Source organism: Oenanthe melanoleuca, chromosome 1, assembly GCF_029582105.1.
Source record: "Oenanthe melanoleuca isolate GR-GAL-2019-014 chromosome 1, OMel1.0, whole genome shotgun sequence".
In the NCBI taxonomy this organism is placed as follows: domain Eukaryota; kingdom Metazoa; phylum Chordata; class Aves; order Passeriformes; family Muscicapidae; genus Oenanthe; species Oenanthe melanoleuca.
In genome coordinates this window covers 67,707,846-67,779,934 of record NC_079333.1, presented here as the reverse complement: position 1 = coordinate 67,779,934, position 72,089 = coordinate 67,707,846, and positions in this window count along the sequence as shown.

Below are 72,089 nucleotides of genomic sequence, written 5' to 3'. Positions count from 1 at the left end.
TATATATTTCTTAAAATCTGCTAGAAGAATCTTTTCATCCTAATAAACTTTTAATCAAGATTTTGATTAGGTGATTGCTTACAGGTGTTGATTTCTAGGTCAATTACATACCATTTCTTTTTCCCCCCCACAGCTAGTGAAGATTTTTGGGTGTTTTTTTGGTTGTGATTTTGTTGTTTGTTTGTTTGTTTGTTTTGTTTTGTAGTTGTTATTTTTTGTTTATTGGTTTTGGGTTTTTTTTGTGGAGGGGGTTGGTTTGGTTTGTTTTTGGTTTATTGTTTTCTATTTTGGCTTTGATTTTTTTGGCTTCTTTTTGTTTTTTTTTTGCTTTGTTTTGTTTTGTTTTTAACCTGATGCAATGTAAATGAATGACATGAACACCCTCTGTCCAGGTTAGACCTTATACATGTCAGTGAGCTCATAGTGCCTCACTCTTATTCATGTTTATAGTATTGCTTAGTTTCTGCAGTGAGTCTACTTTAAAGTCAGCCTTTCCTTTTATCTTTTCTAAGCTTGAAGTAGTTAGTATCTTCAAGAACCTTATCTTCATTCTCTCTGCTCACACTGTCTCTTGTTCAGGTCAATTACTTTTTCTTGGTTTCTTTTTCTATCTCTCTTCTCTCCTGTTTTTTTTAAGTCTGTATCCCTTAGAGACCAGGAGAGATACTCACACTGAATTTTTGAACTTTGCTTCTTCTAAATTTAGTGAATTTTATCTGTAAGCTTCAAGGATTTCTTTCTATTTGAAACAGATTGTATAGGTTTAGGCTCCACCAGAAGTCCACTCCATGCAGCTTGTGTCTGTCTGAGAGGCATGGGGAGATGAAGGCAGCAATAGCCACCTTTGTACTCTACCCCCCAATCAGCAGGTGAGCAGTGTCAGCCAGGAGTCTGTAAGCCAGCAGTGATTCTTGTCTGTTTCTCTCACCTTCATCCATTAGTGTTCATTTTCTTTTCCTTAATACTCAATATTGTATTATCCCTTTCCTAGAAGCCAGCCAATGGGAAACATCAATTTAAGAAGTTTTTATCAAGTGGGTTTTTCTGAGCAATCAGAGACTACATCCAGCACCAGGTGCCCCAGCATTAGAACTTCTGCCCAGTCGTGCTACTTTCTGCCTTGGGATGAGAAAGAGGAAGCTGGTGGCCAGGGCAGGGGAGTACAGAGATGAGGTCAGCAATTACATGTGGGTAGAACTGTGTTTATGTGCCTCATATAGGCTTTTACTGCACCCTTAGAGGACTCTATAGAAAGAAACCATTCTCTACAATTCCTAGGCTAGAAATGTCTAGAGACTAGGAAAACATAACTGTCATAACAAAGTGCTGAAATAGCTGGACTGAAGGTACTGAAAATTAAAATTTTGGATCTGGGGTCAAAATACAACTTGATGCTGTATATTGCTTCTTAGAGATTCTCACCAGATGTCCTGATCCATAGGGCCTTCTCAGGTGTGTGTGAGCATTGTCTCTGTCTCTGCACTGCAATCAGTGCTTGAAGGTGTGGTTGGATCACCAGACTTGCTGTTAAAGACATAGTGCTAATGTTTTTAGTACACAATCTTTGGCCTTGAATCTTTATTGCAGTAATTAATTTCTCAGTACAGAACTTCTTTTCCCTATTCCACTCTCCCTTCCAGGTTCAGGCTGATTCCTAGGATAGCACAATACTTTGCTCCCATTACATTGTCAGAAATTAACAAATCTCTATTTTACAGTTCCAGAAATATGTGTTAGCAAAGAAGTAAGAAGCAAAGATGCATTCTACTTAGACGTTTAATTTGTCTTAGGTCAAAAGTAGTGTATAATGGTAAACAACATGATGTGTGTATTTCCCTGTTGCCCTTTCTTACAACAGTTTCTGGGGCTTTCCCTTCTGAGATCTATCCAGTGCACTGCAGGTCTTAGCTAGAGCTAGTATGACTAGATATGAATGAGCACATAAACAAAATGAAGCACCAAAATTATTGTAATCCAGGACTTGGGGGTTATATAATTAGGACATAGAACCATAGAGTCCTATTTCTAAGCAGGAGAAACCAATTCAGGTACAAAAGTGCACTGAGAGTTTGTCTAAATTGGAAGAACTTCTTATCTACAGGTGCTAACCTGGATAAACGTATTTTTAAATCTTCAGTGTAAGAGCCACCATTAAACTAAACTCTTCACACATATATCAAAAATATGGGGGCAGGGGTACAGACTCTAATAGGTCAGATGAACAATGCCAGAAAGTTCTTGTATCTATTAAATAATAATAGGACCCAGGCTGACTGTCTCAAAGATAGCTACTAAGACATTCAGGCTATCAAGAAAGCAAATGAAGCTCATTTACACAGTAATTAAAAAAAAAAATTGTATTCTCCATCTTCTATAGATTTTAAATACAAATTTAATAAAACTATTTTTGAATGTTTAAAATAATTTTTATTTTCTTGGTGAAAATATTTTCTTGGTAAGGAATTTGTAAGTAAATAAGTGGTAAACAATTTTGTATGTACTTTCATCCCTGTTATGTGGATGTGTGTACTTACACCCTACTTTTTAGGTCAATAAAGAGAAAGGGAGCAGTTGGTTTTCAGCTCCTGTGTTTTGATAATAAAGTTAAATAATAACATTTCTTGGAGAAAGCTGCAATTCATTAGGTTAACTGGTAATGTAAGACTTTTATAAGATGCAACATAATTTATTTATATTTTTTTCCTTTCCAGATTGCAATTAAGAATTATATCTCTGCCCACAATGACTGATGAACTCTTAAAATTGCCATCTAAATTATGTCTCCTCTCAAAAACAAGAACCCACTTTGCAGTTTTAATAGTCAATTAAACGGAGGTGTAGCTTTGATATGATTTAGGTGATCTTTCCAGTTGTTTGTTTGGGTTTTTTTTGGTTTTTTATTTACAGAGTGGGCAGTAGCCCAAAGATGTAATTAGTAATGTGTAACAAAGGGAATCAAAACCTTACCCATACAGTCACTCCTATTTTGATAAATTAGATTGGTATATGGTAAAGATTAGTCTAACCTCTACAGTAAAAGGAACACCATATGAGTTTCAACATTCAGCTTGGGTCCAGAATCTGGTTTATATGTTACAGGTTTGATGAATACTTCAGGTTCAAAGATGTGTTTGTGAAGTTGTGAGCACTGAAAGGTGTCCATATTTCTCATGTGGACATATCTCCTAGAGTGGATTATTTTCACCACAGCATTTTTCCCTGGGTCCCATACTGATCCCCTGACTTTCTGTGTCTTAATTAATATTTTTGTGGATTGTTTTTTTTAGGAGTATTTAAATATATGTGAAGCTGCCACAGTCCAACTGAGTGATGTTTTTATAAAATTGAGGGTGTGTCTTGAACATGAAGTGAGGGCAGGAGGGTGAAAATTTGATGGAATAGTGTTGGAGGACTGTGAAAAGAAGATGGATGGAGTGCCTTGTGGGAACAGCTCCTGCAATAAAGTATCCCAAGAATCATACAAACTGGACATTGTCCTGGAGAGGAAAAACTAGAATGAGTCAAAACTGGAAAATGGAGAAATCTAAAAATTAAACAGTGTGTATATTCATGGAATTCAAGACACTATTAACTAATATTACAGAAAATTAATCAGCATTTGTTGAATTCTTAAATTCCTTCTGTGAAATTCTTGTTTTCTAATAACTAGCTTTGTAGCTTTCCTATCAACATTACTGCTTTTCAAGGAAAAAAATGTAACACAGCAGTTTTTAAATTTATTACTGTTTTAAAGGTTCTCTATACATCAAAGGTTTGGGGCCTGGGGTAAAGGAGATTTAAATTCTGCTGAGCAAACAACATATTAATCAAACAGGATAGATCAATGACAGAAGTTGTTTGAGGTATTTTTTCTGATAGCTAATGAGAAGGCTGGAGAAACCTATGATTCACGAGCTCATAAACATACTCAGACTCAAAGATGACAAAGAAACTCATGAATAAACTGAGAAAGAATGTTCTGAATTGAGAGCTAGGAGTATTTATTTGTTTGATTTTTCACCTGAAGACAGGTTCTTTCTTTAAAACTTCAACTGGTCTTAACATACTGTGATTGGCTAGCAGGAAAATTTCTATTTTAACCACATACAATGCTTCAAAAGGTCATATTGTATATAATTATAATAAAATAGGTATGTAGCTTTCAGAGATAAAAGGTTAAATAGTAGAATAACATACCATACACATGTTGAGAAATATTGTAGATCATTAATAGTTTGTGTCATTTATTACAATTAAATATATAATTCAAAATTTATGTTGTTTTCATTTGCCCTAACTAGTTATATGATTTGAGGATCACTACTTTTATAAGAGTTGTTTAAATCAGTGGGAGGAGGCACTGACTGAAGACTTTTTATATGAATGTATGTACAGACCTTCCTCAAAAATTTAGAATTGCAGAGAGTGGTTAATGAGTAATCACTATGCTGAGGCCTTTACTTGGCCATAAGTCATAAAAAAACCTCAATTTGTCAGGGAAACTTTTTCTTACCATCTTCCTCTCAGTCTTTTGAGCCATAAGCACATTTCCAGGAAGTATAACAGAACACACAATTATGGGTACTTTTTACCACACAATTAATCTGTTAAATGGTGCCATTCTTTAGATAAATTCTGCATTTCTAAATTCATGCAAGTCTTGCCAAGTGGGAGCTTGCAGTGTAATTTACATATTACTGGAGATAGTTTTTCGATGATAAATACAAAGAGTCACAAGAGCTTTAAATAGACGTTTCACTTGTAATTAAGAGTTGTAATAATGAAATACCATGCTTGACAAGGTTTATTTAAATAATGAAAATCTTCAGGGTGAAGTGAGTATTACAAGAAATTGAATTGTTTGTACAAATGTCTGAATTCTTCTCACAGCCACTGCTATCTTTTCAGTTGTATTTTGACCAGTGGGCAGGCACCTTTGGGTATTTATCAGGCCACATCCCATTCAAAGTCACAAAAATAATGCTACGACTAGTACTGACACCTGTGCCTGAAGTTCTTCATGCAATAATGAAAAGTTAGAAGAGAAACTTGACTGTCTTAATTTGTCTTTGCCTTACCAAATTGTGGCGTTTGATTGCATGTGAGGAGCTCTTTTATAAATGGATGGTCAGGAATGAAATTAAGACAAACGAGACAAACATTGTACCTGTGAACCGTTTATTGCAATGAAAAAAACCGAAATAGAAAGGTGTTACCACTAAAGAGGGCTAGAAGAGACAGAGAAGAAGGAAGGAAAATGGAAGAGGAATGGGAGAGAGTGGATAGCAAGAGAGAGAGGGCGTTACCACGGGAGGTCAGGGAGTGCCATTGATGTCCAGGAGCAGGGCTGTGCACGCTGCCCTGCCTGCACATGGACAGAGCCCATGGTGACTGGGCACGGTGTGAGGGGCATTGGGCAGGAGGGTCAGAGCTCTGGGCAGGGTCCAGGTGAGGATCACGGTGGTGGGCAGGCTTGGAGTGGTAGGATGGTGTTGGGGAAGGTAGAACAGGAAAGCCCTAGTTACTGAATTACCATAAACACAATAGGATGGCCCACTGAAGCTAATCCACTCAAAGTCAAAACAATGCTCTCAGCCAGAGAGCCACTCCAAAGGTCACAAAAGACTTATCAGGGTCCAAGATTAGATCTTAGAGTTTAGAATGTCACACACTATGCTAATATAAGGATTCCTATAGGCTGCATGTAAATGATATATAATTAGTATTTTGTATTAGATTGGTTCTTGAAAATCAGAATGTTCATGATGGAAAAGGATTTATTGTGTTACAAACGGGAAGTCACTGTATTCTTCCTCTCTTTACTCTTTGCTCTTCTTTCCTTCTCTTCTCCCACTTCTCCTCTCCTGTCCCTCTTCCATTACCCCAATACCCTTTCATCCCATTACTCCCTCTCCCTCCCCTTGCTCCTCTTAACTCTAATACTTCTCTCTTCTTCCTCTTTTTCTTTTATGCTTTTTACCTTCTTTCCTCTCTCTCTACCCTCCCCCTTCTCTCTTTCTTTCCCCCCTTTTATCTCTTTAATCTGCACGTGGCTGTGCCGGGCAGCTCCTAGCAGACTCTTTTATAATAAACTGCAGCTGTAGCTTTTAGCATTTACAGAGCATTTGAGTCTTGTTCCATGCTGTCCACCCGGATACAAAGAATCCAGAAGTCTCCCGCAGGATGGGACACAGGGGGCTCAGGCAGGGATGCAGAGATGGAGCAGGCAGGACGCTGGTCAGGGACACAGGCAGGCAAGGGTGAGCAAGAGCCAGTGTGGGCAGAAGAGACAAAAGGCAGGGTGGGGCCAGGGCAAAGGGGTAAAACCAGGCCACAGCCAGGGCAAGAAGCAGACCTCAATAGCCCTGACTCAAAAGCACGTCTCAAAAAGGCCCCAAAAACCAATAAGACCCAAAATCCCCAAGCCAAAAGGCCCTCAAAAGCAAAAGCATAGTCTCCAAAGCTCCCAAAACACAAAAGCATAAGCTCCAAAAGCCAGCAAGTTTGGAAAAGCCCCAGGGCTTGTGACACAGCTGCTTTTCAAGCCCCTGGCTCCTCCCAAAATTTGTCTGCTGACAGGAGACCTTTGGCCCAGTCCAGCTTTCATCTAGGAGTCATCCACATCTCTGTTTTTTATCCTAACTTGCCAATATAAAATCATTCTCTCACCCTTAACATTTGTTTGAGATTCATGAGCTTCATGAAGGTTTGGAATATAGGTTTAGCTTTTCTTGGGTATGTGCCTAACAGTTGTGTTACAAGAGCAATGACTACTGTCTTCTCTTTCTTCATGTCTTCTCTTTTCTTGGTGTATTTAGAAACAGTTCTGCTTGAGCAAGTAATTAGAACTGTATCTCTGATTCAACTCAGAGGTTGAAAGGTCCTCTCAAGCAAGAGATGAGACTTGCTCTTGCACTTAGCAATTTTCACTCATGTGATGTACAGGTTTAAGTGGAGAGTCTGAATAACTGACCTTTTTATCTTTGGAGAGTCCTTCACTAGAGGCCTATTGAAGGTCATTTCTATTAAGTTGCTAGAGCTTGAAATGCAAACTTCATACTAGGTCACAGAATCAAAATGGGTTTAGTGGACAAATCTCACTTGATTAAGTGTGCATAATGTAAACACATACATCTGATACTCACTTCAACTTCTTTTCAATTTCACAGAGATATGTAAGCACTTTGGGAGAAGCCAATTAATAAATCTCCATTTAAAAATAAATAAATCACACCTCAGAAGAACATTCAATTGCAATAAATAATATAGATATCCATGTTAGGGTGATATGGATGTCTACATTATTTATACACATCTAGATTGATGAAAAATTGATCTTAGCCATTGCATTTTGACCATAACTTTTATTCATATTCTTTTAGATGGCATAGATTTTATGGATATTTACATGAAAGAAAATTAATTTATTTGATTTTTATTTCCTTTATAAAAACATAGATCCATTTTTTTAGTTCAATTAATACTTTGGCATCCTACGTATACTTATTTTATTCATATCAATTTTATAAAGAAATTTCTTAATCTAGCAGAATAACAAATAAAAACCACCAGGAGGGAACCTCCTGTTGAGCTTAAGGTGAACAACTTATTTTGGAATACAGGCCATATAAAAAGCATAAAAGTGTTAATTTTTCAGTTCCTTTTCTTGTAGTGCATTTCTGATTTTTCTAAAAAATAAAACTTCTCATTTTAATAATTCATATGATTTTACACATCACAAGGGTCAAAAATATTAGTGTACTTTTCTATGGCTAGTTAGCAATATATCAAGCCAAAAATAGGTAGAACTATAGAAAATATAGTCCCAGAAAGAATATGGAGATTGCATAACTGCTATCTCAAACAAAAATTTGAATAGTCACAGAAGTAAAATATTTGGCAAATTATTGTGTACTTTTTAATAATATTTCCTTTATCTACTTTACATGTTTCACATTCATTTAGCATTGCTTTTAGCGAATGAAAATGAATGAGAATAAGAGGAAAAAGAAACTCAGTAGAACAATCAGAACTACTTTTTTGTTTTTAAATATAACCCGTTATTAAATTATCTCACATGCTTTTTAAATGTTCTTGTTTCTTGAAGAGGTAGCAGTATTTTTAAAATTCTTTGCCTTAACAGAGAATTTTAAGGTCATATTTAGAGATTTTTTTAAATATCATTGAACTCCACTTTATTAATTTCTGCATGATGTTAACATCTAGAATTATTCTGGGCTTAACAGCCTGCAGGTTGAACACAAGTTTTTGGGATTTTTTCACAGTATGGGAAGGCTGCAGAGGTGCCCCTGTCATGTTCGTGACTTTTCCATGAAGTGTGATGACATTTAAGATGACTTGATGATATTTTCTTTTAATTACTAATGATTCTAGATAATGTTACTGCAGATTGGAGTGGAAGCAATCTCTCAGACAAACAAGTTATCCTAAACTTGCAAAGCTTTCTTATCTCAAGACACTATTGCTTTTCTTCTGCATTAATACCTTTCTTTAACATCAAGAATCATGGAAGAGTTGAGGCTGGAAGGGACTTCCAAAGGTCATTTTGTCCAACCACACTGCACAAGTAAGGCCACTAAGTGCCATTTGTCAAGTGCATTATTTAGTCAGGTATTGAATAACTCTAACAATGGTGCCTCTGCAACCTTTCTTGGCAATGCATTCCAGTGCCCAGTCACCTTCAAAGGTAGAAAAGAAACCAAACCAAAAGTGTTTCACCATCTCCAGAGGGAGCCTCTCGCATTTCAGTGTGTGTCCATTCATCTGGCCCTTCTGAGAGGGCCTGGCTCCATCCTCCTTCCATCATCCTTCCTTCAGGAGTTCATACACATGAGTAAAAAGCCCCTCAAATCTCTTCTCTAGGCTGCAATCCCAGCATTCTCAGCCTTCTCACATAGGTGAAGTCTTGTAAATAAAGACTGAGACAGAAAAAGGATTTTGTAGTTCACATTTTAACCAAATCATGGAGCATTGGTGCCGCTTTTTTTTTTTTTTTATTACCTCTGCATTTGTAGACCCCGCTTTATCTGACATCTGGGATCAGATCATATTCCAGTTGGGATTTAGCTGTCATAACTTCATTCCTGGATGCTTAGACAGCATTTCCATATTCCTCCCAGGTCATCTAAATTTGTTTTCACACTCTGTCTGTTCTCTTTTTAATTCCAAGTTTGGCCAGGTGGTCTTTGTTCATCCACACAGGCCTCCTGGCAATTTCATCTGACTAGTTATTAATTTGAGATGGAGGTCTGCTGAGCTTGTATAAAGAGATATTTGAATATTAACCAGCTTTCTTAGGCCTCTCCTCTCTAGGAACTTATCTGATGGGTCTCTGCTGAACAGGTCTTTAAAGAAGCAAAACTCTGCTCTCCCATTTTCCAGGTTTGTAGGACTTGATTTTCACTCTCCTGTCTCGGCTCAGGATCCTGAACGTTAATTTTATGACCCATAGCCAGGGCTGCCTTTAATCTCCGCATTTCCAACAATCCCCTCAATCCCCTCATTGGTGACTATCAAATCCAGAAATGCACCTCTCCTACTCTATCACTTTTTGGAGGAATTTATCACCAGAACACTCCAGGAACCTTCTAAATTGTTTATGCCTTAGTGTGTTGGCCGTCCACGATCATTGTGGTGATTAAAGCCCCCAGTGAGGATCAAGACTTTCAAATGTGAGACTGCTCCTATTGTTGTTATCCACTTTTTCTACCTGTTTGAGTGGCCTATAGAAGACACCCATTATAACATCATCTTTGCCTGTCATTTCCTTAATTCTACCCCAGAAGCTCTCCATCAGCTCAAATTCCACCCTCAGGAAAATTCTGTAGCCAAAACTCTCTAGGAAATAATCTAAATAATTATGTTCCACCCTTTGTATTTTTGGTTCTTTTGGCCTCATTTTACAAAGAAGGTGACTTCCAATTCTCTCTAGATTGCTCTTGAGCCCATTATCTTATTTCAGTTGTGCTGAAGGAAGAAGAGATTTCAAAGAGAAGTATTCCCAATAAGTTTGCTACAGACTAGCAAATCTTTCTCTCTGGGTAGAAAGAAAAGAAAATTATTGTGAAAACTTCTATGGTAAGTACTGTGGTTAATCATGCTATGAGTATTTGGAGTTAATCAGACCACATATACATGTTGCTTTTCTGTCTGACTAGTTCTCAGGGATGTCAAAGAAGTGAGTTATTACACTGAAGGAGAGTGTGCAAGAAAAACGAAAATGGAAGGAAAATCACAGAGATCTGGAAGAATATTTAGACTGTTGAAGATTGACAATGCTATCAGCTACAGGAATTATGACAGAAAATAATGGAAAATACTCTATTCATTCATTAATCTCTCTGGTTATTAAATAGAACTTTTATTTTAATTTTAGTTTTCTCCACTTATTAGTGTTGCACAATTTTATCTGATGGAAAAAACTTTACTGACAATCTCGATAATCAAATTCATTAACAAAGGTTACACAGAGCTGAGACTGTTTCAGTTTCAGCCTTTCTTACTTCCAAAGAGTTTAAAATATAATCTGAGGAAGCACAACAGGAGGCGAGAAGTCAACTTGTGCTTTCATCCTGTGAAATGTTGTTTCTGTGCTGTAATTACACATTATTCTTGATGGTACTATTTTATCATGCACAGTTCTTCATCACAAGTGGAATGCTTGTTTTGCATAAGCCATCTAACAATCTGGACAATTTCCTAACCAAGGATGCATCTGAATTAATGACCTATAACTTCAAATAAATGGTGCTCATTTGTCATTTGAGCCTACTATTCTATTAATGGTGATTTCTGTAAGTAGTGAATAAACTAATTAAGGACCTGAGTGCATTGAAGTGTTAAAAAAATATAAAAAAACCCTATCTCTGCTGGTCTCTCAGTAATCTCTGGCCCAGGATACCAGTGTAAAGGAATGTTGGAAGGCTTTCCCTTGATCAAGGAGGTTTGGATTAGAGAACACTTAGGAAAGTTATATTCACAAGTCCATGGGCCCTCATGGGATGCACCCTCAAGTTCTGAGAGACCTGGTGGACGCTACAGCAAGGCCTCCCTGACCACCCTTGAAAGGCTGTGGCAGTGGGAAGTGCCTGAGGACTGGTCACAGGGAACTAGTGGCCAGTCAGCCTCTCCTTGATCCCTGGAAAGGTGATGGGTGCCTCCTTCTGGGGGCCATGTCTATCCATGTGACCCTAACCCTAACCCAAACAACCCCTCACCTTCCCAAATAGGCCTCCATTAATTCCTGGGCTGTAAGTTAAGCTACATGAAGGAATTTGAGGCAAGAAAAGATACTGTTGCCCAATTATCTCAGGCCTAGAGGGGAGGTAAACAAGGATGGGAGAGAAGAATGCATCACTGCAAGGAGTGCACAGGGCAAGCCAGCTCAGGAACTGTGCTGAAGGTCAGCTCTGTCTGGGTTTGGCAGGGGAGGTCATAGCTCACCAGCTGAAGGTAGGAGGACCACTGATTCAAGAGAAAGACTGAGTGTGTGACTAATCAGCACTGGAAGTGAGGGAATAATTTAATCAATAGAATAAGAGAAAAGTGTAGCAAATAAGCATTGATTCCCTTTTTGGCTGAAATATAAAAATTGTGAAAAGTTTAAAATGCCCTCTACCTACCACTAAGAAGTCCAGGGTGAAGGAAGATCCAATGGGTTGGATCCACATAAGGTGATATTTTTCTACTTAATATGCTTCTCTCTCACTCATTCTCTTCCCCATCCTCTGCCCTTTCCCTATTTCTTTCTATCTCTCTCAACCTCATATTTACTGTTAAATAAAATCCATACTATTGACTCTAGCATATAGTCTAATTTGCACCTTAGTTTGGGTAGAGGCATCTCTCAAAAATTGGATCTTAACAGTATCCTGAGGAGCATTAGGAAAGCATTGTCATCGTGTTGAGGGAGGTGATCCTGCTGCTCTATTCAGCCCTGGTGAGGCCATATCTGCTTGAGCGGGGAGGTGGGACCAGATGACCCACTATGGTCCCTTCCAAATTTTCCCAGTCTGTAATTCTGAGTATGTAAAGATAGTATCTGTATACTTTTGACCTCTTTGCTCTCAGGATTTTTCTCCATTTCACAAATCATAACATCTCACAGCCTCAAAAAAAAACCATATAAAAATATAGCTATATAGGCAGTATAGTAATAGAGACTGCATGCTAATTCCATTAGATTATCTGTGCCACAAATGGGTGTTCAAGGGAAAGAACAGGTCCTCAAGTATAGAAAATTTATCAGCTTTCATACCAAATAGCTTGTTAAATTCTTTGGAGGATATCTCTGGGCATCTAGTCTCAGAAGAGAATTCCACACTGTATCCTAAATTCTAGGAGACAACTATCTTTGCCTTTGAATCACTGCCTTCTTCATGAAATGAAAAGTGAAAAATAAAAAAGGATACTTCAACTTTTTTTGATGCTTACCTTCTGATGTCTTTCTACTGTGTGTATGGGTTTCCTGTGAATACATTGCTGATGGATATAGCTTCAGTTATAAATTGTATAATAATTTTAAATGTATTTTTCCGGAGTGCAGAACCAAAAAATTTCAAAGTTGAACTGGTTGACACTTCCGTATTAAACTAAACTCTTCAATCCCTGTCTGTATATTAATTTTATAAACTAATTACCAATATAAGAATTGCCTGAGAATAAGAAAGTATTACCACTTAAAAATAGCCAGAAGCTGGATAATATTTAGACTGTTTCAATTAGGAGAATTTAATGGAGGGCTAGTGTATTTATGTACAGTCATTTTAGTTCTCTAAAAATAAATAACGTGTTCTTTCTCTGAGAAGAGTAAAGAAACTATATGAAACTAGTTCCTTTCTCACATCCTCAGGCATTCTCAGGCAGAAGCTGACCTAAAATTTCCTCTCTGGGTTTCTTTCAGGGCAGCGTGTGCTGTCCTTTCCCCAGCTGTGTTCAGATTGTCTTATTCTATTACTCAGTACCATTTTCACCCACAAAATGCACAAACATGCATTATTATTCAACAGTGTTCAAGAAGAAATAAATTAATAATAGACACCTCTTTAATTACTGAATTGATTTACCTATTTGGTTTTAGAAATTGTATGCTTTCTTTTTGGTTTTGGGGCCATCTATTGTTTCTTTCAATTAATCTGAACAACAGGAAATTACAAGCCTTAAGATCTTCATGAATTTTACTTCCAAAGTAGGTATTAGTGCACTCATAAATGGAGAATAGAGGCTAAATAAACAATAGCCTTGTTTCCTACTTTCTTCCTTTCTGATGTTCATGCTTCTAATTGTGAAGAAGATATATTTTTAAACTTGTAAACAGTCAGCTGTATATTACCTTTCAGATTCCTGATGACCTGCTGCCAGCTTTTGTTCTGTGTTATGATTAAATTTTATTTATATTTTAGGAAATTAGAAAAGAAGAAAAGTTTTAAATGAGTCAAAAAAGGGTTCTTTACTTACAATTAGTAATCTGCTTTTGACTTGGTTGGCATATAGTACAATCAAAAATCTAGAGTCAGCAATGAACTATGCATTGTCAGAGATTCAGCACAGAGTTTTCTATTAGTTTATGATCCCATTAGAGGATGCACAAATGGGACATCCAATTTAGTAATGGCTTATGAACTATTTTCACTGTTAATGATATTAGGCAAAAAGGGCCTTAGAATGCAAAATCTTCTAATCATATTGGACAGCTACAAAAGGAAAGAATCCTTCATTCTGACATTGTATTTTTTAGTAAAGATGTGGCTATTCTGCTATTCTACAAGCAATGATCTGTGCCAGGCCTGTGACAGTGTCAGTAATTACCTCCATCCAGTTGTGATGGGAATGAAGCTGTCATTTGTCTCTATTATGGCTGAACATTGAAGCTGCCTTACATTTTATCTAGCAAATGAAATGCTTTAACTGTGATGGTGAAAGACTAAAAAGAACCAACCAAACAAAATAAAAAAAAATAAAAATAAAAAGCCTGCCAACTTTTCATAAAAAATTCTGTCATGATGAATTCTCTCTTTGTTAGAACAATCATATATACACAAAATAGACAGATTCTGATAGACATAATTAGTATTCTCTAGTACTTTTTGGTTGGTTATTTTTTACAAACTGTCTTCAATATGAAGATATATATGAATATAATCTATATGAAGACATGCATTAATATAATTTGTTTCACACTATTTTATATACATTATTTCCCCTTCTTTTTTGTGGTGGTGAATCTATTGATGCAAACTGCTTTCTGGATACAGAACAATTACAATTTCATTTTCTATTATTTGCAAAATTTTTTTCCATATTCTCATGATGGAGCCACAGAAGTGATATTTTATTTTCAGTTACAAGATTAGAAGAATTTTTTGGGAAAAAAAACCCAAATCTTCTAAGAAATATCAAATTTTGTCTATCAAATTTTACTATCAAAGAGACATTTTAGCACCATCTTTGTATACATGTTGCCACCTTAAGTACTGAGCTGGAGTTGGTTCTACATCTATTGATTTCAGCAGCCATGGCATAAATCTCCTAGGGAGAGAATGACTCACAAAGGATAACTGAGTACTAAGTTAAACAGTTGTAGTTACATCAGACACACACATATTTCAAGAGGAAGTAGAAATGAATCTATAGTAGAACTGTTCATTATCCTAACTCCCAGTGATTGCCTTATGATAGCTAATATGGATTTCTAGGTAGATCATATCAGAACGTCTGCAAACTAGCTTGGAAAATTAGATCCTATTTACACCCTAGAAATTTTGTTAATATGGACATGACCAAAAAAAAAAAAAAAAATCTGTTTTATTTTTCTGACTTTCTTGGGGTTTTTTTTACAGTTAACCCTTTATTATCTGGCAGAGTGTAAAAGCTGTCTAGCTGACAAAGAAAAGCACTGTCCTGCCTAAGCCCTGCACAGACACTCACACACTCTCCCCTGGTGAGATAAGGAGAGAATTAGAAAGGTAAAACTGGGGAAAGCCAGGGGTTGAGATAAACTGTTTGATAGATAAATCAAAAGCTGCATGTGCAAGCAAAAGAAAAAAAGGAATTAATTCACCATTTTCCATGGCAGGCAGGTGTCAAGGCAGCTCTAGGAAGGCACAGATCCATTACACATAACAGTGCATGAGAAGACAAACACAGTGACTCTGAATATCCACCTTTTCCTTCTCCTTTCCCAGTTGACATGGTGAGCATGACACTATATGACCTGGAATACCCTTTTGGTGGCTCAGCTCTCCTGTGTCCCCTCCCAAATTCTTGTGCATCTCCAGCCTACATGTTGATGGAATAGGCTGAAGCAGAAGAGGCTTTGACTCCAGGAAAGTACTGCTCTGCAATACCAAAAATATTCCAGTATTCTCAACACTCTCTTCAGCAGAAATATAAGAAAACAGCTTCACAGTAGCTTCTATAAGAAAAAGGCAAAGTCAGCACAAAAACAAACAAGCAAACAAACAAGCAGAAAATCCAAAGAACATACTACTATTAAAATGCAAAAGACAAGTAATAAAAAATAAATGAGTCAGTGACATTAATAATTGTGGGAAATATAAAACTCTCAGGAAGCTGTGTGAAAGCAAATCTCAGGATGGAGAAATGCAAGAATGCTGAAAATGCAAGGACAAAAAACAATAAGGCTGTGAGCTGTGTAGAGATAGACCTCAGGAAAATATGTTAAGCGAGATTATGTAAGCTTAATAATGAAGCTTTATCCATTGTTTTAAGCTATTACAAGTAAACATTGTTCAGCAAAATGTACATATAGATTTATTAATTGGTCTGAGCAAATGCTTGTCAGCTTTTAATATTATGCTGTTGGCTAGAAAATTGTTAAAAGACTTTGTAACAAAGAGACCTTCATCTGCTGTTGATAGCAGCTGAAGCTGTTCCACCTCCCTTGGTTCTGTAAAAAGAGGCTGATGATTGTGATAGAAAAAAGACTTTCAGACAGCTGCTCCAGCATTTCCGTCCTATTGTTTGTGTACATAGATGTATGTAAACCTAAGAGAAAGAAAAAATATCCCAGGAAAACCCAACAAATAAGTCCCATAAGAGAACTGGTCTGTTTGCCCTCAGATTGTTTAAAGATGGCTGTACTTTCATGGATTCATACTGAGAACAAAACTACAAGCCTTCTTTATCCTTGTAAAGTGTACAACTTAATACCAGCATTGTCTGAATGAAGGAAAAGACATAAAAAATGGAAAAAAAATATCATATCATTAAGAAAAAATAACCAATGTAAATTACTTTAAGAGCTGGGGAGGGATTTCCCTTCCCCCGCCCCTTCTCTACTGTTTTATTTTAGTACAATTGCACAAGACCATGAAAGAAGTCATTTGTCTGAACTTGCCTCATAGGGTCACCTTCAGAGCCAAACAAGTTGCTCCTTCTGGTGATCTACTCCAGAACGAGAGCAGGAGCAAAGAAATCACTCCCCAAGCAGCCATGATTCTCTACATTTGTACTGAATGGTAGCACGTAACTCAAATGCCCACGCCCAGCTTGATAATGTTCCAATCTAATAGTGAGGAATTCCTTCTAAAAGGATCCAAATTTAAAAGATAAACAGGAACTGTTTTGAACAGACAGGTGTGCACAGGAACATATCTTTAATTTACAGTCAATTCTGTTGTTTTAAATAATTATCATATGTAAAAATATCTTGTAAGTGACCCTATGTCTCACCTCATATGAAATTTTGGAAGATGCAAAAGCAACTTTTATGAAATTTTACTTTAGAAAAATTCCTGCAAACTTTTATATACTTCATCATTTTAAAGTATCTCAAGCTTCTGAAGTATGAAAATTATCCTTCAGCACTACTGTCTCATATACAAAAGTAAATGCTTTATTTGCAGATGAAGTTGTGAGATCTTATGGTATGCCTCTAACACACACTGACATCAGCACAGTTCTTTCAGTCTGTGACTTTATATACTTGAAGTATCATCAGAGGAAGAAAAAGGCAGATTTTTCTTCTGTATAATATAATCACATTGAAAAAGTGACCAATATATTCTAATGAGAGTTCAACTTACCATTAACTCTGTTTTCTTTATGTCCATTTCCTCTGTACTGACCTGACTACTTCTGCCCTTTCTGAGATAGAACATAAAGCTGAGATCTGGCTCAACTAAATTTAGGCACATAGAAAAATATAATAGATAAGAGGTCATGACCTTCCTCTGACAACTTCATTCTTCTTGACAGAAAAACTGATCCTAGAAAGGAGAAAGTTAGTTGTTGAAATTAAGTCCTCAATTTCAATTGTGTTTAGTTTGGTTTATGTGTGTACAGGCACATTTCCTCCCTCCTGCACCCACAGTGGGGAGGAGAATTGGAAAAAAAAAAAAAAAAAAGTAGATCTTGTAAACAGTTTAATTATGAAAAAAAAAAAAAAAAAGGATATGCACAACACGAATGTGAAGGATAGATAATAAAAAAGCCAAATGTGTTGTTTTTAACTTAAAAATAGTGGAGGTTTTCCAGTACCCTGCCATTAAGACCCAGTTAGAGAGGTAAGAAGGAACATGACCTACTGATTCCTATTCACTTAAACCATGCATAATCCATTTTAACTAGATTTTATACATGGATTTAAAAAAAAACAAGTCACTCAAATAACATATATATATATATATATATATATATAAGTATTTCCTCAGCATTAAGAAGTGTTTGTGCCTTTCTTTTGCCTGTTTTTTGCTTTATCTGAGATATATGTTAAATCATTATTTAAATGCATTCAAGCACAGAAAGATTTTTTGCTATTTTTCTTTTTTTGTTTTAAACAATGTGATTAGAAAAACTGAAATTTTGACACCATCTCCATTTCCAAAGGGAAATAACCAACCAAGTAAGGTTCATAGGATTTTGGCATCAGCAGACAGCATTCACATCAGTTAATTTCTTAAGGGGAAAAACTGCAGTCGAATATTGCTGTGTTGTGTGAATCTGAAAATATTTTATTAGATCTGTAAAAAATTATAACAGAATCACGGAATGGGTAAAGTTGGGAGGAACCACTGGTGGGGTCATGCAGTCCAACCTCCAGCATTGAATTAGGGATGTTCTGCATCATCATACTCAGTCCCCATTTACCTTTGTACAGTCTAGTGTTTGTTCCTGCCACAGAGTCTCATTATGGAACCACATAGGAATATGTTAATTCAATAAATTTATGCTGATTTACACTTGCTGTGGATCTGGCTCAAAACATTCTGAAAAGACTGTTTTTAGCAGCTTTATGATGTGAAAGTTCTGAAAAGGGTTTCACATTACTTATTCCATGACAGGAACATTTATGTTTCTGAATATTTGTTTTTAGCTGGAGTTAACAAAAGTCTCACTTTTGCTCAGCTCACTACATAGTCAGAGAAGCTTAAGAGGTGAAATTTATATAGCAAGTTGGCCTTACACTGAATAAATTTTATCCACTTTTTTATGTAATGCCATAGACAGAATTACTTTCATATGCAGGTGTTATCTTTCTGTCATGGTTGAATTCATTCTTGATACTACCAAATGTAAAAATAGTATCCTGCAGGTGAAGCTTCCACTGAATAATAATAATAATAATAATAATAATAATAATAACAACAACAATAATAGCAGCAAAGTGAATCTCTGCCATCGTAAGAGATGTTTGTGCAATGCTTAAAGCAGCTGCGTTTCAATTTAGAATATATAAAGCACTACAGAAAATATGTAGATATGTGTTGAATTAAGAGTTAATAATTTTGTGAGGGCAAAAATGCATCTGCTATTTGGGAAGAACAGCTTGTTTACAGTGAGGCTGTTAATTCTTTCTAGACAGAATCTGATGAACAATTTATAGAAACTAGAATTTTTTACTTTGGTCAAGATAAAAGTGTTCAGAAGTATATGAGAAAATATGATCATGGTAATGAAAGAAGAGACTCATAGAACCCTGAAATCATTGTAATTCAGGAATGTAACCTGAATTATTTTCAAGGTTTTGAAGCTGCAAATCTGGATTTCTATTCTCATAGTATATATGAAGACCATACTACATTTATTGTGTCTAAATAGTAGAACAGCATAGACATAATAGCTACTGACTGTGCAACTCTCATGTCCAGAGTTTTCTCCTTGTTAGCAGGTTTGTGTCCTTGCCCAGTCAGCTGAATATTGCTGGTGTTGTGCTTATATGTGGAAATGTGTGTATATTCAAGCTTTCTGTCTGAAAAATAATTACAGAAGAATGGCTGGGGGAAGAAAAGTGCATTTAAATATGCAAGTCCAAGCACAAGTACAAAAGACTGAATTTAACTACTAGGCGACTCAACTTTCACATATGCATTCTTATAGAACTGTGCTTTATTATTAATATGTTTCTACATAAGGCTATAAGATAGATTTATAGAGATGAAAAATGCAAGTAGTAAGTACTTAAAAAGTAAATCACTAGAGGTTTTTCTTTCATCTCATTATGTCTTCATGAATTACTTCACTCTTCTCTATTGCTAAGGGTGATTGTACGCTTTGTTTTGTGCTTTGGTTTTGTCGGGTTTTTTTCCCTTGTAAAAGAAGAAAAATAAAATGGTTTTTCAGATTTTTTTAAAAAAATCAAAATTTATAATTAAAGCATACTGTATCTTTTTGTTCTTTCAAGCCTTCAGTCTTTGAATGACTGCCACTATATTTTTTATTTTCGTTTAATATTAATTTTCTATAACCAAAGGCTTATTTTGCCAGAAACATATGGAAATGGCACAAATAAAAAAGAATGATCACTTTTTTTTTTTCTTGGGATCCCTAATTAAACTGAAACAATATTAACAATTGATGAATGGAGCATATTTAGCTCTATTTCTGGCATGAAAGACTACAGACAATAATTCTCACGTCTCTGCAAAGCAATGTTAACAGTGCAAACGTGTACAGCCATGCTGCAGTAAGGTCATCTTAGCACACAGCTGAGAGGGAAAGTTGGTTGTCACTTTTAATCACAGTTAAGCCCATACAGCCTTCAGAAATGGTAGCATTCTCAGTTTCCCTAGGCCTTGCATAAAAATGACCTATTGAGTGGCTTTCTTTGATGAAGAGCAGATTTATTTTTACCTTTGGGCCAAGACTCTGGGTGTGGTAACTTGCCTTAGTCACACATCTGCTCATTAATTGTGTTTCATCTTTGCTCTCTAGCTGATAGATTGTTCTGGCAAATCCTAGCAATGCTACAAGAACTACCAAATAAAGTGCTGGACATAGTAAGTATTTCTTTTTTTTGTCTATCACCTAGGTAGGTTCTTATGTATACAAATACTTAGGAGAGGGTTTTCTAGTCATCTCAAAAAATGCTTTGAGGCAGATTGTCAAGAGACATAATATGGTAAAATTTTGATAAAATCAAGACTTTTTGCAGTAAATTTTGACTCACATTCCTCTTCTGAACTTTCTGCCTGCACTACTCTACCTTCTTTAATTTTGATGGACAGGGTTTATGCATTTTTTTAGATTACTGAAAGATATTAAGACTTTTTTTTAAGCAATTTTCAGTATTTATATTTTCTTGAGAAAAAGAGACCTGATTAATATATCTTGACAAGCAAACAATTGCTATTTTTCTTCTGACAGCTTAATGTTAACTGCATAATCAAAATTCTCAGTAATTTGATACATTCTTACACTCCTTAAATGCTTTTTGAAACAACAGTACAAATATAATGGATTGCAATCTCCTCTCCTGCTTCTAATCATAACTATAAAACTCATTCAGTTTTAATAGGCAACATTTAGAAAATAAACAAAAAAAAGTAGGAAGACATATTTTTAAAATATTCATCCCAGAATTTTTTTTAATATTTCAGCAATCTTCAGAGAAAAGTTACACTAACATAGACATGTTTCAGAATTTTTTTGCATCCTCATCTCAATACCTCTTTGCATCTCATTTCAGTCCTTATGTTTAAAGTCCCTTTTTAAAAGCAAATTTGTCATAAGGATTTCAACAAATATTTCCAGAGGATTTTTGGTTTGGATTGGTTTCATTCATTTTTTTTACTACAACTGATTTTTCTCACCAATATGTAAAAATATACTTACCTTTTGCTACCCAGAGCTACATATATATTTGGTTTTTTGGTGGTAAAAAACTAAAGCAAAATGGTTATAGATTGTTCCTAAACTTAATAAAGTTACATACTATTTGTATATTGTACATATACACATACACATACACATATACATATACATATACATATACATATACATATACATATACATATACATATACATATACATATACATATACATATACATATACATATACATATACAGTGTACATACTATACAATGTTGTTTGCACTATCGTAATATACTTCTATTTTTGTTTAAGGGAAGCCAGATTTGTGTTCTGATTAGGGCATTGTTACTTTGGAGCTGCTGCTTAAAAACATGATACTTGATCTACATGGTAGTAACCAAACTTAACCTTGGTCTTGCAGTTTTGAAATGCACAATTTAAAGTCTAATTGTTTTTTTAAGGACTATCAAGGAGCATGACTGTCCCAACGTCATTTTCCAGTTAAAACAATTGAATTTCATCTTTCATGTCTATATTCCTTCTATAAATGAGCAGCTGAAAGTAACTATGATGTTCAAAGATTTTGTCAGTGGGTAAATCCAAGGAAACTAGGAGAGATGTTGCTTTAAGGGACATAAAACTTGCTGTGGGCTGGAGGCAAAAAACTATTTTGGGATAGAGCAGAGATTCTGGAGATTATACAGCAATTTTAATGGAATGTTGGAGGGATCAACATCAACCCAGAAAGAACGAGTTTGAAAAAAGAGGGATAAAAGGGGCAGATTTCCTATTAGCAGAAGGTAGTCATTGTGCTTGTCACACTGAGTGCTACTGTGGCTGTCCTACATTCTTACCCAGTCTTCTTACTAAATCCTATTTCTAACTGTATTCTATATGAATATCCTTCCTGTTTTGAGCCTCTGTCTGTGAACATCACATTGTATCATCCAGCAAGTGGGACAAGGTGCCAGCTACACAAAATGTGATGCTTAGTATGTGCATTTGTGTTAAACTACTAGTAAACTTTAAGCTGATGATTTTCATGGAGTTGAAATAAATACTACACAAGGTGATGGGATAAAAAAAAAAAAAAGATAGTGAAGAAAAACTGAAGTACAGTTCAGTAGAAAACAAATTTTTCCTTTGACTTCTGATGTTTTTTTTTTACTGGGAAAATTCCGGTCTGAGTCTAAATTTTGAATGTTTTCCAAATCTATTTAAAAATAAGTACCTTGTAAGGACTGAAATGTCTTTCTATGGCTAAATGCCTTTTATTGAATAAGAAAAACTCATTTTGATTTGATTATATTTGTACTATTTATATAGAAAAAACACTCAGTGGAGTATGATTATGCTGAAATTTACTACAATTGCTATCGACTTCGACTGTTAGAATTTCCCTTCAGGTCTGCTTGGTTCAGAAACTAATTGTTTTAATATTCCCATTGAAAATGGGTCAGAAGTTTATACAAAAATCTTGTTAAAGAAGCAAGCATTTACACAGGAAAAGAATCTGCTGTTTCTAGGTCAACTATTTGTGTTGAGTCTTTGTACTTATACCATGGACCACAGAATTACAGAAAGGTTGAGGCTGGAAGGGACCTCTGAATGTCACTGGTGAAGTGGAGTCTCCAAAAAAATCTCTGGGCAACCTGTACCACATCTTGGTAACCCACCCAGTAAAAAAGTATTTCCTGCAGTTTTCTACTGCAGGATGACTGAGCACAGGAAAAGGCTGAGTTAGGTGCTACAATGTATAATTATTATAGATGTAGTGATTACACACATATATATATATACACACACACATATATACATATATACACATATATATATACATATATATACATATATATATACATATATATACATATATATACATATATATATATATATATATGAAATAGAGGTATAGATAATGTGTATAAAGATGTATACATTACAGTGTCTGCATAACAGCTGTATGTAATTACACCAGTGCACAATTAAAAAAAAAACCAACCTATTTTTAAAATTACATACACCTATAGTATGTTAAAGAAAATAAATTATGTTTGCAATAATCACATTTTCTGAACTAAAAAACCTAAACACTTTCACACACTTCCTTTTTTCTAGACTTCTCTAAGTGGAAGCACTTTTTAACACTTGTCATATAAAAAAACCTGCAGGGTTTTTTTTAAGAACAAAAGGAATATCAAAATGTTGACAGTTACAAGTATGAAATGTCTATAGTCTACATCCAAACACAAGAAGAACCAACTGGCTATAAATTCTACACTCCACTTAGTTACTAATGATTTGGAAAGAAATAGTTTCAAAGTCCATCAGACATTATTATGCAGTTTTTTTCCTTTTGGCAGACTGAAAGATTATTATTCAGAATTAAAATGCTATATCTAACACCTTTAGAGTTTCAAATTGCTTTATTTCCACTATAAACTTATATGATCTCAAAAACTCTTTGAAATATTTACCCAACCAAAAATTTTAAATATTTTTCTAAAATGAAAAAATATGCTGATCTTTATATAAACTGTATGCTCTCATCTATAATTTTTAAATTAATGTTTATGTTTTTCATGATTATGACTAGAAAATGTTCCCTCTGATTTCTTTGACTACTAATGATATTATTTCAAAAATAAACTTTTATATTTCTTATTTGTTTTGTGGTTGATTTTGTAGGGCTTTTTTGTTTTGTTTTTTGTGCTGGATGCACTAAAAGTATGGTTTACACTCTAAGTCTGGTCCTAATCATAATCCTATTTGCAGAAATACTGTGGGTTGCACATTAAGTCCGGACAAATAAGATTCCAGACTCATAAGCAGTGTGATTGTTGTGACAGGATAAGGTTCAGAAACCTCTGTTGATAAATACACTGATATCAGAAACCATAAGCAACAGTGTTACTGTGGAATAAAGCTCAGCTGATGGTAAGGTGTCACTTTACCTTAGTGAGATGGAGGGATGGGTACAGCTCATGAACCACCCCAGGATTCAGAGGTGGAGTCTTCTCCCTTCTTCAAATCCTTGCTCTAGGTTATATTTGTTTTCTTTGAGGGTTGGAAAAAGATGAAGTCTCATTTGATGCTTTTCATAGTTATGTGAAGTTTGAGGCACTTTTGTCCTACATGTAAAGCATGCACAGGTTTTACTTCATTAGCAAATGTAGTGGCAAGAAAAATAATATGTATTTTCAAGTCAATCAAGCAAAGCTCGGCTTTTGGTCACCTTTTGGATCATTTATCATTTATCTTTTGGATCATAGGTCTTGGTTCCCATTAGCTGTAATGTTGTAAATAAAGAACGATTGCAACACCTCTGTGACACTCTCAGGGCTGTACACAAGCTCTCTCAATATTCCTGCTCTTAAAAACTAACAAAAAAATCAGTTTTGCTGTATAATACAACTTCACATAATATGTCTTGCTCCCTGCAAGTAATTTTCCTCTTGATACTTGCTTTTTTATATCATTGACTATGATTAGTTGTCTGATAGTTGGTAACAATGGGGAGGGTGTTGCAAAAACTAAAGAGCACAAAGCAGTAAATTTTCAGCCAGAATATGTTTTGAGTGTGTTATGTTTGAAATACAGCTGCAATATTTCACAGGGACAATCTGGAATTATTATGGAGTAGTCAGGCAAAATGCACCAGGACATATATTACTTACAATAATGGAGTAAAAATAAATAAATAAATATACGTAAACTTAAATGCAATAGAACTTATTGAGAATATCTTCTTCAGTCTTTATTCTTCAGTCATTAATTATTTAGTCTGCAATAAACATGAAACATCTTATATGTCCATTGAAGAGATGCTGAATGGAAAAATAGGATTAAGAAGAAATGATAAGTACATAATCCTGAACTTCTTATAAATAAACAAGTTTCACTTTACTGCTTCAGAGGTTCTTATTGATTAAAAACCTCTACATTAGAAGAAAATGTGGGCAGAATAACACAGAAGTACTTTAGCACACTTGAAAACATAGAGCAACATAAATTACTGCTAAACAGTAATTTTTTTACTGAATTTTGCTTCTTCATTTAAATATTAGAATATTAGACATTTGTCTTGTAACAAGAAGCATAAAGTATATCTCCAATTATTTTCCTTCCTTGGCTTGACAAATTTCTGTATGATTAAGACTGGAAGTAAAGAGATGCAATAAAGCCTTGTAAATGTTTTCCTCTCATACATTCATCCTGAGTAAGAAAAAGAGTGCATAACAAACTCCTCACCTTTTGCCTCTTTCTTCCTTTAAATTTAAAAAAAAATATTGACAAGTTTGTCATGGTTTCCCTTTCTTCTTTTCTTTTATCTTCAGTTCTGTTTTGTCTCTTTAGAATTTTAGAACCTAAATTTTATGCGTGGTTGTTCACACTACATTTCCATCTGCTCCCCTGGATGTGTGTATAATGAGTGAAGTTCTTTCTTTGTCAAAGGTATTAAACTGTTGCAAATGTTCTAATTAGAATAAAAAAACATTTTTAATATCTGACTACCTTAAGTGACATCCTCATGAACCTCAAGAAATAAAAATGGAAAAACATAGTAAAGGAAGGACTTAATAGCTCAGTATCAGGGAAAAATGGCACAAATACACTGAAGTTTTTAAGATAAAGGCTACATGGGAATATTTTATGGAGAGCCTAATGGATGATGAAAACAATAAAATCTCTCAACTCTTAATATTTTAAAGCAGGTTTTTATTTATTTGAAATTTTAAAATACAAATGTAAAGAGGTACTTATTTTTTTTACCCAATCATAATGCAATTATGCTTTAGAGAATTAACCAAACAAAAAAAAAAGAATGGTTTGATGATAAAATATGAAACAAACTCTACAGAATTTTATTAATAGGTAATGAGATACCAATGTGCTTCTATTTGAATTTTAAAAAAAAAGGAAAACATCCCCACAACCACCCCCAAACTCCCCTCACCAAAACTCTAAGAGAAAATAAAGTAAAAAAACCCCATCAAATTAAAAAAAATCCTCAGACTTTTGTTTATCCACCTTTGTTTTCCATTCCCTTTTCACTAAACATGATGCTGCATATTGCCAGAAAAACAGTGTTGTCCCAGTGAATACCTATCTTATTTTTTTTTTTTTTTCTAAAAATATCTTTGTTTTAGAACTCAAAAAAAATTTGTTGAAAGTGCCATAGTTCTTAAAATGTCTTTGGAAATGTGAAGGATTCAGAAGTATGTGTTCAGCTTCCAAGTGATAAAATAATATACAAAATAATTAGAAGGTTTATGAGATCTGTTTTAAAACTTATGGAATAGCTATTACTTTATAGCATGGGTATTATAACTATTATTATATAACACAAATCGTGTGTTATTTCATTTAATTAAAATAAGAACTTTTGTCACAGGAGGTTTTCTTATATTTATATGACTTTCTTTTAAATTTATAGTTATATGAAAAAAAGCAAATTCAAATCTTTCTTATCTCCTCCTTAAGATTTTTTAAATATATATATATTCATTTTTCATACTACTATTGCACATTCTCATTCTTTGTCCTGTTTTAAATTGTTTTCTTTTTTATCTGATTTTTACATTATTTTTTAATCCATCTTAATGTCTGCACTCATTTAAACTAATACAATGATTAAATTACAAATTTCTAGATCCATCTAACTTCCAGGGCAGTGTCCTAATATGGATTGCCCATAAAACCTCTGTAGGAATATTCTTTGTCTATATCCCTTAGACGACCTGGGCTATTTTTTTCTTTACTCTCTTGATTTCTCACAGCTCTGTCACAATGTGAAAACTTACACAAGAACAACTGATATGGTAAAGTCTAGATACCATTAGGTGATATATAGTGGAGCCAGACTCATTGCATTTGAAAGATAGCATGTGTACACAGACTTCAGAAGAGAAATATAGTTTTACTACTCTCTTGCTTAAAAAAAAAAAAGGTGGAAATTAATGAGAAAAATGCCTGAACATCAGCTAATGAATGATGGTTGTGGTTGTTTTATTTGTGACTTTTTTGAATAGGCACTATTTTAAAGGAAAAAACTCATTTATACTCAGAGGATTTGATAAATATAAAACATTATAAGAAAGCTCAACACATTTAAGGCAAATATAGAGGAAAATCAGTTTTCTGCCTGAAATTAATAAAGTAATTTTATCTGATATTTTTAACAATATTTCAGTCTTTAAGCTTTTCCACTCACAAACAGATTTCAACAACCCTGGCTTTACCAAATGCCACTACTTGCTCTATTCAATTCCTGCCTGTCTCTCAAGCATGCATTTATATCTTTGTATGTGCCAATTGGTATTGTCACTGCTAAGCATCATATAAGGGAAAGTGCTGGCAGCAGCAAAACCATGACTGAAATAGAAAGTGAAAAGAGGCTTTAATAAATTCATTTTAGCAGCTGCAAATCATTCTATTCCTTGTATTCAGACTTGTTCCACAGCTAGTAACGGCACAATCAGGGATAAAATTGCTTTCTGGATACATATTTAATAGAAGACAGATAAGATTTTTGTAATGGAAAGAACTATATTGGAGTATAAAGTTAGTGCTTTCTGTTTTGTTCAGAAAAAATGTGAGATAAATCTATATTGCATCTTTCTGTTATCTGTAAGCTGACTGTATTGTTGCAATTGGCATATCTGGCTTACTGAATTTTTTTATGAGGTTTGACATGAAGTCATGAGTCAAATGTAGTTTTTTAGTCATATTAACTTTGGGGATTTTTTTGCATAATAGATTGCCTTTTTGCATTTAGTTGATCAACATATGGGCCTAATAGTTAGCTTTACCTGAAATATCCAGAAATATGCCTTATGGTCATATTTTCTTTCACAGTACTCTGTTTATTCCTTAGCAGTAATGTATAATGCAAAAAATAGTGTAATTCATGTATGATATTTTTATGTGTCCAGAAAGTGAACTACTAAATTATTTATCTCTTGTCATGTAACATGGTCAAAATCACTGATAAAACTCTATTCAGTGCTATGGGATGTATAGAATCACAGATTCATGGAATATGCTAAGTTGGAAGGGACCCATCAGGGTCATTAAGCCTACATCCTGGCTCTGCACAGGACCCCCCAAGATTCAGGCCATGTGCCTGAGAGCATTATCCAAATGCTTCTTGAACTGCTGGATAGATTATTGGAAGAAATACAGAAGAAGCAAAGGCTAAGGATTAATATTTGATGTCTAACATCTCACCCTCTCTTTAGCCTCCTTTTACAGGAGTTTCTGGCAGCTGAACAAATATGTTGATTTTTAACTTTTCTCTCTTTCATAGAACTTGATTTGACTTGTCATTTGACAATGAAATTCACAAATACATCTTTCTACTAATCAGTGGATATTTGTTATTATTGATGAAATAATGAAGAATGATTAGTTTAATTCAAGCAAATCTACCTACAATAAGGAATATTATTCACTTGCAGTCGTATGAAGAGCCTATTGCAATGGTTCATTATTTTGTACTTCAAAGACTTCTGCCCTTCTGAACTAATGGATGGAAGGTTTTACTTAGTTTGTCATATGCTACAGTTCCATGCTGTCAGTACCCTTCACTTTTCCAGGGCATAATTTTTTTTTCCAAATGAATCAGTAGGAAAGCTACAGGGAACATTTCAGAGGCTAAAGAATGGAAAATTTAATTAGATGAACAGAATATTCCATCCATCCTTACTGCTTCTCTCTGATTATATATCCATTCAGAATTTCAGCACATTTTTTGTGTTTTAATTTGAAGAAGAGCAGCAAGTGATAAATAAAAGACATTCTCTGTGACAAATAGTTAGAGTATTGCAGTGCCCATCTATTGTGTTCTCCAATGGCTGCAGGAGAATCCATTCTCCAAGGTCACATATGTAGAATCTGTATTTCATTCTGGGAAGCACAGTGTGTTCAGAAAGAGCTCAGAAAAGCTAACACACTAAGAAAACAGCAGAAAAACAAGATACAACAAACATGAGTCATAAATTAAATTCTTATGGAGACTGAAACTCTTAGTGTGAGAGTAGGCATATTTCATCGAAATTCTGATGCCTGTAAGTCATGCCTTTCAGAAGATGATAAAAGACATGACGGTAATGCAGTCTTGCATTTAAATGACCTAAGAAAATTAAGTTTGAAGTCAATTTTCTGTATAGCAATAGCTTCATGTGAGCAGTAGATGTGCAACAGAATTAGAAAAATGGAATCTTATTCAGTTGCTGTCACATAAACAGTGTGACACCAACAGCCAGGATAACCTACAGATGATCATTCCCTGCTCTTCAAGAAAATTTCTGTTGCCTGGGAAATAGAAAAAGAGCAATTTGCCATAGAATTCAGGGACTGCAATATCTGTATAATCATCAGAAACTTAGAGAAGTAAAATTTTTTAACCATTCTTTTTCTCTTACAGAAGCGATAAGACTGTGCTTGTAGAAGTTTCTATATCCACACAGAACCTGGAATCTTCCTCTGTCCTCTAGTGGGACCATACCTGCAGCACTACACCCAGCTCTGGCATCTCCAGCACAAGAAAGGCATGGACCTCTTGGAGCAGACCTGGGCAAGGGCACAGAAATGGTCAGACGTTTGGATACCTCTCTTGTGAAAAAAGGCTGAGAGATTTGGGGTTGCTTAGCTTGGAGAGGAAAACGTTCTGGGGAGATCTTGGTGAAATCTTTCAGTTCTTAAAGGGGACTTATAATAGAGAGGTCAGTGGCTTAACACTGAAAGAAGAGAGATGCAGATTAGCTATAAGGAAGAATTTTTTTATAGAAATGGTGGTGAGGCACTGGAACAGGCTGCCCAGAGAAGCTGTGGATGCCCCATCCCTGGAAGTGTTGAAGGCCAGGTTGGATGGAGCTTTAACAAGCCTATCTCTTGAAAGATGTCCATACCCATGGCAGGGATGTTATAAGCAGATGATCTTTAAATTTCCCTCCAACATAAATCATTCTACAATTCTAATATTACTGCTTTAGATGACTCAACTAAGCATCAAAAATTATAGGCAGGGCAAACCTGAGGATACTGCCCTGGTATTTCACAAGTTTTGAAGTTTAGCTTGGAAGAAATTTTTTCTTAGCTCATGTCACAGATTTCAATGTGAACTCAACAAAGGTTGCAACTAGTGAAATATTGGGGTTTAGTTTTGGTTTTTGATTTTCTAATGGACATATTTAATTATTATTACACTTTCATGATTGACTTTTTTTTTTTTACTCTTTTTTTTGTGTTACTAGTCAGATTGCACTAGAAAAAACTTGGCACCCAATTCGTTTATTACTGCTAATTTCATTGAAATTAGAAGATAACAGCAGTAAAGTGCTTAAATACCTTCAAGTATCTCTGTTTGTATAATTACAGTGCATCACAATTACTTCCCTCAAGTGTGCCTTGGGTAACATTGAGCTAATGGTTCACAGAATAAATTCAGTCCATAAATACCAGGACTACTATTTAATTGTAAAAAACATAGGGAACATCTGTTGCATGGGCTTGTTAGGTGATAACACCATCATTAACTGCAGACAACATGTATCATCCATAGCCAGCTGAAATAGGAGGTGGGCTGAAGTAATTCTGTCTGTTGTGCTGAGCCCAATGAAAACTATAGATGTTTCTCTAACAACTAATCCCACAACCCTCAATGCAAAAACATAGCACTTTTCTGAATATTTTCTCTTATCAGTTGGATTTGATAGGACACAGAAGACTGAGCTTTGTTTAGATGCAGTGTTATTGATTTCCAACAGAGAAACCTGATCAGGAAAAGTTAATAATACAGTTCAATTTCTGTGTAAACAGAAAATTAATTTATGTACACATGGTAATCTAGGGTAGGAGAGGAAAAAGAGGGGCATACATGCATCATTTAGGGCCTAGTTTTCTTTGGTCTTTGCATCAGTTATAATAAAATCCTATTTTATATGTGGCATTTTCCAATGAAAAAAATATCAGCTCTTTTCACCTGTTCACATGCAGAAAAAAAGAGATCAAAGCCCTCTATTAAGTGTCTTAAATATAAATTCTACTCATGGACAACATTACAATTCAGAGAGCAGAAATTAAATTGGTCATGGAATAAACTTGTTTGCAGCTGGTAAAATATGCTAAAAATTCTAGAACTGACACCTAGCCAAAGGATTTCTTTTTAATTATTAACTAGTCAATAAAATATTTTTTTCTTTCTAGGGGAAGTCAAAATTAATATCTTAAGTATTCATCTTCTGTTCTGAATATTGATATATTTCACCTTTCTCCAAATAATTTTGGTTATATTTAAATACTTACGTTTACTCTAGTTTAATAGGAATCTACGTGGTCTTTGCCATTTTGCATACATTAATTTAATTAAACTAACCAAACATGTGACCACAGAAGGAGCATAATTATTATTATTTCCATTGATTCAATCACTCCACTGCAATATTTTGGCTTTTTTATATTGCTTAATCTTTCCCCTTCATCTTCCTTTTATATTGAGAATATGGTGTGCTTTGATAAAATTCTTTTTAATCCTGGCACAACAATACATACCACTTATGCATTATCAAAATAAAAATCACTGGAGATATATCTAAGATATTAATTTTTTCAATTACTGGTTTAAGTGTTTAGTGACAAAATTTATTGTTCTGTCTATGCATCCTATTACTGTGCCTCAGTTAAGCATGATAAGAATAAACTCTAAGATCAACATTAAATAAAATTTGTATTGAATCTATTTTTCTCAAGATGAATAGTATGCACCAGTACAGAAGATACCTTGATTCATGGCAAAGGTAGGCTGAACTGGGCCAGCTGCCAGACATCAACACAGATGCCCTCTACACTCTCATTCTACTCCTCAAAAGGACAGGAAAATAAAGTGAAAAATCTCATGTGAGATCACTTGCCAATTATTATCACAAGCAAAATAACTCATTTTGGGAATTGTTTTCCCCCTCAACGGGCTAAAGTAGATTTGAGTACTGAAAAACACATTAAAATACCTTCCCCCACATCACCTCTTCTTCCTTGACTCAACTCTGCTGAGTGGTACAAGGCAGGGAAAGAGGGGGGCTGTGGTAACAGTTCCTTTCTGATTCTCCTTCCCTCTAAGACTATTCCCCCTCCGAATGGGTCCTCCACGGGCTGTAGTTTCTTCGGGAAATATCTATATGTTGCCACAGGGTTTCCTCTGTGGGCTGCAGAGGATTCTCTATTCCATTACCCGGCGTACCTCTACCTGCTTCTTTTTATCTCACCTTAGTGCTTGGAAGGTTGTTTCCCACTTTTTCTGCTTCCTTCTCTCTCTCAGACAGAGCTTTACTCTTTCTTAAACAACTTTTCCCTGAGGTGTCAATACCTTAAGTGAGGGTCTCATTCATACATGGCCTAGAGTGGGCCCAATCCACTTGGCTGGAATGATCTGGGATCAGCAAAGAAAACCCCCAGTGTCTCCTTACAGAAATCCCTAAAGCCCCCACATAGCCCCTTCCACAACAACCTTGACCCCTACAACAAATAAAGGGACCAAAATACAAATTCTGTATATTTCTCTGAACCTTTAACTCTCTTATTTTAGCATTATTAATTTTAAAAAAATGAAACATTATACATTATGTAACAGGACGAGTACAGAAATGTAGTGAAATTATTGGCATTATTTCTAAACTATTAGGTTTGTAGTTTTTCTCAAGTATATTTGGAAAGTTAACTATGAAAGTTCTTTTCCATTTTTTTTTTATTTTGTAACTTTTCAAGGTTAATCAAGCTGTCAGGAAGAAATTGCAAATACATGTGCCTGCACTCAAGAGTACAAATGTGCAATCACAGCAGGAAAAGGAATATGTTTTCCACTCGGTTGCAATACATTTATCACAAAAGTTCTCAAGGAAAATGGTCTGTAACTTATATGTAGTTTTAAGTCATTTTAAAAAATATCTCCTCACACTAGGCTGTTAATGCCATTTCAAAATACTGCTTTGTAAGGGCATAAACTAGGAATGAACTTGTAAATAAAAGAAATATAGCTAAATAATATTTTCTTTTTTTCTCATCTATCTCTGTCTTATATTGATTTTTAGTACTACTTTCCCTAAAGGATGAGATTTTCACGGTAGACACTGACAATTGCTTATCTATTTAGGCATGCAATTTAACTTTTCTACAGGTAATAAGATGAGACATGGACTTGGCCTAGAGAAAATAGCGAGTTAAAAGAAGAAGGCATTTATTTTGCATTCATTCCCCCTTCTTCTTGAAAGCAAGTTAAGATCAACATCACTTAAACAACTGTGTGCTTTTCCATGGATGGCTATTTCAGCTAGCATTGCTAAAAATAAAATCTCTACTGCTTTCAAAACTAGTTTCTTATTTTTTTTTTTCTTTCTCTGAATTGATCAGTTGAATTGTCACTCAATAGGAGAGGCATGTCAGCTCTGTTGTTGTAGGAGTCACTGTTAAGATGAGAAACTACTTTCTCTGAAACAGTACAATTTTTACTGAGGCAGCACTGAATGAAGAGTCCCCTAGCACAGGAACAGATATATTAGTCAAATCAGAGACAAACCTAGACAGGTAACTCTTAATAGTGAGCTGTAGTGAACAGTTAATGAAAAAGCAGATATGACTCAACCTTCCACCCTTTCAAATATCAGTTATGGCTTGCAAATAATGCAATATAAAGCTAATATGTCTTTTTCTGGGATCTCTTTACCACCACATATTAGAGTGACTATTTGAATGCAGCATCAACATTCAAGCATTTGAGTCTATAGACAAAAGACTTAATGTCCTAGAGAAAAAGCAGGGGGGGGGGGGAATAAAAAGAAGAAAAAAGAGGGAAAAAGAGGCAATAGAAGGACAAATTATGGTAGCATACAAATGAAGTTTCTTACTTATGTATTTTTTTTTTCCTCAGAGGGCTGACATTAACCTTTTTTAAGAAAAGTAAAAAGATAAAGGTGCTCCTCTTTCAGTGATTTCCTACAGGTTATTTTAGAGTGCCTGTCATCTCTGAGTCCTGGCTTTGTTTGCTCCCTGCTTTTCTCAGCATTCTCAGTTTTGTTCATGCTTTTTCTGCCTTGTGCCACTCTCTTTTTCTACTGTCTCCCTACCTGTCCTAACCTGCCTTCTGTTTGGTGCTCACTGAGGAGATATATTTCTTCCTCAGCACATAACCCACAAACCATCAAGACAATCAGGCTTCTTTCTTCCCTGATGCTCAGAAATGTGTATTATTTTTTTTTTTTTAAGAAGATTTGTTGTTGTTTCTTTTTCCTTGCAGGTATTTGCAGGTAATTTGCAGGTAATTTGCAGTTTGGGATCCAGGTGAAGTTAATCTTCTTCCTAAATTGCAAAGCAGTGACTTCTGATGGACTTCACACTTATTTACCCTGAATTTGATTGACTACATGAATAAGATGCTGCCAGAACATGACGTGGCAGACGTTGCTTAACCTACAGCTGACAGTATCACCAGCTATAGCAGACCCACATCCCCCAGGTGTCAGTACCTCTGTCAACTAATAAGAAAGGACCAGCATCCGACTGGTGTGAACTGTCAGGTGCTGCTACATGTGAATGCCAAACTGATTCCTAACTGTGGAAGCAAAAAAAAAAAAAAAAAAAAGATTCTATAATTCTATAATTTTTCCTTAGCTGAATTTAATCCTGATATGAAAAGATAAAAGGAATATTTTTTGGCATACTTAACAGAAACTATCTGAATCAGTAAGGATTAAAAATCACAAATTAATGTTCTGGACATTGGCGTCACAAGATAAAGAAAATAATAGAGTACTTTCATAAAACATCCCTGAGCTTTCATATTAAATTTTTGTTCATTTGTGTTGAACACAAATTTTCACTTCCCCAAATCAAAACTTTGAATCAACTTTGCCAACATTTAAAAATCCTCACATCCTATTTTAATTGATCATCAAACTCTTCCTCTCCATTTCAAATTCTTGCACTTTTTTCAAAATCTACCTCTTTCTCCTAGAGCCCTGTGAGAGAATTTTTGTCTTTCCCCATATGAAAGATAGCAATATCCACAGACACAAAACTCTTCTCTTCCAATATCTGTGATAAGGCCCTTCCTTTCCACATCCTTGCCCTGAGTATTTTTCACTGTCACTTCTCTTTCTTAATTCCATCTTCAGTTTTCTCAGTGGAATGAATAATTCCTAATTCCTTCCTGGTAACTGATTTTTCACCACAGCTCTCTTTCTGTCTTGAATACTCCGCACATCCTTTTACTTTATTTGTCTTCTACTGCTGCTGCTACTGTCAAGCTCTGTGTGTTTCGTCCCCTCTCTCCTTCAAAAGGAATTATTTGACTGCACTGTAGTGTCCTTCTTCAAAACTAGTTCTACTGTTATTGCTTCCTCATTTTCTGACACATCATTCCCCCGAGAAGGGCATCAGTGCATTCTTCTGATGAAGTAGTGTAACATTTCATCATCTTTATTCGTCTAGGCCTCCATCTGTTTCCCTTTCCTCCTTGTCTGTGTCATTCTAATGGACAGAGCAAGCTCCTTGAGGCATGTCTGAAAAATTCCTATGGACCACTGCTTGATACAATTGCAAATCTATAAAGTTTTCAGAACAAAAAAGAATTTAAATTAGAATTGTTTCCTTTAAATTAAGTTTCAGATTCAGTTTTATGATGAAAATGTCACAGCTACTAAATCAAGTCTCCTATTATCAAGGAAAGAATCAAATAAAAGATATATAATGCATAAATCATCTGGTTAGAACTTTCTCCATTTCAGTTTACACAATTCTTCTTATCCTACAATTTTTTCACATTTTAGGTAACATAAAAGGATCATAAACACTAACCATTTCAAAATTTGCTTTAAAAAGTACTGAATATGTTATCTTAAAAATTGATGCAGTTTTTCCAAAACAGCTCTCAGTATTGTGGATTGATCATATGCTAAAATGGATATGTTATCCCATAAAGTACACAATATGTAGATGAGGTTAATATTCACCAATTCCAATTCACTTTCAACTATTATATGAGGAGCAGTTTCTTTGAAAAAGAAAAGATAATTAAAATCCAATACTTCTAATGAGTAAGATGCAGGGAAAAAAATGCCAAATCTCTTACTGAAGTACAACAGCAGAATTTCGACTGCCTAAAATTGTCATGCATTACTATTTTCACTGTCCAGATGAGTCAGAAATTTTGCAAAAAAGTTATACAAATAACAAATTAATTACAAACTAAATACTGAAGTTCTTATTGATAAGTACTTTTTCACTCACTAAACAAATCTCACTGATACATATGCCCACAACAGACCCAGGCTGCCACTAAGGACTCAGGGAGCAATTTATTTTTTCCCTTACATGTAGGCTGCCATGCATTTTTTCAGGTCTTGGTTCTGAACATTTAGAGCACCAGTTTTTTGAATTCCAAATAATGGTACTACATCCATGCAAAGAAGACTAGGCATATTGCTCCATTTTAGATCCTAACATCTATTTGACACTATTTTAGGGACCAAATCAGCCTCACCTCAATCTTTTCACCTGCAAAATATGAACGGACCCTGATATGTACGAAAGATTTTTACACAAAATATCACAGAGCTCAAGATAATAAAGTATATCTAATAATAATAAAACACATTATTATATTTGTGTCTAGAGCAGAAAAAGTACTCAAATCAAACTATATAAAGCTGTTGTCAAAATTATGATGAGAATGAATAGTCTAAACAGAAGAAAGAAAATATTCATACTACCAAGCCGTTCATCTCATTAAAATGTTTTTCTCTAATTTCTATACAGGTTCATGAGCCTCATATACCCCAGTAATCAATTTATCTCTCCCTTCAGAGTTCTAGCAGATGGGAGGTCAGTGGGAGCTTGGAGAGTTGTACTGTCCTCTTTAATCTTTGTATCAAAAATAAATTGAAGATTAATAAAGGAATAAACATTGTCATATAAACAAATGAGGTCTAGGTGAGTAAATTATTTTTTACACAATATAAAGCTTCTTCTACTAAACTTTAGTAATTTATTTAAGTCCAATATGTATGTATTTCTTGTCCTACCTGCTAAAAACACCAAGTTACATTGTTTTACACTAAGTGGAATGTTTCTGTTGAGCATTATTAACTATGCTGAGGAAAATGAAGGACTAAGACTTGCATTCCCTGTCAAAATTAGGATTTTTTAAAGGGAAAAAATAATTAAGCCCTCTGACACTGAATTAACTTTTTTTCTGAACATTTTGATCAAACTGCCTGAAAGCTTCCTAGAAGCAGGTGTAGATTTAGAAAGTTCTAACGTCTACTTTTTGGTTCCTGAAGTTTACATAGAATTTCTAGACAATAAAGTGTTGAAGGCTGGTGAAGATAAAGGTGGCAGCAAAAGCCTATGATTTAAAATGAAAGATACCTGAAAACAGAGTGTTAAACTTCAAAACCATTCTGCCATATATATCAAAGGATATCTTAAAACAGTCAATGAATAAACTCATAAAATTGTTTTATCTTTCTCAGACGCTTCACAGCTTGGTATATAAGAAAATCCTCCAGCAAATACAAGTCTCCTGGGGCATCTTAATAAATTGAATCAGGTTTTATGAAATTGCATATGAATGCTATGAACATTAGACTCTTCATTAAATCTGTGATCTGAGCAGTCACATGTCATTTTTTCCAACAATATTTTTTAGCTAGTTCAGGCTAAGACCTCAAATAGTTGCAGAATTGTCAACATTGTTTTTTTCTCAAGTTATATTTTCATAAGCAACTCACCAGGTTTTATAGTACGCCTGCCATGTGTATCTCTGCTCAAATAATTAATAAGGACAGTTGGAAGAAATCTATGAATCAAAAAAATCTATCAACTCTTGAGTCAAAATTATAACTTTCAGCAATAAGTAAAGTGTATTCATATTAGGGTACTATGAAGTCTCTTCCAATCAATTTGTTCATGAACAAAAATACTTTTTCACTATAATTACCTTATTTTTGAGGCAGAAAATTAAATATAATTACATTTATTCAAAAAAGTGAAATTAGTTATGAGCATTTTTAATAAAAATACCCTCTTAGAGAATTTTTTTTTATTAACTAGCTTGTTTTTAAACGAGCTGTACACTAAAACATTCAATAGATCACTTCAAGTGAAATTAATTTTTAGGATTTGATAACATAGAAGGAAACACTTATGATTCAGTTTTAAAATTATTACTTATGCTCTGTATATTTTTCAGTCGGTCTGAGCCAAAGCATCCAAACCCTCAGAGAACTTTAAATTTCAGGAGAGTGTTTAAGGTGAGCTCCATGCCTCCAAGCATTTTCACACATATTATAAACTACTTATCGTTTAGTAAAGCCTGCATTCCCTTTTACTATCCAAATTCTTGGGAAATAAAGGATGGAGCTGAGTTTCTTAAATTCAGTGTTGCTTTCCTTAACATTTCAGAAAATCTCTTGTAGCTCCCAGCTTTTGCTCCAGAAATGAATCAATTTGTTTTATGTCTGCATGTTAGGCAGACTTAGGGGGATGTCTGGGAAGTACAGTTCTCTGTAGAAAAGGAGTATATTCTCTAGTTCCCACAAAACCAGGAATATTACTAAGGTTACATCTAATGTAATGGCTATTTTATCTTACAGGACTGTATAAGCAGCCAGTATGGAGTTTTCCCGAGGTGAAAATCATGCCTGGAAACCTTACCACCCCTTTAATTCAAAGCAAATATGATTTAATTTGGCTTCACTGGAAACTTGTTGACACAATCCCCACCAACACCCTTTTCCTGTGAGTCCCAAAGAGGGCCCCAGTATTACAGAGTGCACAGCCAGAAATATTTCTTTGGCCTCATTCTGATAAAGAAAAACAGTTTCAGCTCCTGCTTGGTAACATCTTGCCAGTGGTCTTTTAGCCATGTTTTATTTCCCCACTAGCTGTTGTGCAAAGAAGATTGCAGTGGTCATTGTGGCCTGGGGTAGCAAGGAAGGGCCTTGTTTCTGGCAGGAGCCAGGAACTGTGCTGTAGAAGTTTGAACAATGGAAAGAAGTAGAATAACAGAAAGTGTTCAGAGACCCTGTTCTATCTGCATTATATTCATGTAACAAAGTAGGGGTAGCAAACCTGTTGCCAGAACTAGATTCATGAGGCAGGGACAGAAGTCCTGGAATCATCCTTTTTTCATTATACATATCTTCTCAATGGTCTCTGTGACACTGAGCCTGTATGTTCTTGCTCTGGCTGTGTTAGAGCCAGGGCTCTGAGACTAGTTTCTAAACCCTGAAACAGCTGACTTATATCAGGACTGTGATTTTCCAGGGACAGTGCCTCTGACTGCTCTGAGCTGCTGTCTTCAGCTTCCTGCTTAACAGGTCTCAGCAAAGTGTTTGCAGCTGCATATGTCTCTGTGAGAAGCCCAGTACTTTCCTGCCACTCCTGAAATTCTGCTTGCAGGGATTCTTGCACTTTTTCATGTTCTTCTACCTTTCTATCTTTTTTTCTCCTACATTCTCCCAAGCATCTGCATCCTTGCATGACCTATTTTACAGAATCTCACCTATTTTATTTTACCACACCGTCTCCACTTTTTCAGATCATAAATTGCCACTGCAGTTTCTTTGCTTTTGCACTTACCAAGGGTACTTTAAGATTTCTAGGTACCCAGCTGCACTTTAAAGATGCCAGCTGAGATTTTTAAAGATGTTTCTGGTTCCCAGTCCCAGTTCCCAGGCCTAAAGCTCCCAGGTTGGCAGACAATTCCCATCAGTACTGTTCAGCAGATATTTTATTCTGTTCAGTAAATTTACTCCTCTAACCAGGCCATCTTCATGGCTCTTCACATCAACAGTGAAGTCTACCACCTGCACTGAAAGTAGCTGGAACTTTGGCAGCTGCACCAAGGGCATTAAATGTAGCTGTCTGTGAACCTAGATAAGGACCAACTTGAAAATAAAACAACTATGCCTATGCAGCAAAAGTATTTGAAATCACTGTCATTCAAACATGAAAATAAAAACTCAAACATCAAAAACCTCAAAGGTTTATACCAGCAAAGTAAATTTTTTTTCATCTAGTTCATGGGGAGTGTTGCCTCTCTCATTATATTCTATTGTGGTTCAAGTGTTTGTTCTGTCAGGGAGCATTATTCTATCTCTTCAGACCAGAGCTACAGAATACTTTTACAAGTCAGTTCTAAGAGCTCCGAGTCCATTTAAAATGTCAAGAAATAGAATCATAAATTTATGGAATATTTTATGTTGGAAAGGACTTATAAGAATCACTGAGGCCAGCTCTCTGCTCCTCACAGGGGGACCTGAAATTAAAGCACATGACTAAGTTCATCATTCAGACACTCTTCAAACAGTAAAGGGGAAGCCTATTTTATTCTTTTTGTATACAAGTTCTAATATTTGAGTTTCCTCAGAAGCTGTAATCTTAAGTGAAATGAAATTCTTATGTGACTATGTTTTCCTCATATATTCAAAACTGGATATCAAGATGGAAGTTTTATCTGTCAATGCCTTTGTATTGTCCTTGTTTTGTTTCTGCAGTAATGCCTGTACAGCATGCAGTGTGTCTGACTACAGAAAGCCTGATTGGAATTGCAAGTTGCACCTTAACTCAAGGCAGGTACAGCCATTATGCCCTGGCTGTCCAATTCTTTGATTGTTTGCTGAGATTTCTTCAAATGCATCACAATTCCCTCATTTGCCATACACTAATCTGTCCTTACAGAAGAAAAAAATAATGGATATTTAAATCCCTGATATTTCATCCCAGTAGGCAGGCAGGATGCAACCTTAAGGTGCTATGGAAATTTGAAGCTGATCAGATCTGTGTTAAATGATCTTCACCATCTCCTGGCTCATCTCTGTGGCTAAATAATAAAAGGCTAGGGAACAATCTCTGACCTGCAGAAGAGGTATCATGCATAGTTTCTTGTAAGAAGTGATTAGGCCTAATCCACTATATATGAAATGCATATTAGAATGAGATTGTCAGAGCAGCTAATGATTTCACTTTAGAATATTTTAATTTCTTGTAATTCATAATTTTGTGCAAATTATATATGCATATAAAGTATTTCTGAATATTTACTAACATCTTTGTTGTATTTTTTAATGTAAAAAAGACGTTTGTAAAAAATGCCATCCACATTTCTTAAGAAACACTAAAAATCACTCTCCCAAGAAAATTAATCTTAAAAATAAAGCGTTCATGAACAAATGGTTAAATTCTTAGATGTTACAGTATAGTAATATATATGCAAATAGTAGATCAAAATTGACTTGAACAGTCAATCTATTTTGTTGATATTTTACAAACAGGTTTTATGACACTAGGAGAAATATTTAGTTGTATGTGAGATAAATACACAGTCTCTTCATTACCAGATTTTTGAAAGTGGTTTGTCTTGTTTGTTCTTTTGTGTAAAATTATCCAGGTGTGTTTTAAAGGGGTAGACTTTATTTTGTTTAAACATACAATCACATCTTTTATGATTGATGCAATTAATTACAGTTATTGCTATTATGGTTGTTTACAAGTGTAATTTATATGTAAATTTAATACTGAATTATTCATCTCACTATATTTGATATTCCTGATAAGCCATGAGACATTGTCTTATATGATTGCATTGTTTCCTGCTTTACATCCAGACATGGTATTATTTTATTAATTTTTCTTAATTATATTAATAAATACCTCTAATGAAAATAGCAATAATCACCAAAACAGGACTAAGATGCCTTTAGGAATAAATACCAATTCTAATATAGGTCCCAGATTGGAAGGAATCTAATCTGATGGAAACTCGAATTCTCTTATCTTTGCTTTACTTTAGAGATACTGTAGGATAAACAAAGACTAACAACCCAAAGAAACAGCATCCCTTCACCTCCAAATGTGCCTAGAAATGGAATGAAGGCATTTGTTCACATTACAGGTAACTATATTTACTGTCAGTCCACAAAGACAGATTTTCTCTCATCTGACATTTTTCCTTCAGGGGTGGTTTCTGTGATTAGACACCAGAAGCTGTTCTCATGTAGGACAGAGCCAGCTTCAACCATCTCCAGGCTGAACTTGGGGCTGACCAAAGCTGAGCCCACCAGTGATGCTGGTGGCACCTCTTAAATAATATATTTAAGAAAAAGCAAAAAAAGGCCGTGCAGTACCTGGGAGAGACAGGAGAAAGAAAATATGAGACACAATTCTGAAGATACCAGAGTCAGTGAAGAAGGGAGAGGAGGTGTTCCAGATGTTGGAGCAGATTCCTTTCCAGCCCACAGATGGGACCCTGCTGGTGCAGTTTGTCTCTCTGTAGGCCATGGAGGATCATAGCAGAGCAAATACCCACCTGCAGCACTTGGAGGATCCCATGGCTTTCTGGCAGGACCTGTGACCCCATGGGGGTCCCAAGCTGGAGCAGTCCACTAAAAAGAATTTTTATTGCCTCCCAGACTATGATTGGCATTGTGTATGGGATTTGTCTCGTACAGAAAATACATGATTTGCACAGGCCACTAAGTACCACCACAAAGAGGTGCCTAAACCAAAGAGTGATACACTTTCAAACATATTTCCTTCCAACATTTCCCATTGGCTTTCAAAGTTGTTTTTTTTTTTCTGTGCCATTTAATTTTCACATGTGATCTATACAAAAATTTTAAAACCTTAATTCATCACTGAATTCAATTCTTGAATGAAAATTTCTTGAATTGAATTTTCTAACTGCTAGAATACACTACCAAGCATCTTAATGCCTTGGCTCATTTTAGCTTAAGCTTTAAATTTTATTTGTGCTCCATCTTTGTGTCCAAATTCTAATTGAGTAAGTTTGACAAAAAAATTTCTGTAAATCATCAGTCTTCATTCTATGTTAATAGTATATCACCAGAAGTTAGCAGCTGATAGATTTTTGAGGGATTCAGGTAGCCTGATTTCCACATAAATCTCTGGAAATATATTTGTTTAAAACACTGAGTTGAAGAAAATTAATCAGAAAAAAAAACTGGAATTCAATGGTTGGAAATGACCTTGCCTAATGTCAATGTCAAAATTTGGTGGATCTTGACTGTATTGACTAGTTTTATCACATTATTATACCCACATACGTAGAATATTTTCTGTTTCCTTGACTACCTTTGGAAATTCTATCACTAGTCTTAAGTGATCAAATGAGTTTTTACATTGATGAAGTACACATTTACAATGTTTTACAAACAACAGCAGGTTGTTTTCATAAACACATAGATAAATCTTTAATAAATCCATCCACTCCGATGTTGGCTGTTTTTAGGGCATATTGTCATACTCATTGTTTCCAATAAAGTGTGCTTCTTCTCTGGAAGGATCATGCTCACTTTAAGCCATTGGATGCTATGAAACTTTCAACTGTTTAGGTGAGAACAGCCATTCTCCACCACTCTCCACTACACTATTCCCCCCTATAGATATCAGAATAAATCAGTTAATAAAAACTGTGTCTACCATGGAATTCTGCTTGTAACAACAAAAAACATTGGATTTTTCAGAAGTTCTTTTTTACCTTGGGACCATTCTGTGAAGTAAACTGCTAATTAAAAACATCAGAAGTACATTATTGTAATCTTGGTCCTTTTTCTTAAACACTGAGAAATCCCAAGCATTTTTTAAAATTAATATAAAGATCAATATAAGAAAATTAGGACTGATTCAGTTCTCAGCTTATAGACATCTACTGCATTATGCATTTTTTGGTTCAGAAGAGCATAGGGTGCCTGCAGATCTGTAATACAGATGAATCACTTTTGGACAGATACCCTAGGAACTCTCACAGGTATTAGGTAATTGAGCTAGCCCTGCATAGCTGTGATGACTTCCACTGAAAAGAAGGCCAAAACTGGAGAAGAAATGTTTTCTCTTGTAAAAGAAGGGAAAATGAAAAAGTCAGTATACCATCATGACAGATTATGTGTATGTAGCACATATTTTTATGAGTCTGTCCATAATACATACCTTCAATTCTCCCTATACCTTCCATTTTTAATCAAACGAAACTGTGGGAAATTATACTGCACTTTTCCTGGGAACACATACATTTCCATGGGAATTGTATTCATGATGGCATTCATCTTATTTATTTCAAACACTTCACACACTTCTGTGGGTGAACTGAATCACTCTCTACAGGTACTCTGCCTGTTACAGTTGCCTCCTGAGGACAAAGGACTGAATTTCCTTAAACATAAGTTTGCAGTGTCATCAAAAACACCCAGGGGATTTCACTTGGTCCCCACATTCTATTCCAGACAAGTCTGGGACCATTCAGAACTATTTTATAACGAGTCAGTCCCATGTTGGATACCACATGACCTTTCAAATGACAGCAGAAAACTCTGCCTAAACAACTGAATTGTATTAGAAGAACACCTGAACAGTTTCTCCAGTAAGGAAGCTCATCTGTGGCTTCAAATACTTCTTTGGAATCCTGCCTAGGAGATGTTAACAGCTTACTAAACATGAGGTATTTTTAATTAAACAACAAAGTGAACCAACATTTTTATCGATTTTTTTCCATTCAGAAAATGTGGACTGAAATTAGTTTTCCCCACAGAGATGTCTAATGCCATTTATAACTCTTTAGCACCTGTAGTTGGTGCTCTGGTTATGTCACAGACCTTTTGAGAGCCTTACCAAATAGCACATAGTATATGACACTGATGTGTGAGACTATGACTTCATGTTGTCTGCTTTTTCGCTCGTGCATGTATCAAGGTTGATTGTTATCAAATCTATTTTCACACAAAATTACATATTGTGTTACAATGCTGATGGATTTCAGAGATGAGTGTGTGTGTGTGTCTGTAAACACAGGCATCTGCACTAACACTTTTAAAAGATCAAAACTCTTTAAACCCTAAATTTTTAATGAGCCTGAAAGTGAAGGAAAAGTCTGTTCCACAATATTACTGCTACTCAACAGTTGAACAAGAACTTTCTGTATTGAAACTTCCTCAGATTCACAAAGATTCACAACACAGAAAACAAAAAAGGGTATGGCCTCAAACAGCAGGTTTGCATGACACAAGAATATAGCCACTGCCTAAAATGAACATAAATCCTTATCAGTAGGACAATGAAGGAAATAAAGATACAAATCATCTTTCTAAATTTAATTTTCTAAAGTAAAAAAACACAAAATCACCACTTCTGGGTTTATTTTAGAGAATGAATTGAAGAAAAGAGGAAAAAAACCTAAACCAACCAGTGATTCTTTTAAAAAAAAAAGATATGTCTGGCTATTTTAAAAACATTTAATTACTAAGTCTTGATGCAAGAATATGTAAAGCTACAGCTGAAATTTTCATAGCAGTCAATATGAATACAGAGATGATACCTTTCATTGTGTAAGGGAACCAGAAACAGAAATCTGTGAAAACTTTAGACTGATCCTGTGGTGAAAACTTTTTTTTTTTTTTTTCAAATGAATGCACATACAGAGCAGTGCACAGGAGACAATTAAACACACACATATCTGATATATCCTAGGGACATAAAAGGGACACCTAAGTTTACAGAATCCCAGAGTGATGGAGTGTCTGAGGTGGGAAGTGATCTTCTAGTCCAAACTCTCTACTTAAGCAGGAACACGTAGAGCTGTAATCGGATGAATTTAGAATACATCCAAAGACAGAGACTGCATAATCTTTACAGGAATTTTTTTCCAGTGTTTGACCACCCTCACAGAGACAGATAAAAAATAAGTATTTTATTGTATGTGTAGCTACCAACAGGCTCTGTGGAAAATACTGGCAATAGACTTCTTTTTTGTGTGTTCTTTGAGGAATGAGAGCTACATTAACTATGGCTTTGATAGAGAAAAGAGTAACTGCATAATATTTGTTTATTTTGTTGGTTCAAACATTAGAAGGCATATGATTCATGAAAGAAGAAAATGAGGATGGAAAAGTAAAAATGCCTCTGCTTCATATATTAGATATTTGAGGGCTAAAATTAGTCCACATTTTATTCTGACCAGGCAGTTAAAACTCTAGAAAGTTTGACTGGATGAGAATGGTCCCAGTTTTTCACAGAGATGTATGTCAGTATGAAAAGAACTTGCTAATTAATATGCCCAATACTGCAAAGGTACAGTATTAAATATTTTCATGTCCTCCCCTCTGCCCCTCATGTTTCCTTAGTGTAAATCAGGGGAGGTTTGTTTTCTTGCCTGTGTAGTCCCAAGAACCTGTGCTTCATATAACTGTACATTAACCTCTTCAAGAAGGACATTCAGAGGTGACAAGTTTTGTCTGCCCAAGTCACTGTTAGTGTGTGAAGCCCTGCTGGGGAGGGATGAACTGATGCCTGATGATTGCCAGCAGTAAACTAATTCCTTGTTTTGTTTTGCTTGCTTGCATGGCTTTTGCTTTACCTATTGACCTATCTTTATCTCAAATTATGATTTTTTTCACTTTTACCCTTCATATTTTTCCCCACTACCCCCCATTCCACTGGGAAGGAGTGAGCAAATGGAGGGGCAAGGTTTTTTTGCCAGGTGGATTATAGCATGGCATGGTGTCATTTGGCTTCAGTGTCAGGGAGTAATGTACGTGCCTCACATTACAGACTGTGCTACCACAAAAAACCCTGGTGTTACCCATTAAATATCTTTTTTTTAGTTGAGTTTTCTGCAAGACACAGTTTTCTTCTTTTCTACAGTATTCTTACTGAAAAGGTTTCCTGTTGAAATCTGTCATCTACTAAAAGTGAAGAATTCCAATGTGATGCCCAAATAACATGCAAAATATGCATTATGGAACATAATTTGCTTTAAATGTGCACCAAGAACAGCAGACTACATATTTCGAGTGAAACCATCTTAATAGTTTACTAAAATGGTCAGTTTTCCAAATGTCATGTTTTTCTTTCCATATTGTGCTCAGATTGCAGGAAACCTGTGTAAACTTTTGAGGCTAGCAGGAGCATTACAGGCTCTATTTATTTATAATATTCACCACAGTTTGTCCCATGGTATTAAAGAATACAGAAAATAAAGGAAAATGGATTTTAACCGCAGGCAACAGAGAACATAGATGAAATTTCTATAGCAGATTAAATAGCCATCAACTATAATTGTGGTAAGCCCTAGAGAGGGGTTTTTTTGTTGTTTGTTGGTTTGGGTTTTTTTTTATTTTTTGAAAAAGAGTCTGAAAGTTAGAAAGGCACAAAAATGTTCTGTTATAACAATTACCCTGCTGAATTCAGCAGTGGTGCAGCCCTGCAATGTAAGAAGGATGTTGAGACCCTTAGATGAATGCAGAGGAGGGCAACAAACCTGGTGAAAGAGCTAGAAATAATGTTCCATGAGGAACAGCTGGGGACTTGGGGTTTGTCTAGTTTGGAGAAAAGCAGGCTGGCAGATTTCATTGCTCTCTACAGCTTCCAGAGGGTGGGAAACAGAGAGAAGGGGTGCTGATCTTTTCTCCCTGGTATCTGGTGACAGGACACTTGGGAATGGTTGACAGATGCATCAGGGGATATTCAGTGTTGACCAAACATGCTCCTTCGAGAGGTGGTGGATGTCCCAGTCTTGTCAGTGTTTAAGACAATCAAAGCCTTTAACAATGTGCTTTAACCTTTCTTCAGCCCTGATGTGGTCAGGGAATTGGCTTATTTTAGGTCCTTTCCAACTGAAATTCTATTCTATTCTATTCTATTCTATTCTATTCTATTCTATTCTATTCTATTCTATTCTATTCTATTCTATTCTATTCTATTCTATTCTATTCTCATCAGTGTTCTTGAATATCTAAAGAGAAGGCCATAAAACTCATGAAGAGTATAAAAATATATTGTTTAATAATTATTTAAAGCAGATATCTTCTCAAGGTCATCATACTCATGCCAGCTTGCCTCCCTGGAGAAGAAATGTCACATTTTAGAAAGGGGGTTTTTCAAAGCAGCATTTTAAAAAGCATAGCAAAGGTGCTTGTAATTATTTCTCCATTATGCACTGACAGTACTGAGTCCTGTTAGAATTTTGCAAAAATGTAATTAATAAACAGAAGCATAATTTAATTTCAGCTAGACATACTCAGAAGTCACTGCACAAGATATTTGAAAGATTAACTTCTCTATCTATGTGCTACTTTGAAAATAAAACAGTCAAGAAGTGTTGTGCAACATCTTTCAGAAAAGAGAAAATCATTTAATAACATCTTTGTACTTCTTTAGACTTATATTAAAGGTAAAGCTGCATTTCTTTTTCTGTTCTTACCACATGGTAAGTGGATTATCTGATGTAACAATTTGCTTTGACTGGCCTAGAGCTATTTAGAATATATAACATCATCTGCATTTTTCTAGAGAAAAAAAAAGAAAAAAAGAGAAAACAGTTTTCCTTTTTATTTTGCTTTTTGCAAAAAGTTACAACCACAACTCTGTTTGACATAAGCTTTTCCATTGCTACCAAGCTGAGAGAACTACACAAAATTTTACCTTTCAGAGTATATAAAATATTTTGCATAATATCAGGTTTAAACTAAAAGAAGAGAGATTTAGATAAGGTGTTTGGAATTCCTTGTTCAGAGGATAGTGAGGCACTGGGACAGGTTTCCCAGACAGGTTGTGGATGACCCTTCTCTACAAGTATTCAAGGGCAGTATGACTGGGGCTCTGGGAAACCTGATCTAGTGGGTGGCATCCCTGTTTATGGCAGTGGGGCTGGAACTAGAAAATTTTTAATCTGGCTTCCACCCCAAGTCACTCTATGATTCTATGAAATGCTGACTCATTCATATTTACTCTGATGAAATATTTCTTTGCCCAGTTAGTGATGTAAATTCATATCTCCAGACATTGCATACCATTATGCATGCATTTTGGTCCCAAGAATATTCCTCTTGGATAAAATAATGCAGTTTTGAAAGTCGTACTAAGTGGAATCCCACTGAGATCAACCCATGCCAGCTGAGTTGTAATAACCACTGGTGTGACAGCATACTTGGAACAGAAATTGAGTTAACCCAGCTTGCAGAATATGCAAAACTATGTTGATTAGTGTTAAAAAAAATCTTTAAAAAAAACACTAAGATCCAAAATCAGCAAAACCATTTCTGTCACAGCAATTGCAGTGTTTTATTTTGCAGGAATCTCAGAGATGCAAAATATAGAGTAGCTGAAGCAGTAACTTCAGTCCCACTTTTATTTATTGCCCAAGTGAGTATATTTTTCAACCCTGGAGAAAACAAACAAACAAATAAACAACATTCCCCCCCCCCCCCCAAAAAAAAAAAAAAAAAAAATACAGAAAACAAACAGGCAAACAAACAAACAAAAATACCCCAGAAAATACCATTAGGATATTTGCATAATGTTTGGATAACCTCTAGCTGAAAGTGGTTTAAATTATAACCTGGACAAATACATACAAGGAACAAAGCTTGACAGATGAGCTCCAAGAGCATTGGCCATGCTGTTTCTTGCTATGATAAGTCCTTTTGTGAATTTTCTGTTGTTGTTAGTCTCCACTGACTGTGCATTTCACAAGACTAAGGAGAAAATAGGTATGGTGCCTAAAAGGCAGAAAAAGTTATTTTGTGATACATGACACCTCTGCATGCAGTACATACAGTTGTTAAAAAAAACAAAACAAAACAAAACAAGCCAACAGAAATTTTTGTGTCGAGTACATAGCTCAAGACTGCAGTAAGACCCTCTGTCTTACATCCTAAACAGACCCTATCTGTAAAACTGAACAGAACTAAATTTGGAATTTCCATTATTTCACTGGAATTTTCCTTAGTCGATTAAAAAAAAAATGCAATCTTGCTGCTTTTCTTTGCTAAAAAAGGGTTTATACAACTTCCCCCTCCTAAGCAGACATCATAATGGGTAACAGTGACAATATTAATGCCTGCTGGCAACAGAAAGACCAATATTTTTCTGTGGGTATTAAAAAAGAAAAAAAAAAAATCTACTATGGAATTTCTTTCAAAATCTAAACAGATACTTCTGAAAATTATTTGTGATGAAATACTATTACAAAATAATAGCTGTAGTAGAAAGGTTAGAAAATATAACAAGTACAGCATTTTTTGTTTCTGAACCCTTTAGTGTAAGCAGAATGCAATAATATTTGCAATATAAAATGTAAGCATTCTTTAAAAAGCTGCATCAATATATACAAGTGTAATATTATTTCAAGTTTACAAGGCATAATTAATAATGAAAATTTCTGGTCACATTAGGGGAAGTATAGCCCAAGAAATACTTTATAAAAAACCTGCTATATATACATTATTAACATGACTGTCTGTCAATACTTCTTATTTCTTTTTAACATAAGAACTCTGAAAAAAAAAAACCACTAAAAGGCTGGGGATGATTTTAAAAAGTTTTCTCTATTGAAGTACAACAGTAATGTCTCAGAACTCTTGCTTTCTTAGTGAGAAATAAATGTAGAATATATTGTGATTTCATTTTGGTATATCAAAACATATCACAGATAATGACTAGCATATTTTTAAAGGAAAAGCCATGAAGTCTGGGATCTCCTTGCAACAGTGCAAGTTCCTCCAGTGCAAGTTCCTTCCTAAACTTGGAATAAAAGGTGACATATTTACTGAGAAAATTAAGAGTGTACTTTCTGCGTTTCTGAGTTATGTTTTAATTTGCCTTCTCTTGTTCCATGCACAGATGCATACACTTCTGAAATATTTTTCCATTCACCCTGCTGTTTCCATGTCACTGTAACTCACACTTTATTTAAGAATAAATTAATTTGGTATTCACAACAGGCTACATCCCTGAAACAACTTTCCTTTCTGTATCAGAGAATGTTGTGGTATCTCTCCTTGCTGCCTCAGAAATTCAGGTCACTTTCCTGATCCCCTACATACAGGAGCAGTTTAAACATCCAGTTACAGCTGAAAGGTGGTTTGGGAAGACGTCATCTTTAATGCTGGACCTTTGCAGCAAAGACTAGATGGCAAGAAAGTAATTGCATATCCTCTATTTCAGGTTAAAATCAAAGGGGCTTAAATCATCACCTTCATAGCCACCTCCATCACAGTACTGAAGAACATACATCACTTATGGCTCCCAGCAGTTCATTAACTACCACTTTTCAAATTAATAAGTATCAAAGTCTTATTGTTCAATCTTCAAACGTATCAAATATTTACAAAAATTGGCTTATTATTTAGTATACCACCTTGGGGAACATTAAGTATGGATTCATTAAATTTGGGCTGTTATATAAAATCAATTTGGCTGAAATTCATTTGTCTTTATGAATGGATTCAGGTTGCCAAAAAAGAGCGAAGTTGTGCATTTCAAGCATAATCTCCCTTGTTCTGCATGATCTCCAACTGCTGCTCCAGAAGCATGTGAGTGTCCCCTTGGTCCAGTATTGAAACTATAAAGAGCCTTAGAGCACATGAAGTGAGAATAGATGCCCATGTTTAAGCATCTGTAGCCTGTCCTAAATGCTTGCAACAATAATTTCTGGAGTAAAAGTCACTTGACTCAATTAAGATATGTGCCCTCATATTCAATTAAATAGTTTTAAAATAGCAATATCTCATCACAAAGGAAATTAAGATGGTTATTTCAAATGTATCTACAGGGCAATTAATCTAGAGATATTTTCAGCTGACCAGATGCAGTGTCTGCTTTAAGATGTGACAATTAAAGACTCCGTTCAGTAGCCTTTATGTATACTTCTAGTACACTCTAATATGCCATAGAATATGTGAAATAACCTCATATTTTTCTAGGGCAATGGATTGAAAATTTAGATGGACACCTCTAGAGCAAACTGATAGAATAATCCAGTTCCTGTCAATTATGAAGAAGTCATGAACAAGATTCTTATCTTGTAATTTCTCATCTTGTAATTTCTCATCTATGTAATTTCCTATCTATTTCTTATCTAGAAATATAAAGAATGCCAAAAGAATGATGAGCTGTAATGCTAATCAATGTAATCCAAATAGTAGGATAAAAAATATACTGTGTAGATTCCTTTCCATTTTAATTTTTTTTAATGTCCTAGGAGAGTGATAGGGACACAAAATAGAGCAGTTTGCAAGCAACTTTGCTTTGTAAAAGTAGTAGGGGCTTCTTGAAGAAGTGAAAAATATGTGACTTGAGTGATTTCATGCTTGGTGAGCATTCTCAAAGATTTTAAAGTTATTTGTAGAATCATTACCCGTCAAGCATTTCTGAAGAGAGAAAACTAGTAAGAATCTCTTAGTCCAGTGGTTGGCACAGAACTTGTTCCTCTTTAAAGCTTGTATACCCCTGACTAATTTTCTTTTTTTATTCCAAACAATTTTCAAGAAATCTAACAGGCTTTCAAACTATATAGTTTTGCCTACTTATAAGTGACATACATCATGGTCTTTTGTTTTCATATACTATTACTAGTTTCTTAGGAGTGGACTTCAGTGTTTTGTGTGAGTTTGTTTGTTTTTTTTTTGTTGGTTTTTTTGGTTTTTTTTTACAGCAAATTACAGTTGTGCAAGACCAAAAGCCTGATGTTGTGAACTAATTCTACTAAACTGATGGTAAAGGAAGAATACGTCAAGATAGCTTAGGAATGATAGCATAACTATAGCTCTTCGTACACTAACTGAATAGGTGTTATTCATTTAATGCAAAGGTAAAAATCCAAATACGATACAGAAATCATTATGTCAACAACGAAAGCCTCTAAGTATGTAATTTGAAATTTTCTCTTTATCTACTAGGTAACCTATCACAGAAATAAATGACATTTACTTAACAAAGCTTTTTTTGGACTGTATTATATTGGTAATTTCTAACTCCTAATGTTTCTCATAAAAGACACAAACCCTCTTGTTATTCACTCTTTATTCTTCCTTTGTCCTTGATAAGCACTAAAGATTCAAGGACTGCTTCTGTTAATTCCTTAAACACTCTAGAGCAAACAGAGCCAGGCTCCCTCAAGTTTTGCATAGTGTTTTTCCATCAAATTCCCATGAATACTCTGCAATCCTAATCTATTCACTCAAATATAAAATGACAGCGTTCAAATATGGGCTTTATACTGTGTCCATATAAATGTGTATTATCTAATACGGTGGAGAGCTGGATTTAGTATAGAGGGAGGAAAGCAGTAACTATCAATTCAATCTGAAGAAGATCTCATGGACCAATTACTGGGAGTATGCTCTTTTTATTTATGGAGACTGTGGAGAATATTGAAAGCTTGATTGAGTTGTCAGAGAGAAGCAACTGCTAACTTTTGCAGCACTCTTGGGTATGACACAAGAGCTGACTCCTAGTGTAGTATTGTGCTGGGTTTTGACTGGGATAGAGCTAATTTTCTTCATAGTAGCTGGCATGGGGTTATGTTTTGGATTGTGTTGGAAATAGTGCTCATGATATAGGGATGGTTTGCTTATTGCTGAGCGGTGTTTGCACAGCAGCAAGACCTTTTCTGCTTCTCACAGCATTCCACCAGAGAGTAGATGGGGATACACAAGAACGTGGGAGGGGACACAGCCAGAACAGCTGGCCCAACTGGGATATTTCATACTATACAACATCATACTTAGTATATAAATCTGAGGGGAAAAAAGGTGGAAGAGGGACTTTGAAGTTAAAACATTTTGTTTTCCCAAGTCACCATTACCCGTGATGAAATCCTGCTTTCCTGGATATCACTGAAACCCATCTGCCCATGAGCAGTGGTGAGTGCATTCCTTGTTTTGCTTTTCTTGTATGTATGGCTTTTGCTTTACCTGTTAAACTAACTGTCTTTATCTCACTTTTACCCTTTCAACTATCTCCCCAGTTCCATTGCAGGGAGAAGTGAGTGAGTGGCTGTGTTGTGCTTAATTGCTGCCTGGTGCTAAACATTAACACAGCATAGCATGTGTTCAACAGAATGGAATAATCACATCCCTTGTTCTGTCAACCACATGGTTGTTCATGCATTCCAGGGCATGGCTTTTCTTCATTGCTGGAAGAGGTCATGCTTAGATAACTGCATTCTTAGCCAATCACACCCCAGTCTGTACTGCTGGTTGGGATTAGTCCAACTCAAAATTTCACATTTATCTTTCAGGAGTTTAATCCAAACCTTCTTGGTAAATCTTGCAGCCTGTTGAGCTATGTCTACATTCCTTCTTTTGAGTGTATCTACTGCTCCTTAAAAGCTGGAATCATCTGGTGAGGTGCATTTGATCTCACCATTCAGATAGTTTTATAAGAGAATTGAAAGCTTTCAACCTAATGTAAACCTTGAGGTACATCTATCTAAATTATCTGACAGTAAGAATCAAAGTTTTTTATGGCCACCAGGACAGTTTACTCAGATTTCACTCATCATGTAGTCCATTTTTTCTGTCCATATTTTACCAGCTTCAACCAGAATATTAAGACAGATCATGTCAATCACCCTGTAAAATTGGAGATAGATGGATGTCCACTGCTCTGCTCCCTTCACTGAGATAGCTGTTATATGAGAGAAAGCAGAAGGCTGGTTAAGTACAGCTTAACTTGTTAACTCCAGCTCTTTCAAGATCTCCTTCCTGTCTTTCAAGTATGTGGAAATATCTTCCATTTGGACTAGTTCCACAATTATTCTAGTTTCACAGTTATCCACTAGTTCTGGATATTAACAAGAGGCTATCTGATTTCTAGTTTTCTATGTTTTTCTTTCTCCTGTAGATGGATGCAATATTTTTGCTGTTTCAGTCATCTGGAATCTTCCATAGTCTCTGTGATCTTTAAAAAAGAAAAGAGAACAGCATTCAATGTTGAATCCTGTCAAGTCCATTGACATGTGCATGTCAAACGTGCACAGGTGGTCCTGAACTCAGCCCTCCTCTGCTGTTGCCCACTCTTTGGATCTGTCCTTTTTCTTGATATAAAAACTCAGGAGCTTACCTTTAAAGACCTAGACAGAGACAGCACTGAGTACCCCAGTCTTCTCAGTGTCTCTTGGAGCTAACTTGCCATCCCCATTCAGCAGCAGTCCCTCGTGTTTCCCTTGAGCTTCTACCTGCTACTAAAATAAGGACAGAAGTTTGTTTGAGTTTGAACTCTAGCTGAGCTTTTGGTTTCCTAACTGCATCTCTGCATGCTAAGGTAATATTTTTGTTTCCTGTTTGGATATCTTTCCATCTTTCCTTGTCTCACATATTTTTTTCCAGTTGTAATCTGCTAATAGCTTGCTATTTAAAAAGGCTGGTGTGGTAATTTGAGTTTGGCTGAATGCCAGATGTCCACCAAGCTGCTCTATCACTCCATCTCCTCAGCTGGACACGAAGTAAAGTATAATGAAAGCTTATGGATTAAAAGAAGGACAGGAAGAGATCACTCACAAATTACCCACACCAGACTCACCTCAGGGAATTTAATTTGATTTATTACCAGTCAAGTCAGAGTAGGGAAATAAGAAATATAAAAAAGTCTTAAAATACTTTCACCCAGCTCAGTCCTCTTTCCCAGACTCAATTTCATTCCTGATTTCTCTACCCATATGTCTCCCCAGGCAGCAGAATGGGAAGATGAATTGTAGTCATTTCATCACGTTTCTGCAATGTCTTCGTCCTCACATTCTGTCACCTGCTTCAGTGTGGGATCCCTCCCATAGGAGACAGTCCTCCATGACCTTCTTCACACTGAGTCCTTCCCACAGGCCACATTTCTTCCCATACTTCTTCAGCATGGGAACTTTCCATGGGGTGCAGTCCTTCAGAAGCAGACTGCTCCAGCATGGACCCCTTCCACACTGTCCCAGGTTCCCTGCTCTAGGACAGGCTTCCCAAGGGTCACAGCCTACCTAGCAGTGGAGCATCCACATCAGGCATGAGGGAAGCTTCTATCAGCTTCCCTCAGAAGGCACATCTGTAGTCCCCCATTACCAGACCCCTTGCATCTGTTTTCTTGGCATGCCATGGGGATAGATCACACCTGTGCTTTCAGAATGATGTCCTGAAAATCTCAAAGCACTTCTGAAGCTCTTTTTGTGCCTGAAGACAACTCCATTTACACTACTCCTAATGATTCCCTGAAGAACCTGAAGTCTGCTCTTCTGAAGTCAGTGATTTTTATTACTTTACTTTTCTTTTTCATGCTCCTCAAGCCCTTACCCCTAATACTGTAAGGTTACTGCAGACAAAGAGTTCTTGGCTATTTGCAAGCAGTGACTCCAATATAGGCACCACAAAAGGCACCACTCCTTATTGCCATACTTGACAACTTTAAGGATTTGTCTCTGACATGGTCTAGAAATCTCCCAGGTAACCCCCATTTGCTCAAAGTGCTCTCTTCCACAGTACAAAATCTGTCCTTCTCTTTCACACCTCCATTATATAAACTGAAATATTCTTTTCACTGCCTCCCATTTATTCTGAAAAACACTTATAAAACTTTTTTTTTTTTTTTTTTTTTTTTTTTTTTTTTGGTGTCTCTGCATAGCTGGAACTGATTTCATGGTTATATCTTTCTGATAAAACCCTCACATGCTTGACCTATTCCTTTATAGTAATATTCAGTCATGTCTTTAATTTCAGTGTTGTATGATTCCTTTTTAAGGCATTTTAAAGTCATTACAGAGCTCATTATAGAGCCATTATGTTATTTCAGTATGCCTCATAGCTTTCCTCAGCAATAGGATATTTTGCTAGTAATTCTTCTCTCTTATTTTGTGCTCCCGCCTTCACTTTCCCACATAGTAATACTTACTCATCTTTTTATTATTACTGTTACCCATATTAACTTCCAGGTTGAGACAATCAATAATTTGTCTCTGATGATTAAAAAAAAAACAACAAAAAAACCCACACATTTTTTTCTGTACTGCATTAGACCAAAATTAAAATTTTATTGCTATACTCATGAATTATTTCAAAATATATTTTTTAACCACTATATGTTGTTTAACACATTTTGCAGATTTGTGGATCTAGATACTCAATTATATAGTATTTTTGGATAAATTAAAAATCCATATTCCCAGAACATAAATATTTAAAATAAATTTTTCTAACCAACAGCTCAACCAACTCAACCAACTGGATCTTCCTAAGACAGCTCAACAAACAGCCAGATGTAAGATTCCTTCTTGTTTGAGAAAATCAACTAAACTTCTTTAGTAAATAAAAACTATGCACTCTTATACAGCAGTGTAAATTGATTATGGATACTGCTATTTGTTAGTAAGAAAAAAAAATCTGAGATAAAGCAATAGTTATTACATCATAATATTTTTATAGTTACTTTAATTGTTGACATTATTGATATTTGTACTTAGTTGCATTTGTTAAGACTGGAAGCTCTTGCTCTACCTATACAGATATATATAAACATTTAACTATCAGAATTTTCTTACCTTGTAATACATGCAAAAAGGACTTCTATCAGTATTAATATTCTCCTATCAGGTGCAGCAGAAACAGCAGTCCAGCAGCACTAAGTTGTGGAGGCTGGCAACAAATAAATCAATCATTTTCCAGGTAGTCTGAAAGTTTCCTTGTCATATAAACTTAGATGTTCAGATGTTTAGAGAAGAAAAAAGTTGCTGGATGCTGCAAACAGTTAGTAAGTTAAAAGATATTCTAAATAGAGTTCTTTTGCAGTCTAAATATCTGCTGAATACCTGGCATGATAAACAGATATTAAATTTGTTCATACCTGTTTTTGTTTTGTTTTTTTTTGGTTTTTTTGTGGTTTTTCTTTTTGCTTTGTTTTTTTGCTTTATTTGAGTGCAATATTAAATTCATTAAGAGGTACATTAAATTTTTAATACTTTAATTTAAATGCATTTGAAAACTGGCTTTAAAACCCCAAAATTATGAGCTGTGAGTCTCAATCTCAATTGTTAAGTGATGTTTCATCCTCATAAATCTGCTTTATGCTTTAAAAATATAGTATTTTTCCAGAGTGACATTTTTAGCAATTTTTTTTTAAGCTGTCTGACTTTTTCAAACATGTTTTATGAATGAGAGTAATTTAATCTTGTAGGAGCCTTCCTTCTGGTAATTTAAAATCATTAGCTAAAACAGCTTCTAGATTAGCAGAGACAGATATAGATAAGCATTTAACAAAATACATCCATTACCACTTCCAGCCCACTCTACTCCTGCAAACACAGGGCCTTTCACATGTTAATGTAACACCTTGTTATGCTAATTATTTTGGAAATAGAAAAAGGTGGTAGTTGAGCAATACAAGGTAGTTTAATATTATGCCAGTCATTCTATTGTTCTACTATTCTAAATATAGTTAACCTTCCCTATGTATTTGTTGAGATGCTTCCTTAGGGGGATTGTTTATTTGTAACTGGCAACTATACTTACATTAATTTTCTGTAATGTAGAGTTAAAACTGTTCTTTTTGATCTGAACTGATTCATAGCAATTTCCAAACTATATTTTTCTGCAAATTTGCTACAGAAATAACAAAATTTAAACCTATCTCCACTGTAAACAAAGCTGGCAAGTGACATTGCTGAATAAAAACTGGGGAGATTGGGCATTTCTTTAAAGAAAAAGCAAATGGGTAATTGAGATTACAGGCTTTTTTAAAAAGACAGCAGATTTTCCTTTTTTCAGATGCTCCAAAATAACTTTCTTGAAATCCTTTCACTCTAAGGACAATACCAGTCTCCAGAGACATGCTCTATGGTAAGAATGGATGCTAATAATAAGTGGATTCTGTAGACAAGTTTGGATCTCTTCACATTTTATTTTGTACTCACAGCTTAGTGAAAAACCTCTGTGGAATACTAGTCAGAGCTGCAAAGAATGGAAGGTAAGTTATTTTAACATAGTATCACTTTAGACTTCGGGAAAACACTTATTTTCTGTTATTTGCTTACTCTGAAAAGATTGACAATTTTATTTCTTACATAGAAAATAAACAGAGTTATTGTGCTCTGCATTTTCTGATTCAGACTGAGCTTTCTGTGTATGTACTATTTCTTAAATACATAATTATCATGAAGTCTTTTTTTCATTGAACTTGTTTTCATCTTTTGTGAAGATTCATCTAGGTTTTGTTAGATCTTTTTCTTTCTACACTGACTAAACTATTACAGAAAGAAAATGAGTCATGTTCATGTATGACAAAATTGTCTTCATTCTGACTTTTTTGTCTATTCAACACGTTTCAATAGAAAGCACCACTTTTCTATTTAGGAGACAGATGTAACTAACTCCTAAGTCTTTTTGTGATGCTCAGGATGAAACACTTGCTTTTGGCCAGTCTTGACAGGACAATACAGACATCACATTGGCTTGGATAATGAAATGATAAAATAAGGTTGCAGACTAACTATGTTAACTTTTGTCCCAATAAAGCCTCACCTGCAATTTTTGAAATCTTAAGTAGAAAATGATAGCTCATAGAAGAGATTGAAATAAATTTGTTTTCAAAAACTGTTTTATTGATGACCACAGCTATTTCACTGTTTTCACTGATAAAACCATTGAACCAGGGTTATCCCAGGCTGGAAGGAGTTTAGTACTGATGGAGTTATACAAACTTCTGAGGAGAAATGCAGAGGAAGGGAAAGCAGGAAGGAGCAAAGAGAGAAGGCAAACAGACAGAAAAAGGTGTAAAAGAACTAGCTGCATGCAAACAAATCAGCACACTTCTCTGGCAAAGCCCTGATCCTCATCACTGCAATCTGTTCTGTCTTCTTGTATCTTCTTATTAAGACTGCTAACTCTCTGTGTGCTCTCCCCTCTAACCCTGTGCATGTGCTGGTGTGACCTGTGTGTGTGAGGGTTGGTTGCCAGTGGTGTCAGACCCCAGAGTGATGGGGTCCTCAGTCAGTAGTTTGGACAGGCTGTAGCTCTCTGAGTCTAGAGAGGGTCCTTCTCAATTTGTGCCCAGAGAGCCAGCTACGGAGCAAGGGGTGGGAATGGGTCTGATGATGGGAGGGAACCCTCATTGTATGCTGTGACTCCAGCTCTCTCCTTTGCTCATCTCCTGTTTATCCTCACAATGTTGCAAAAAAAGTTTATTTTATCCAGCACCCGATGACTCAGTGTCTTGAACAGAGTATGACTCATATAAATGACACATTCTGATCTCCAGTCTCAGGCCAATATCCTCCCTGAATCCCATGGCCAGTATGATGGTATGTCAGGACCACTGAACACTTGATGTTGAAGGACATCTGCTACTCAATCCACCATGGAGTGGAGTGGGGTGCCCATATTTTATCAGCAACAAATCTACCAGTTTGCAATCATTAACTTGCCAATCAAAAAACAACTAACAGAAGCTGCAGGGTCCTCTGAAAACTTCCAGAAATGTTCCACCTGACAGGATGGTTACCTCTGAAGCTCCAGAAAAATTGGAAAAATCAAAATGTTTTGTGCTACCTTGCACAACTAATAGAGAAAAAAGGGGAAAAGAAAAAAAAAAACAAAGGCATTGGAAGGACAATAAATACATATGAGGCTACATGTTAGTGTGTGTGCATGTGTGTTTGCAACTAGTGAGAGTCATAGTTAATAAAAACAATTTGAAAAATAAATCCCTCAGTCTCAGAAAGATCAAATATTACATATTTGCTAGCAGACCTAAACATCTCTCAATTAAAATACATCTGTGGGGGTGGTAGTGGGTAAGTGGCAGAAAGGAAGAGGGAGCCGTATCTTTTTCTGTTCTGTGTAGAGGCAGGACCAGAAGAAACGTGCACAAACTGTAGTAAAGAGGTTCCCTCTGAGAATCAGGAAACACTTTTTTATGCTGTGAGGGTGACTGAAAACCAGATAAGTTGCCCAGGGATGTTGTGAAGTCTCTGTACTTGGAAATTCCTTCTAACCTCAGCCATTCTGTGATTCTGTGATTAAATTCTGTGTTACTTCTGGCAGAGATGAATAGCTTTCATTAAAGTCTTATCAGTTTAAGTCTTTAAAATCCCACAATGTCTATTTATAAACTACCAACCACCATAGTAATTAAACATAATATTTCTTCAGGACATTTTCAAAATTGATATGAAGTTTCCAACAAAGATACCTATACAATATTTTAACTTAGCAGTAAAATGATGCTATGCATTTAGGAGAGGGAAAAATTGTCTTTTAAAATCCTGTTTTGTGATAGCTTTCTTCTAACATAAACACTGGCAGACCTTTTCATATATTTTGAGAGAGAAATCTGAAAGGCTTTTTTTCTGCATCCTTAAAAAAGACCCTAGTTGGAAATTCAGTGAATTAATTTGCTCATAACTGATCATATCCACTTCAAAATAAGGGAGCTTTATCCAAGTCTAAAAAGCAAATTTCTTAATCAGTGTGGTTGCCCATTAACTTCTTATGCATATTCATAAGGACTCAAATGACATGATTTAGAAAGTGAATTTTACGACAAATACAAACACATAGAAACTGTGTTGGCTCTTTTAGCCATTGAAATTGCATAATTATCAAAAGAATCTCCAGGAGAAGCAAAATTCATCTTTGGTCTTTGTGATTCTCCAAGATGTTTTACTTCAGTAATGAGACCACTAATTCATCTTGTAAGACTTCAGAGAATAAAATGTTTACTTCCTTCAGCAATAAATTGTTTCATGAAGTCAGAGGACCTACAGAGAGTATGAATTTCAGCGACAGAAGATATGTTAAATTTTTTGGTGTTTTAATTGCAAAACCCCCTGATACATTTGAAGTTCTGGTTCCATTTTATGTATACTGAAATTTACTGCAAATGCACTCTGTTTTTTTCTTTCTTTATTTTGAGGGAATGTGTATTGGGAAACAGCTTTCGGATGTCTAGACAATTGAAAAGGGGAGTTTAATAAAATGTCAAAGAACAAAGCATAACCAGCAGAATTTTAAATATGCTGCGTTTGGAGAATTCTTAAAAAAACCCACGTACCTCCATCCACACCAGGACAGGGCAGGGCAGGGCAGGGCAGGTCACCCTTGGGAGGGAGGGCAGGGCAGCCTTGGCTGGTTGGGGCTATTTGGACCAGATTTTCCCCCCCTCCCTGCTGGATGACATGACTGACACCAGCAGCAGCATCCAGATGGACAGTGGCCAGAGGCTGGAGACTGTTGGGAATGGCAATAGACCTTTGTGCCATGTTTTTTGGGTTTGGGGTTTTTTTTGGGGGGGGACAGTGGGGGAGGCAGCTACCACCCTCCTGTACTGGAATCACAGAAGTTAGCTGATGATGACTATGGGAGAAGGAATACTTTAAAATATTCCCACTCATGCTTGTTTTATGTCCTCCACTGATAACTGCTAGGCTGCTTTGATCTGTTCCCGTGGGGTTATTTTCCAATTACTGTTTCATCAGAATAGTTTTATTCTTGGTATATAAAAGTATGATTCACTAGAAATTTACATTTTCTGATGGAAATCTTTTTGGTTAAAAGCATCCTTGTTTACTCTGCCAAACATATCTACTCTAGCACTGTGCAGCTTAGCAAAATACATAAGCACATAATTGAGTACACTCTTGTTAGGTAGAGTTTGCTTAATTAAAGTCAAGCCTTAATTAAGTTTCTTCCAGATGACTCAAAAGGCCCTCATCATACCTACTCTTATTGATCCTAGCTTAACAAGTTGTATGATACTTGAAGGATATTACTCTTGTTCCTCTGCTCCTTACTCGGTATGCTTTGAATTCTGTATTTGGTGTTACTTATAGAAGAAGAAAACAAGTTTCTACTTTATATTTTGTGCACATTTAGGCTTGTATTTATATGTTAAGCCTAATCAGAGGATAGTTATGGAAGTGTTGATAAGGGCAGATGGAGCAGATGTATTGTGATAAGTTGTCAGGACAGTAATCACAACAGGAGTAAAAGAGTTTTTCTAGATGACAGTGTTTAAGAGAGTGGAATTTGAATAATACAGACCAGGACTGAAGAGTTATGAATTGAAAGTATGGCAAAGGTATAGGTGGAATAGCAAAGTGTAGATTAGAAAATCTCATTAGGTTCTATGATTCAACCCTGTGACAGAAGAGAAAGAGAATCTGCAATTAGAATCATAGAATCATAAAATCATAGAATAGTATACTTGGTCTTCCTGCCAGAAATGAACAAGGATGACTAAGGAAGAAGTGTTGAATTGTAGGCTTTGAGAACTGCAAATTTGGCTGCTATGAGATTTGCAGCTTGATAAACCTGTATTTCATGTGCATGCACTCTGTTAGAAGACACAAAAACACAAAGGATAGGAAAATGTATAAGTTGCAGTGACCTGTAATGTCACCTTTAAATATGTCAAGTTTTAATTAACAGTATAAGGAAGATATTTTAATTTATTTTATGTCATAGAAACATATACACATGTATGAGTGTTCAACAAAGGCTTGTAAAACTAATAAATTGTAGAAATATTAGGAAACTCTATAAAAGAAATGCATGCTTATATGACTATAACTCATTAAGACAGCCTAACTCTAGTGAGATGAAAATTGGAAGCACTCATTATGTAGACAAAATCCAGGCCTTATAAATTTAACATCCATTAATCAGCATGTAATTGAAATTAATTTACTTCAAAATCAAATGCAAGCTTGCTAAAACGGTATTGAGAAAATGAGTATTTAAATATTTTGTAATACCAGGATGGTATAGCCAGAAACAATGCAGAAGCATTTTACATAAATATGTGAGCAATGTTACTTAAAAAAGGGCAAATAAAAACATGTTTCACTTATGAAGCACAGGAATATATATAAACAAGAAAGAAGGAGTAATTGCAAGAAGAGCAAAGAACAGGAAAAACACAAGGCTTGCTTTGAGATTAGGATTTGGAATATGTAGTATTCCTCTGAGCACAGAAAAAGCACACCTCGAAAACTAATTCCAGAAATAACATCACTGGAAGCAAATTAGATATTCTTTCTGGGAAATATTCTAGAGACAAACAAATAACTGAACAAAGGTGAAGAAGAAACAAGATAAGCTTTTTGAGACTGACTTGTCTTAACAAAGGGGTCTCAGAACTGATTATCACAAACTCTGCAGTTGGGGACTGTCACAGACAGTAGCCCTCAGTGTTGATCTTATGGTGTGGCTCTATATATTTGCTGCTAAATTAATGTTATTATAACTAGACTTGTCAGTTTTTTGCATGTAACATTGATGAAGAATAATTGGTAAGAGCTGACCACTTGCATGAAGTCTGATGCATATAGATTCATTGAGCAATTGGTTTTGGTTTGTTTTTATTTTTTTAATTTTAGTCATGCCTAATTTGTCAGTCTTCTAAACACTCCCTTCAGAGCAATCTGTAATTTTCTATACCTGTGTGCACATATACGTAGTTGCTTATTTCACAGAACAGCAGGGTCACAGAATGCTGGTTTGGCAGGGACAAGGATCACCAAGTCAAACTCGTGGCCCTGCACAGGACCAGCCCCAAGAGTCATGCCATGTACCCTAAAGTATTATCTGAATGCTTCTTTGCTTCTGTCAGCTTGGGGCTGTGACCATTTTCCTGGGAAGCCATTCCAATGTCCAACCACTCTCTGACTAAAGAAACTCCCTAACATTCTATCTAAATCTGTGACCTTGCTTAGTATTCCTTCTAGTCCTACATCCAAGTCATTAATGGAGGTGTTGAAGAGCAGAGGGCTGAGGATGGAGCCCTGTGGAACCCCACTGGTGGCAAGTCACCAGTCTGATGTCACTCCATCCACTATAACCCTTTAAGCCTGCCCTGTGAGCCAGTTGCTCACCCACTTCATGATGTGTTCATCAGGCCTTACTGATTAGTGAGGTGTTTTACTCTGTCATAAAATTATCAGAAAATGCAGTAACTCAGTGTAGGAGTCACGAAACTACTCCTGTCCTTTCTCGCTATAGAATACAAGAGGAAACTAAAGTTACTTTACTTTAGATCTTTTAGAGATATTGAAATTAAGTAAAATGAAATTTAGGCAGAGAACTGGCTTTTCACTTTAAGAAGATACTATTTCAATTCCTGCATTTCTTAGGCTCATTTACAATGCAGAAAATATGAAGTACTCTGAAGATAAAGCAATGACGTTTTTTATGTTATTTGAAATATGTCCCTTTTCAAAAGTATAGCCGTAGAATTAACCTTGCTGAGTTAAGTCAGACTACTAATGTTTTCACCTAAGTAATTCCTGAGGTTCTTCAATATCCAAAGGCATTTGTAATAATACTTGAAATACACTGTCCTATCAGAATCTGCGTCACTCAATTTCTCACAAATTTTTCAGGAATTGTTGCAATGTCCTGAAGTGTTTTAAAAACAAGGCATCTTCTAAAAACAAAATACAGAAAGACAATGGTTTGGAATATTCTCCCTTTTCTTTTAGAGGTTGAAAGGTGTGCTATATTTAAATCATATTATAAATCAAATTTCTAGGTTTTGACCTATGTGCAAAACTATGAAAACCAGAATTTTCCTTACCACTGGTGGTAGTAACATGTATTTTAGGCATGCTGAATAGCATTGTTAGAATGTGCGCTTGGATTTTTTTCATGAATGTGACTGATTGAATATAATCTGTTGCTAAGAAATCTTCCATAGTTCAACACTAATTTATGATGCCTATTTAAGCTTATTTTTATTCCTTTGCAATTCTATATGCATTTGAATATCCTTTACAAATTACTTTAAATGTAAAAAATTCTAGCAATTTCTACACTGTAATGTAGTAAAACTCCAAAAGAAGACCCATCTACCTGGTACAGAAGCAAAAATCAGTAAAGCACATTACTGTTGATTTAAGCAGATATGTCTTTTTAATTGGAATGTAACCATTTTTAGATTTTGTCTGCTACACACACCTGCATAAGCTTCTTGATTTTACCAAATTTTCCACCATTACCATGTGTACATTGTACTTTGACTTTTACTAAGTTTATTGTGCTGAAACCCATGAATGAATTCTCTCAAAATTACTCTCTCTCTTTACATATGAGTTTTTCACACTTGTCAAGATTATATCCAGCTCTTTTCCTGACTTCATGATAAACATGTTTTTATTCTTCTAAGGACATTTGGATAGGCATATTACTGTGTTTATCCTTGCAGAATTCTGTACAGTTTCTCTTCTGCCTGAATGAATATTTCCCTGTAATATGGGTCATAATCTTCATTGGGCTATTTCTGCAGTCTGGACTATCCCAGAAACTCTATTTATTGGGGCTGCACACTGTCTATCATCAATGTGGAAGAATCTCAGAAGGGAACAAGGTAGTATCATATTTTCTGGTTTAATTTTCTCCTCAGGGCCTTTTTACTCCATTTTAATTATATTTTTTTGTTGTTATTATACCTCAGGTTGTGTTCTGTACAAAACAGCTGTTCATGCTTAACAAAGATTGGTTACTCATCTTTGTTAATGTAGAGCATTGTTATTAACCACCATAGCATTACCTATTGTGTTTAATGAGGCTTGAGACAAAGCTTAGTGGAGTCAGTAGCAAATTTCCTATTAAGTACAATGATGTAGAGTGCAAACTTGAAGTGAATATTTTTTTTTTGTTTTAAATAAACATTTATTATTTAACTAACTTTTAATAACAGCAATAATTCATACAATTATTAACCTCACTATTTGGGAAAATTGAATATTTTTATGAAAACTCTGTGATTAATGGTTTTGAGCTGCATTCTTTCCAGAATAGGAACATTAAATCTTACTTTGACACAAAAGTATATATTTTTTTAAGACACCCTATGAATACTAAAACCATTAAAAGACAAAAATTCCTCTGCAAAATGTCAGGCTGCTTGAGTTGATTTCCTTTCAAACATCTTGGTAAAAACTTGGAAAATATGAAACAAGATTAATATGAATAAGAAAAGAAAAGAGTAAAATAGACCTTTACTTCTGAGATAATTGTCTGTAACTCTACTATAGATGAAAGAAATATCCAGGCTTTCCCTAAGAACCTAAGAGAATTTTTTGTTTTGTTTTGTTTCTTTGTTTGTTCATTTTATTTTTTATGGAGTGTTTTTTTTTCCGCAGTATAGCTATATTGGAAAATTAAAACTCAGAAACCTGATCACCTTGACTTCCAAGAAACACTAAAACCCACAACCACCAGTGCTAACTCCCAGTACCAACTACATGAAAGAACTTCAAGGTCTTCTTTCTAACAAATAATCCTGTGTACTATAGTAGAGGAGAAAAGTCTAATTTGTGCACAAAAGTATCTCTGCTGTCCTTGTACTTAACATGTGTTTCTTATTAAAAAGTACAGTATCCTACACAATTTTATTTTGCAAGTTTGCTATGGCTCTTTAATGAGTCATATATATGTTGGGCTTCTCATTCAGATAGCTTTAGGCAGATGAAATTCCTGCTCTATCTGGAAAGCTCAGTTGTTATCATTTAATACCAGTTAAAACTAGACATTGGCCAGATATTTCCTCTCCAAAACTTTTAGAGGCCAACCTATACCTGCTGTAGATGACTAGTTTTCATTTCCAGTGTTAAATGTGAGAAAATCAGCTGCAGTGCTGAAAGTGAATAGGCAGCAACAAAAGAAAGGGGTGGGGGAAAATAAAAAGGAAAGGGACAGAAGAGGACACAGCAAAAACTGAGGTGCTTCAGGTTTTCTTTTCTTCTATTTTTACTGATATTTCTTCTCATGTCTCCCAGATCCCAGTACCTAGTGACAGAATATGAGAAATTCAAACACTAGTAAGTTAGCATGAAAATACTAAGTTAGCAGAACAGCTGAAACATGGGAGAGCAGGGCTGGGATGGAAAATCTGGAGAAACAGTCTGGCAGAAACCTCATGAGGTTCATTAAAAGCAAATGGAAATTCCTGTACCAGGGACAGAGTAACCCCATACACATTACAGGGTGGATGGTATCTGTATGGAAAGCAGCTTTGCAGAAAAATGGTCTTAAAGTCCTGGCAGACAGCAAGCTGAGGATGAATCAGCAGTGCATGTGTGAGATGATAATAACTAAATGTCTGCTATTGCAGTGGTTTTAGCTGTATCAGAAAGAATTATCCAACAAGAAGAGGAGAGAGATTTTTTTCCCCCTCCACACAATACTTCTGAGACTGTTTGAAGTATTGTGTGATATTGGAAGCTATAAATTACAATAAAAACATTGCCAAACTTTAATAAATTCAGTGGAAGGCTACTGTCACACTTTAAAGGCTGGAGCACCTGATATTCAAAGAGTGGTTCAGATAAATGGATTTACTCAGCCTTAAGAAAATACTAAGGGGGCCCTAATTATAGTCTTCAGCTAACTGATGGACATCTATAGAGGAGATGGAGTTAAATTCCTCTCTGAGATGCACTTGAAAAGATGAGAAGCACCAGGAAAAAGGTGTGGTGAGAGAAGTTTAGAACAGATGTAAGTGAAAAACTGCTGAAAACTACTGAAAAGTAAAGTAAAGTAAACATATACTGGAACTGGTAGCCCAGGCAAATTGTGGAATATGGAGCCCACTTGAAGACACACTGAAGTTGAGTGGAAAAAGTGCTGAGTAACCTTCCCTTCCCCTTCCCCTTCCCCTTCCCCTTCCCCTTCCCCTTCCCCTTCCCCTTCCCCTTCCCCTTCCCCTTCCCCTTCCCCTTCCCCTTCCCCTTCCCCCTCCCCTTCCCCTTCCCCTTCATTTCCCTTTCCCTTTCCCTTTCCCTTTCCCTTTCCCTTTCCCTTTCCCTTTCCCTTTCCCTTTCCCTTTCCCTTTCCCCTTTCCCTTTCCCCTTTCCCTTTCCCCTTTCCCTTTCCCTTTCCCTTTCCCCTTCCCTTTCCCTTTCCCTTTCCCTTTCCCTTTCCCTTTCCCTTTCCCTTTCCCTTTCCCTTTCCCTATTTCCCTTTCCCTTCTTTTCCACAGAATGAAGTACATGAGAAAATTTGCATTACACAAGGAGAGGTAAGAGCCAGCACATCATTTAGATCTTCCTCTTATGAACATACATCAGTGAATTTTCAGTATATACATCCCTACATGACATTGGGATGGAGTAAACCTTCGTAAAGTCTAAAAATATAATTTCTACAGAACCAGTCAGTCCTAACAAAATATGATTCACCACCTAATTACGAGTAGTAGTAGATAATATTTGATTTCTATGGTTGTATGGTTGAAAGAAAATCTGGTATTTATATGCGTGCATATGTGAAGTTGGATGTCTGATTTACCATCTGCATTGAAAGGACAGGAAAACTGTTCTGACTAGTACAATTAAAAAACTCCTCCTGTCTAAAACAAGATGGGAAAAAACACTGATTATTTTTCATTTTTTCTTAAGAATGTGAAAGCAGCATGGACATGTTTTTGCATAGAATAATTTTGGATATATTTTCATAGAGATAAACTGATATCCTTGTCATTTTCTACTCAGTATATTATACTGTGTAGTATTTTGATTACATTTTGTAAGTGTGAAAGCTTTGTGTAATAAATCTGACTCTAAAATGCTGAGAGTGTTTAGAGGCTATTTTGAAATAGGCCTATGTAAAACAATGTTTAGCAATAACAACTTGTGATCCCAAATATTAACATATGTGTTTTAAAATGGTAATTTAATAACTATTCTCTATTTGAAAATTGTTTAATAACACTGTTTAAATAGAGACATATGTGCAGGAAGAGTGCTGATCTTCATCTGCATTTTTTCTTGCATTGGTTTTTTGTTTACTTCATTGTGTCTTTTCATTTCTCAAAGGCAGATCACAAATGAGGGACATAGGGGAACCCTACACTAACACCCTCTCTGAAATTCTTCACTGGACCAGATTCTTCAATGATTAATAGAACTTCATAAAATAGGTGGTAATTTTAGTTATTTAATTGTTTGATTTCTATTAATAATTAATGAATTTCATTATAGATTAAGAGAAAAACAAACCTGAAAATTCTACTTCCAGAATTCCCAATCACCTCTTTCTTGCTTATAGATTAGATTATTAGATTGCTGTACTCATTGACCTGCCTGCTGTCTTCATTACAGGAAACTGAACTGTGTGAAAAACTGCTTTCTGACTGGGGTATCATTGTTGTGTTCACTCCCATGTCTTTTCCTAAATTTCTGCTTATTTTAGAAAACATCTGAGAATTATAGAATTATAGAATTATAGAATTATAGAATTATAGAATTATAGAATTATAGAATTATAGAATTATAGAATAGTTTGGGTTGGAAAGGACCTTTAGAGGTCATCCAGTCCAATCCCCCTTCCATGGACAGGGGCATCTACAGCTAGATGATGTTCCTCAAAGCACCTTCCCACACTTCCAGCTGTGAGGTATCCACAGCTTCTTTGGGAAACCCATTTCAGTGTCTCACATCCTCAGTGGTGAGAAAATTCCCCCTATCCAATCTAAATCCACTTTCAGTTTAAATCACTGCCCTATATCTCATTACTACAGTCTCTGGCAAAAAGTCTCACCATCTGTCATACAAGGTCACTTTAAGTATTGAAGGGCCACTGTAAGAGCTCACAAGAATCTCCTCCAGGCTGAACAACCCACAGTCTCCATGCCTTTTTTTACAGGAGATGCATTACAGCCCTCTGATCATTTTTGTGTCTCTCCTCTGGACTTGCTCCAACAGCTCTGTATTTCTGGTGCTGGAGTCCCAGGGCTGGAGGTAGTACTGAAGGTGGATTCTTGCAAGAGTAGAGAATGAGAATCATTTCCTCGATCTGCTGCCTACAATTCTTTCTGTGCACTCCAGGATATGGTTGGCTTTCTGGGCTGCAAGTGCATATTGCTGGTTCCAGGTTTTCATTTTCCAGTATTATAAAGCCTTTCTTGGTATTGCTGCTCTTGATGTGTTCATCACCCAGGCTGGATTACCCTGACCCAGGTGTAGCACCTTGCTGAAATTCATGATTCTCACAACCCACCTCTCAAGCCTGTCAGGGCCCCTTTGGATGGCATTCCTTCCCTCAAGGATATCAAATATACCACTCAGCTTATTGTCCTCTGCAAACTTGCTGAGGGTGTACTCAATCTCACTATTTGTCACTGATTAAGATATTAAATAGTATTGGTCCTGCTACAGAGCCTTGAGGGACAGCACTTGTTATTGGTTTCTACTTAGATATTCACCTACTGACTGTAACACTTTGGCCATGGCCAAAGTGTCCATCAATCAACTCATATTTCCTAAATTTAAGGTTAAGAACATTGTGAGGACTGTATCAAAGGCCTTAGTGATGTCTGGGTAGATGACATCTATAGCTTTTCCCTGGTCCATTGATGCAGACCCTGCTCTGTAGAAAGATGCTAGAATGGTCAGGTATGTCTTGCCCTTGGTGAAGCCATGTTGGCTGTCTCAAATTTCTTTGCCTTCCATGTATTTCTACATGTCTTCCCACAGGATCTGTTCCATGAACTTTCTGAGCACTGAGGTGAGGCTGACTTGTCAGTAGTTTCCAGGGTCCTTCTTTATCCCTTTTTTGTAAATGGGTACAATATTCCCTTTCTACAGTCACTGGAGACTTGGCTTGACTACCATGACTTTTCAACTATAATGAAGAGTGGCTTGGCAACTACATTGGCCAATTCCCCCAGAATCCTAGAATGCATCTCATTAAGTCAATGGACTTGTGTCTATTCAGGCTCCTCAGGTGGTTTCAAGCCTGGTTCTTTTCCACAGTGGCACTCTCCAGCCTCCTGTCCCCTAGTCTATTTGGGTTTGCCCCATCCCAGATGCAGAATCCAGCACTTGCCCATGTTAAACTTCATGCAGTTGGTGACTGCTCATCTTGCAACTTGTTGAGGTACCTCTGCAGGGCCTCTCTGCCCTCGAGGGAATCAACAAACCATCCCAATCTAATTGCTGGCAAACTTATGAATTCTGTGTTCAGGTTGTTAATGAAGACATTGAGGAGGACAAGGCCATTGGATGGAGCCCTGTGAACCCCATGAGTGACAGGACACCTGATGTTCCCTTTGAGCCGGCTGCTCACCTATCACACAACACAGTTAGTGGTGCACATTTTGTCCAGAAGGATTCTGTGGGAGACAGTATTAAAGTTTTGCTGAAATCCAGAAAGATTATATCTACCAGCTTTACTAGGCCAGCTTAGAGGGTCACACTGTCGTAGTA